The following is a 72,089-nucleotide window of genomic DNA, read 5'->3' on the forward strand; positions in this document are numbered from 1 at the left end:
GTGGCCCACAGTAAATAATTCCTCCTTACAGAAATGGTCAAATATGAAAACGGATGTTTTTGTGATAAGTCAAATGAAGTGGAACTTCATCAAACTGGCAATAACTGCTTTATTTAGAGCAGTTTTCCTAAGACCAGGGAATTTTATACCCTGCAACATTTGTGGGGGAAGCCTCTGACATGAGAGGGGAAGAGCCCCAGAGAATGGGTCCTTGGAGGACCTCTGCTCCCCTGAACAAGCTCTCTGTGGCCACTCAGGACAATATGGGTTTTAAATTGCATGGACAGGCTGCATAGTGTTTCTCTGCTGCTCCTGACTGACCGTGTCACAAACAGATGAAAGGACAAACCCCTGCCCCTGTGAGCCCTGCTGGCACTCTGGTGAGGGACATCAAAGCAGAGCCTTGGAAGGGAAGAGAGGGAGGACGCAGCCAAATGGTGGTTTGAGACAAAGGAGCAGCCTGCTTGAGGCCAGAGATGGAAGGAAAAAGCCTGATAGACCAAGGAAAAAGGAATCCCTAAACATATGTTGGCAGGAAGACACAATTTGCCATCCTTCTCTGTGGGGACTGGGCTGGACTCTGCTTTCACAATTCACTTGGACTGCAGGAGTGAAGAGCTGCCTGTGCAGAGGCTCTGCACCCTTGCTGCCCTTGGCTCTGCTCACAGCAGCCAACTGGGGAGCAGCACAGCCCCTGTTCCCTCTGTCTCTATACAATGCGAGTTCCTCACAGGAAAAGGAAATCATGCCAGAAAAGGTAAATAGCCTGCTTTCCATGTAAAAGCAGAATAATGTTCTGACCACAGTAAGCAGTTTTTCCTCCCTCCATGCAAGGCAAAAAATGTCTGTGCAGAAATAATCCCCTCTGTCACAGGATAAAAGCCATATACAGTCTAAGAATGACTTAAGCTCCCTGGGGACCTTACCCTGGGACATAAAATGATGTATTGAACTTCTGCTGGACCTGTGCTGTGCCCACTTTCCCTGGGGCTCCCAGGAAACATCCAGACCCAATACATCAGCTGCTTATTGTTCAGCTTTCCATTTTCAGAAATCTGCTTCCCTGTTATCCCCTCCTGGAATGAGGAGCTGCTAAGACACACAATGTGAAGCACAAAATATAATTGGGATGGGAAGAGCAATGCGATTAAAATGAGAAATCTGCCTGAGAAGGAGCAAAAGCCAAGAAATGAAGAAAATTATAAAAAAGGTGAAAACCTAAATAATTCTCATAAAATAATTTTGATTTTTCTGTAATCCCCTGATTCCAGTAGCATCAAACCAAGAAAAACACCTTTTGCAATATTCTTCTGCTTGGAAAGGGGGTAAAACCAGTGCAGTAATAATAATAAGCATTTTATTAACTTGACAGAGGCCCATAAATGTTTCTGAGAACACACAAAAACCAGATAGAATATACCATCTGTCCTCAAGCTCTGCAGAAGCTACTGTGAGCAGTTCAGGCAAAGGTGGGTGTAGTATGGTACCCATTGGCAAGGAACTCTGCAGGGAAGACTGAAAAAAGAATGTTTTATTGGAGGTAATGAGAAGTATGAAGTAGCAAGCATTTCTTTTCCAGGAGAAGAGAATAGTAAAAAAAGCTCTGAAGGCAGAAGTTGTGGAAGGATTAAGTAGGGAGCATCAGAATTCTCCAGAAAGTTCTTATCTATAGCTGATATAAACAGGCATTTCATTGAATCCATTGAGTAAAAACCTATAGAACTACACAGATTCAGCAAGGTGTGGCATTTTTAACCTCTGCTCATTGTTCATACCTGGCTGAAGTGCAATCCTGTTTTCTGCCTGACCTGTGCCCCCCTGTGCAGTCCCAAGGACACCAGTGCTGTTCCCAGCACAGCATGATGCAGGCATGGCTCAGCCATGGCTTAGCCCCTCAGAAATGATAGGAATATCCTGAAATATCCGAGGGAAAATCCAATAACACCCTTTATTCTCCAGAGTAATATTGATTATCTATTTCCTTGACTTGTCAAATTGGCACATTTTGGCTGAGGCTGTTCCAGAATTCCCAGGTTAAAAAGGTACAAATAAGCTCAAAGGTTTGGTCACCAACCCCAGTTGTGACAGGGTGTAGGAACTGCACTTGTGCATACACAGTGCTGCAGCCCAGGGCAACACCTCACTCTGCTCAGCTGGAATTTGCCTGACCCAACACCCCTCCTTTCATATGAATAAAAAATTCCAAAGGATCTTGTGAGTTTGTGCTCTCTTTGCTACAGAGGATTCTGGAAGATCTTCCATTGATACAACAGATGCTTGTGTTTGGAGTGAAATAGAATCTTTAATGTAATATTAGACTGCTTTAAGTATTTTTAGACAGATTTATTTAGCTTGATGTAGTGCCATTTCTTCTAGACTTTGTTTTCAAAAATTCCTCTCATAGTAATTTATTTTATTTTAAAGGATGTAGTAACATTGCTATGAAGGAAAAAAATGTAGATAGTTTTCTTATTATGAACTGTTTTCAACTGCAAATTTAAGGATATATTTATAAAGGCTTATACACTTAGGACGTGAAAGCTTGGCTAAAATATAAAATCCTTTTAAGCAGCTTGGCTTTTATAGCATGCTACAAATTCATGAAGAAAGGAATACAGGAGGATTGTAAAATTTCATGCCTGACACTTGCATGTTATCTTTGGGAATCCAGCCTGAATAAGGAAGGCATAAAAGGAAGATATAAACTTGCATAGCTCCAATGTAGTGTCATAAATCAGAAATTCTAGACTGAAGGAAACCCAGATCTATAAGACAGGTGTCTCAGCACTTGACATGTGTCCACATAAATCAGTTAATTATTTCTGATGTATTTATTGTGAAGAACACAATTTGGGATTAAAAAGAAATTCAGCAGTACATATACGGTGATCAGTAACATTCATATGCATGGCTAGATACAGACAGAAAAGATAATTAAGATTCAGCTTCTCTATTTATGGAACAAAAGTGAGGCAGATTAATTCTCTAAATCTGAAGGCTGGAGTGAGCATGGGGTGATATTAGTTGCTAATGCAAGAAAACAAAACTCATTGCAAAGATGTGTTCTTTTTCAATAAAAATAATGTGTGAGATACAAGAAGAACGAACTGATAAAACAAAAGGACAGAAGCTACAATGTGGGAAGTGAAGAACAAAAAAATATGTTCTAAACCATTGGGATGTGTATTTTTGCTAAAGAAGTAAATGAAAATGATTGAAGAAATAAAAAAAAATCTATAGAGAGCCAGGACAAAATAACAGGAGTTTTGGTAATACAAGTGGCTTTGCTTTAAATGAACTACTTGCAATAAAATTATGAGCCACTTTTTCACTGCAAAGCAATGCAACAGCTACCATTATTTCACAGCTGTTGAGGCAGTCTGTAATGTTCAGTCCACTTTTTACTGTTGATAATTAAGGATATTTAAAGGAACACATTCCGAGAGTAACAGCTATTCTGATAGAAAGGTGTAAAGAAATTTAATTGTCAAATTTTTCAAATTCCTAATTATTATATTAGTAATCAGATAATGTTAAATTATTTCAATAACTCAATTTACATTTCAAAACAGTAAAATTGTAGAGCAGAGCTTTTTCAGTCTGATATTAGGATTAGCTCTTTGAAATACCCCTGGAGAAAACTTGTAGGCTTTTTTTTTTTTTTTTTTTTTTTTTTAGCATAGCACAGTCATATCCAGTTTTCTATAGAACAGTCAGGAAAAGATGTGGCAAAAATACCTCAAGATATTTCAGAATGGAGAGATTAGACTGCTTTCTACTTTTAATTGATTTACAAAGAGCCATAGAACAGCAGTGAAAACTCTCTCTTGCAGCTTGCTTAGTGTCTCTACTTTCAATTCTTTTTCAAGCAGAGGGCTGTGCTGGGCTGGCAGAGAGCATCCAGCACTCCCTCTCTGACAATTGATGGCTTCTCTTCAGAGAAGTTTCCTTGCTCAAATGTGACTGGGTTTTGCATACCACAGAAGCTCCATTTGGATTTTTTGCCACCTGGTCACAAACTTGACATGAGTATCACAGATCAGCAAGAATGAAAGGGTTTATGTGCTGAGGTTAATCAGGGGGATTTTAGTGTGAACTTGCAGCTGGGGAAGGAAAGGTGGGCAGAGCAAGCCCGGTGGTAACTGATTGTTTAACACTTGCTAACAGAGACAAACAGCCTGCAGGTTAGGTGTATCTCAGAGAAAACAGAGTAGATATGGCTATGAAGGCATGCATCAACAGCAACTTTGTCATTCAGATGCAAAACACAAAAAAGAATTGAAATGCACCATTATTATTCCTTGCTCTAGTGAGCTGACCTTCTGCGTATTGGTGATACAGTTCAAACAAGGAAAGGAGATGCACTGAAATGGAATTAGTCAATGCTGCTGGAACGAGGAAGGTTTTGCTGACTCTAAGCTACGGACACAAGAAACTGCAATGGGAAATTTGTCCCAGCCTTCCATCTAACCACAAAGCAGCTGTGTTTAAGAACATTATGATCAGGTGAAAGCAAAATATGAGACACTGCATAAAGTGTAAATCAAAGAGAAAAACAGAGATACAAATGATAAAAATATGAAAATATGATTCTGAAGATTTTTTTGAAGTCTCCTTTTGGACATATCATCTTGGTAGGTATTTACACATTTCTTTGATGGTTTTCCAGGCTAGCCACCATTTTACAGCATGTGAAGTTGCACCATCATCACACAGCACCATCTATGCTGTTCCTGCGTGCACAATGAGATTGCACCGCAGAGTGGATGAAAACAGGTGTTGTGTTTTTCTTCTTCCAAAAAATAAACACCAGAAAAGCTAGAAATGGCTTTATATCACTGTAATTTGCTGCCCTCCTCTCTCATTTTCCAAGAGATTTGGAGAACTCAGCAATGGCCACTTAAATGACTTTTATGCCATTGATATCACACTGGCCATCAACAGCAATGCACTTGATCTAAAAATCTGAATGCTGAAACTGGTTTCCTCCTTCTTTTCTCTCCTCACTACTTTCCTTTTGGAAAGAAGCTCCAAGTTCAAACACAGCCAGGATGTTCTCTGTCCTTTCACTGAAATAGACCCCCTGTTCAGAAATGTCTCTTTTCAGGACCAATGTGCATCTGTGGAAAATTTCCATTGCTGCTTTTAGGCTCTGCATATTTAGCTGACAGTGTAGTTCAGGTTTTCCAATATCTGAGATACTATTTGTGAAATAAAGGCAAGCTGTAACTTTCAGTTAGCTCAGCCTTACAAAGTGCTATGACACAATGTGCAAACATGATTTTAAGACTTCCAGGACTAGAAAAATTGGCAGCCAGCTCCTTTTGCAAACACAGAACTTAAGCAAACAAAAGTGCAAAACAGGCTCTGATGAGAAGTGAAATCTTTTGAGCTCAAGCAATTTGGGAGACTGAACTACTTGAAAGGAGGTTTGCAAGCCTCGTTTAGCACCTAAAATAACACTATTAGCAAAGATCATTGTATGAGATGATTTTCAACTTGAAGATACTCAAAAAACCCCATTCATTGTAGTTTTATGATTTTCTCTTTCTAGCTACTGATGACTGTTTAAATTATACAATATATAATTTGAAATTGTGTGGTTAATTCAAAAAGAAGAATAATAATTTTTACAGGATGGCATCTTTGTTGATATTTAATGTATAACCTAGAGAGGGTATGTAGATGAGGGAGCTAGAGAACAGACTTGGGAGAGAAAAACCTGATGATCAAACATACAGATGAAGAACAGAAAACATCAGGAACTACTACAAGTAAGGGACCTGGAACAGGCCCAGATGAGCAGCCCTGAACAAGGGGATGTAACCGGGGCACTGCTGAGTGATTGTCCTGCCAGAACATATCTGGCACAGAACTGGGCCATCCATTTCTGAGTAGATAGATGGCGTCTTCACTGCATTATTGAATCATATTACAAGAACAGTTTAATAAAATTACAATCACAAGCAATGCCTAAATGTGCAAATGGAGCTGGAGATTAAAGGTTAAATTGAGTTTACTCGAACAGGATGAAAACCTGAGAATACAAAAGTCTGCAAAATGAAGGCAGAATAATTCGCAGTGGTTTTCATATCACAGGAAAGGACATCACAGAAATACACAAGGTGTAGCTTGAGAGGTTGCTTGAGAGGTGGGAAACCTGAAGAGGAACTTCAAGATTTCAGTGAAGCAGGAAGGTTAGAGAAACTGGGAAATCAATGCTCCCAATGGCATAGCAGGGATTTACACACTTCAGTTTTATTAATGCCAATGGGATTTATGTTCACCGCTACCCTACACATCAAGAGAAAAATTAGCAGCAAGGCGTATCTTGTTTAGAAAAGGAGAGGATTAGCTCTGTGTTTCTGCCTGGCAGTACAAGACTAAGGAGCCTCACACCTTGGGAAATTATCCACTGTGTGGCAGCTATAAAAGTGGGGAGGTCACTGCTCCAGAAAGAGTCCAGGGGCAATTTCAAACGACCAAAGTCTATTTCAGAGGCCTGGGGCATCCGTGAGAAGCATAGAGCTTTCCCCAGACACGAGGAAATTCTCCATCTGGGGAGAGTGAGGCAAAGCCCACACGGGCACACCTCACAGCCCAGGCAGAGCTCACCCCGCAGGGCACCAGCACGGAGCAGAACGCCCCTGGCCGGACACAGCTGTAGGAGCTGCACTTCAGCAGATGTTCACAGCCTCATCAGCTCCCCTTTGGGCTGCACAAGCACAGGGGAGATTTAAAGCTGCTTTGAATCGCTCAGTGTGTGGGAAGAAGCCCAGCTCAGGGAAACGGGGTGACACCAGAACATATCCCCCCAGGAGGGTTACCAGGTACCACACAACCACTCCTCACTCACCAGCTACTGAGAGCACAATTTACTCTGTCCCAGACAGAACCAGGACACAGTCCTAGACCTCCAGAGCATGCCGTGGCCTTGGGGAATGCAAACCACCTTTGCTTCACAGAAAACAGAGTATATTCTGATCAGTGCACCAGCACAGGATTGACCATGTACAGATTGCACACATCGAGGTTATTTACATCAGATGCACCATTAAATACAGCATATTACTGCTCCTGACACTTCCAAGGGCTCAGTGAAACAGGTTTTCTTCTCCCCTGAGAGAAAGTTGCCTCCTGCATTCAAGATACAATTTAAAATAGTATTTGACATTTTCCAGGAAAGATTCCTTGCACTTTAGAAAGGTTCAAGCTAGGGCAACATTCCACCCTCTGGTAGAAAGAGAAACCCTTGCTCTATTTTCACTGGGGCACAGATGCTACAGCTGCCAAAATCTGCACTTTCACCCAACTCTTTGGCCCAGCACCAATTCAGTCAGAAAACGGGATCAGACATAGATACCTGCTTCCAGTCCTGCACAGCAGAGAACAGGAACTTTTCATGCCAGAAGTATTTCACCTAATGTTTTCTCCCATTGCTTACTCTTTGCATCAAGTAGCACACCAACGTTCCACCACCTTTTCAGAAGGCATTGTTTACATTCTTGTGGTGCCTCTTCTGCACAAATAAAATTGAACTAAATTTAATTAAGCAGACACCTCTCATCAGAGTTCTTTCAGTGCTTTCACACCTCAGTACAAACTAAAGGAATCCACATTAAAAGCAAGAATGAGTGCACACCTCTGTTTGCTGCACAGCAGCCTCTCTGTAAGGACCAGCCTGCAGCTCCATCCCAAACCTGTGGGTTTACAAGTGAAACATTTGCAAGAATGGCCCAATGTTAGAACAAAAATCTTTCCCTGGGCATCACCAAAAAACTGTCCCTCGAGCTATCAAAGATTTCCATTGTTCAGAAAACACAGGACCAAAGGATTGGGTGTTGGGAACTTTGCTGTTTCTGCCAGCCTTGTATAAGAGACATAAATGTGTGCCTTGTCTGGAGCTGCTCCCATATTGGGGAAAAACCTCAATTCCTGTGAAAACTAACTCAAGTAATAGCTCTGAATACTCTACATACAAATAAAAAAAATCCACATAAGAAGACTCATTCACAACTATCACCACATTGTATCTGTACCAAATTTTCTATTTTTATGTATCCACTGAAGTGAAGAGGATCATTCAAGATCTGCAAATGCAGAAATTCATATAGTCCTGAAATAACATTTTTACACTTGTTTTTAATGTATCTTCAAAAACAGTATGTGCATGTATTGATGATAAAAATAGAAGAACACAAGAGAAAAAATGTTGTTTCCAGCTCCAAATTCTTTTATTCTCCTCCAGTTCTCTTTGATATTCACAGAGCTCTTTCTTCATTTAAACCTCCACACACAAGCTGGAAACCACCCCTTTTTATTTTCTGAGTGCAGTTAGGGAATACTAACAAGTGCAGGATGTATGAAGGCACCGGCACTCATTTATTAAAAGACATTAAGAAATGCACATAAACTCTGCAAATGTTTGAAATGCAAACTTCAGTTAAGAACTAGATTTCCTGGCGTGTATTTTAAACAGCTTGAACTGAAAGTCAAGATTCAATAGCACTGAGCAGTGAGGTATTGAGGGTCTGGATCCCAGTTTTGCAGAATGAACCACCCTGCAGCAACAAAGTGACTGTAGGCAAGAAAAAAAATCCATTGTGCGATTTTCTGTTATTTTAATGAACATAGGTCATCTTTAGCTAAATGACTTCTCTGAAATCAATGGAGTCCCTCTGGCTTTGGTCTATTAACATCAGGAATAGTTAGTATATATTATTTGACCAGTGGTAGGTCTGGAGTGCTGCCCATCCACCTAAATTCTGGAAGTAAGTTTTTAAAGCTTTTCTGAATCTCTAGAAATTAAAAGTAGTTTATAGTGCTCTGTAGGACACTAAATCTACAAGATAAAAATAATTGCGAGGAATAGCAGTTGCTGTTTCATCTGCAGCTCTTAACACTGCATTTTTAGCATAATGTTTGGGAAGTAAAATATAACAAAAAATTTATGAACTCCAGTTCTAAGTACTAATAGTTGTAAGGCCTCCCAAAAACTGACGTAACTCTCACAGCAAATATGTATGGGGAGACTCAGCTTGTATAAATCAGTGTAGATCCTCAACTAACTCTTGGAGAAACCCGTGAAGGAATCAACAGGACTTCTAAGAATGAACAACTCATCACCAAATGAAGTTGTGCATTACAGTTTTTCAGAGCGGCAAGCCAGGATCCAGGAAATAAAGGAGAGGGTAGATCTGGAGTAACTCACAGTTAATCAGACAGGTGAGTTATATGATACTTTTCTCTTCTCAGGAAGTAAATGTTAATTTCTGTGTGCATGAAATGCATCCTGTGTGAGCACAAAGAGCCCATTAAAGTGAACAGCAGCAGCCAGGGACAGATGTAGGGGAATGAGTTTCAGCAGCCAAAAGCATATTTCAGGTTTTAAATCTGTGTTAGGAACCCATTCTAAATCTGTCGTCTTGTTTAAAAGACCTTAAGACTCTCACCCTCAGTCATTGCCCTGATCTCTGGCTTGATATTCCATCCAGTGAAGGTGGTGGAAAATCAGAAACAACTTGGGTAATATCTACTGAGTTTTCTGACTCTCCATGTTCCTACAGCCCATAGTAAGTGTTTCACATTTGCTGTTTCTCTCTCTTAAGACCCTGCTGAAAAATCCATTCCCTAACTCTTTAATTCACTTTATCAACCAATCCTGCAAGCAGGAAAAATTCTCTCCTCTGTCTTTACTTCTCAGATGAATAGTGTTGAGCAGCAGAAATTGCAAGAGTCCTAAAGCTCTTAGATTTCTACAAAAATTAAACCAGGGCTCAGGTATTTTCTTACTGAAGCTGGGGTTCATGCCTCAAGATACATTCAGCTCTATTTGGAGACTTAAGAAAACAACAGAATGTACTGTGGAATGTGCAGAAAGGAATTTTACTGCACACATCACCCTCTTACACATTAGTAACCCAGCATTTTATTATAGCAAGTTTATTTCTTAAAAACTACATTTATTCCAAAAAAATTAAAACCCCAAGTTATATAACACAGTGAAATTATTTCACGCATTTAAATAACAACCTAATTAGTTTAGTTTAGAATTGGAAATCAGAGCTTCAATTAATATTCCCATTTTCAGATCTTAATTTCTGCTAAACTAACGGCATTACTTCAGTTAATAGCTTTTCCTTCCTGCAGTATACAGCTTAACATCCTAAACATTTCTGTATCAATTACTAAATCTAAATTAAATGTTTGTTGGAGTTATTTACTTCTCAGCATTCTCAAGCATGGTCACGGTCCATGACTCACAAGCTAAGTTTTGAAGGTTTCTTATGGTACAATGACTATTAATTACATGTAAAAGGTTTGAAAATGAGTGAGCAGTCTGAAAAGACTTTGGATACAACTTAATTTTACCTATTAGCAGCAGAACAAATCGGATGAGGAAACGTACAGAAGATAAATTGCACTGATGTTGCTGTCAGTTTATAATGGCTAATGTGCTAAGAAAATTATTCTCATGAATTTCTTTTACAAGCCAAGCTTGGATGTAAGAAATAAAAAGAACAGAGTAACCAAACTGGTAATTTTATACAGCACAACCTGTGTTGGTCAGCTTAATTCTAAAATTGTGTATGTATCCTTTAAAATTATTATCCTTTAAAATTATTTTTCCTTTACTGTGTTTTCACTGAGGTTTAAATCGATTTCCAGTAACTAAGAGGTTTCTCTCTCAGTGTATAAAGAGGAAGAGTCACAAGGAGCTTCAGTGCAGTTCAAGGCAAAGGCAAAGAAGTTCTCAGTTCCATTGTTACACATCAGGTTTTACAGAGATGCACATTGATCACAATCACATATGGCAAAGAAATAACACCTTTGGCCTCATGGGTAAATTGCACAAAAACCACCACCAAGATGTTAAATTAATAATTATTTTTACCATATTTGCTATGAAGTTTTACCACTAGTTTTGCCCTCACCCTGCTAAGTGCTGATGCCTACTGGAATTTGTGGACTACAGGAATCTCACATTCCTCACCAGACTTTGGTAAAGTCCTCTAGTTTCAAGACAAGAGCATTTATTATTTAATTTTGAGCATCTCTCCCTGTGCATCATGCCCTGCTTAATGTGGTGATTGCTGGCATGATCAGCATAAGCCACCAATACCAGCAGGGCACAACACTGTGAATGTATCAGAGGAAACATGTCATTTTGCAGAGCTATAATTTTAAAGTCTAACCTTTAATTTCAGAAAAAGATCTTCCAGTAATGAAGCCATTACTGCAGGTTACACTGTTTACAAGCTGAAATTTCTATATTAAAGTAAATAATTGCCCATGACTGACAGTGCTTAGATTCATAATGATAGTACACAGAACATATTTTCTGTTTCTCCATGCTCTAAATTTCCAAAATACCTTAAAACTTTAATATGATCCCGGGTGAATTTTCATTTTCATTTCTGTTAAAACTCCTTTATACTGGGTCCAGAAACATCCAGTCCAGCCCAGAGAACCTGTAGGATATCAAGAGTCTGGGCTGAGCTCAGGGCTGTCCTCACACTTATTTTCCAGGTCTTCTGGCATCTCCCCAGGACAGGCCACTCATGAAGGGACTCAGCCCAGCCATCTGAGGTCTCCTACAGGTGACCACCCATCTTCTCTTTTCTTTCAATAGGCCGAGTCAATGAAACCTTTGCAGCACAACAAAAAGTAGTGCAAGTGTTAATTAAACTTTGTTATTTTCAGTGGAGAATTCAGCTTGAAGGAACCCAGTCTTTCAAAGCAACTTAAAAGTCAAAAAAAGTAATAAATTCCAAAAGCCTCTCTTGCTGCATTGTTAAAGACTGCATTGAATTGCATACCCAAAATCATCAAGGAAGGGGACTTTGATCTCCAAATCCTGAAATTAGCCCAGATCACTTCTTTTGTACTTGCAAGCTCAGTAAGGAAATAACCTGAGAGGAAGCCAACAGCAGGGGCTTGTCAGCCAAAGGCCTAGTGTTATAAATTCCAGGATTTCTAAGGAAAGCACAGGGCCTGAAAATACAGTAGCAGGACAATTTATTTTTTTTTACAGGTTGATAAAGTTTTGAGGTAAAGTCCTTACCAGAATTTTCTGGAAAATCTCCTCCAGATTTACAATGTTGTGGAATATAACTCTATTTTCTTTAGAGATTTACTACATGGGGTTAATTGCATAGCTCAAGTTGAAATGACTGTAGGAGGATGTCAGAGAGAGTCAGAATTGAAAGGAAAATGAGACAGACTTTTCTAAGTTTTGGAGAAAGCCTGGATAAAAGCTGCAGGAGAGATCTGACAGGGAAGACTTCCTCAAAGTCACATTTTCTGCAATTCAGCACAGAGGCCACTGCCTGAAGAATGCAGAAATGCAGGTGCATGCTAAAGACAACAGGAAAAGTTATTCTTCAAAAGGAAGGAAGTTCTGAGCAGCAGAGGGTAATTATTTACATTTCCAGGTGACTGCTCAGGCTTCTAAACTTTCTTACTGTTTCTGATCCGGTGCTGCATATCTGGCCTCAAAAATAACTCTCTGCTTTCCTTTTTCCTCCCAAAAAACAAAATGGGGAATGAAAGTGGCTCCAACTGTGTCTTTAAAAAGACTTACTGTAGTGCTAAGAGAGATGCAAATATAGACAATTAGAAGAACACTGCTATGGAAACAACCAGAGACCATCAGGGAATTCTCTACAGTTTCCCATGTAAAAGAAAATTGAACAATGTTTTATTTCAAGATTTACCCTGAAGAGATACAACTTAAATTAAAAGTCTTCTGTGGACACCAGCTGTAAACTAGCTGCTCTTTCAACCCAAAACTGCTAAGAACTTGAATGGAAATGAAATATTTTCTATGTGGCCACCAATTTCTAAAACTCACCAAGATATTTTAAAATTTTCTAAATTACACACCTAAAATGAGCATAAGTCACTGTGGCTTATGAGATATATAGTACAGAAATTTCAACAATATAAGGAAAAAACAAGGATGACATGGTGTAAGCTTTGATGCTATGAAATAATTCTCAGAAAAACTGGTACCTTTAATCTTGGGTGGGTGAGAAGTGCTCTGTGACCAAATCTAGGGGAGTGGAGAGCAGCCAAGTGGCCGGAGCCCCATCCTTGCTGTGGTCTGCTCACCAAGGACACGTGTGGAGCACCTCTGCTAATGGAAGCAGTGGAAATGTAACGTTGCTTGTACTGGCTGTTAGTGCTCTGGAGAAGATGATCAGTGCAGATAATCAGCACTGAGGGCAGCCCAGATCCAGCTGAGCCAGATGCCCTCCAGGATATGTCTCTGGTTTAGTCTGGAGATGGAGCACAGCAAGGAAGGTGCTACCCACAGTCAGAGATACTCCAAACCTGGCCGGCTCTGCAAAGGTGCTGCTTTCTCCATCCACACACTCCTGAAGTGTTTTATCCTCTCCCTTGATGTGTGAGCTGATGGTGCAGCTAAGCACAAACACCAGTAATTCTCACTGGGGTTTGCCTCCTCCTGCCATCCTGGCGGAGACAAGGTGCAGAAATTTGATGCACTTATCAAAACTAAAGAGACTCATGACAATCCCTTCCTGCTCTGATAAAGTACATTAGATCATTATGTGCCCAAAATCATATGGAGAACAACAGCAAGGAGACGAAAGAACAAGCTGCTGAAATGCGGAGCTTAGGTGAGTCAGACAGGTTCCCTGGTAACAAAAGCAGTTACATTTATAAATATGCTGCAGCCTCCACAATATGGAATATTTCCCATTGTTTTTTAAAAATGACTTCTTTAAAAATACAGAGGTTTTTTTTTTTAAAAGTACTTTTGCCCAGATATACGAGGAATTATTTTCTGCCCCTCTATGCACACTGAATTATCCCAGGACTATCTGAGAAATGAATTTCTCACTGTGACTATAAAAGGAGCAAAATCTCCTTACTACCATTAAAGTGAAGATATCCAGCTTCCACTTTCACCTTCAAGTTTCTTTTAAACTAAGCATTTCTAGTAAAAATATTCTGCTGAGGAGCACTGCTGAGCAGTCTCATCTCAATGCAGGAAACAAGCCTGCTCCTGGAGAAGAAAGACAGCAGGAGGATAGAGATGTTCATGCTGCAGGTTCAGGAGCAGTATACAGCAGGACTCTAATATCGAGGCAAAAAGGCACCAGCACAGTGAGGGGGACACCAGTGACAGGTCCCCCTCATCAGGAGCCCTTCCTCACCCTGGGGAAATGGGGCCCTGGGCAAGGCACAACGGGATGGGGGCAGACTGCAAACCATAGGGTGGTCTTACAGGGTGATAAAGGTATTGGAACAGGCTGCCATGGGACTGCTGGAATCACCATCCCTGGAAGGTTCAAAACCATTGCAGATGTAGCTCTGAGGGGTGGACTTGGCAGTGTGGACTTGATCTTAGAGGTCCATTTCAGCCTGAGCAGTTCTGTGATTCTAAGGGAAACGAAACTCATCAGCTGCATCTGCTGTCATGGCAAAGCTGGGTTTTGTATTGACTACATTCATTCAACTTTTCTTTTTCCTCTCCAAACAGTCACTCCAGTGAGCTAAGTGGTGGTGGTAAACATGAAAAAATTGCTACTTTGCACAGCAATTTGTCATAAACAGCTTGTAATTATTGCAAGAAGAACATGAAGATTGAGTGAGAACAGATTGAGTGAGAAAACACTGTAGATGGTTCAGAAGAAGTACCTGAGAAACTGACACAAAATATGACAAGCTGGAACAAAACAGCAGTCACGACTTCCAAATTCCATCCCTCTCATCAGTGATCAGAAGGGATCATGGGAATGGTCCTGGGAACCTTTCTCTGAATTTGGTTTATTAAATATAGACCAGTACTTTATTAAAGTGCTACTGCTGAGAGATGCCCTCTAACAAAAACATCACTCTATACTTTGAAGGAATCAGAGAAATCTTGCAAAATGTTCATTAAAATAGTCCAATTTCTGAGAAATCTCCCATCTCCAATCGAGTCACTAAAGCACTGCTTGTGTGGAGCAGCAGTTGAGTTTTGCATTCAGATGTTTTTGCACTTTATATCTTGGTGCTTTCTTCAAGATTTTTTCCTCTTTCTGCTTTGTGCATGAGACTGACAATTTAAAAAATCTGTTTCACGTACTAATGATGAAACAATAGAAAAATTAAAATACCTTCCCAGGGAAGGGTTTTTGCTATTTCTTTCAGAAATACCCTGGCAAAAAGACTCACTCTCTCAGGCAACAAAACTCTGAACTCTGGCGAAGGCTGTGAGCCCTCTGTAGCTGGACCTGGCTGGAGAGGCACAGGTCAGCCCACAACAGGAAAACTTGGCAGAGGTCTGAAAGACTCTCACTTAGCACGTCTAATTGGAAAATTGCAAACGAATGGCAGCTAGTCAAATACAAAATGTTCCTGCCCGTCCGACCAAGGAGAAATTTGCAGCCCAGAGCCTGGTCCATGCCCAGCAGCTGCTCCCGAGCCCAGCAGGGAGACGGGACAGTGCAGGACAAGCCCTGCCCGTGTTTTTGGAGACCAGCACAAACTGGAGCATCTCTGATCCTCACCACCCAGACTGATGGTGTGGTCACTGTGGGAGGGGATGTGAGCCAGACTCTTACTCATTTCTATTTGCAAGCACGAGTGCATGCAAGTCCTAAACTGCCTCGCAGTGAGCTATTTAGAAGAACGAGAAATATGTTTTAAAAAAATGACATTTGAGAAAGTCACAATCTGTCTGCCAGTTTTTCCTCTTCCTCTGTCAGTTCACAGCAAGTGTCTTATTCATTGCCCATTCTCTGCCTTCCTCTTCTTCTATGTCAGTTTCCTATTTCTTTCAGTCTTTAGAGCATTTAAGGGACTCATCGATTTTTCTATATAACATTAATCTTTGAATTGCTTTAATATTTGCATCACTGTCAAGAGCAGAACCTCCTTTGCTGAAGGCTATAGTACTGCCAGAAAAAAAATTAAATTTAGTTTAGTATATATGCATATGTATTTCCTCCCCACACACATAAAAGCAGCACACTCCAGCTGGAAGTTCCTTTAAACTCTTTAATTATACAGGTTATTTAGTCTGGCTCTTTCTTTTCCGATTACTTTTTAACTAAATTAAATGTCTGCCTCTTGCTGTCCTTTCTACATTAGCAGGCCTATTATTGATTTTTATTATCTTTCCAAAGAGAAGGTTTTGCGGCTGATTGCCGTTTACGCCGTGAGCAGTTGACTTCTGCTGAGGATTCCTGCTGTACTGAGCAGTTCTCTCACAGCTCAGCCATGCCCAGCACTGCAGCAGGGACTGCTGCAAACCTCACACAGCCTTGCATGAGAAGCAAAGACAAATGCAAAATGCATAAAGAGCACAATGATATTGCTTATTTATGAAGCATTTTTGTACCGGAATAGCTCCTGGTGCAGGTTTATCATTTACCAGCCAGCTCTGTAAAGAGCTCCTATTTGCTCTCCTGTCTGCGGTGATGTTGGCAGAAGAAAACATGTTGCTTTTCTTCACTTGCAATCAATGTAGAGGAAAAGCAGATGAAAGAAAAGGGAGACAACGAGGAAAACATAAGTAGAAACCTTTTACAAAATGTTTGGCCTTTTGACAGTTCCAGAGATGATGGTGAAGGGCTGACAAAGGATGCTCTAGTCCAGGAGTGTCGGGATGGTTGGTCACCAATGCAGTGGCTGGAATTATCTGCAAACAACAAAAGGAACAAACCCAACAGCCACAGAGCAGGTTTGCCTTTTCTCTGCTGGCTATATCTGAACAACAGAGCAACTTGCTTGAGTGATAGCTCTTGTTTATGCTACATTTGTACCTGAATTTTTCAGAGGCCTGATTTCTCATTGATTATGCCACTTTCCACTCTTAGTAGCAGCATCAGAGCAGAGGTATCGGAGACTCAAACAAAACCAAAAAAAGCCTGAAGTGGCAACACTGATTTGTTTTGCTTTGCTTTTACATTACCCTTTTCCTCAGCTACAGTTCTGAATTCCCAAAGCACTGCATAAATGGTCCAAAACAGATGAAAATGAAAACATAAATTGATGACTCAGAAAGAAAGCTGAAGAGGAGCACACTTCAAACAATAATGTTTTAAAATGGATTGAGAAAACAACTACCATTAAAATAAATGCAAAGCCTCCCAACAAGTCTGAAGTGAAAAAAAAAAAAAAAAAAAAGAAAAAAAAGAAGGAAAAAATAAAAAAACCCAAAACAATTCAAGCTGGTATAGGAGATTATAAATGTAATTACGTGTAATTACTGAGAATATACAACATTTTATATTAATTAATATCTCTGCATTTCTCCCAAAGATCTATGCACTTGGATAAAAACACATAGCAGCAATGACTTTTAAATTATTTTGAAGTTTAAACCTTTATGACCCATAGTATTTATACAATGGGATGCAAATGTCTCTCTCTAAACTGACAAGTTTGAATGAGGGCTTGCTACTCTGCAGGAGCAGAATCTCTTCTCCTCAGGGCTGGGGATGGCATTCTGATTGTTCCAGTCATCACTGCAGTTGATATGAGCACATTGGGTCTCAGTCACAAACGAACCAGCCAGGCTGTGGCTGCAGAGTGATGGTATTTGGCATTTGCCAAAATCCCGCTGCCAGGTCCCCAGGCTCCAGCTGGGCAGACCCAGCCTGGGGCTACAGATGGGAAACGTCTGCAGCCCCTCCAGCCCCACAAGGGCTGTCCACAGGACACACAAACTACAATGCTCACAGTACAATGAGAATTGCAATTGCACTTTTTCTGGAATATGTGTGTGACATCTATACAGTCACCCTCTCAAACACATGGCCTGAAGTACTTTAGCCCCTATGGAGCTAAACAACCCTACTAATGTTTCTTCTTCCTGCAGAATTTCTGGAGTGAAAACAAATGCAAGGAAACTTCTCTTACTGTTCCCTGAGTCACATAGATCACCCTCCCTTGTATCACAGTGACGTTTTCTGCTTCCCTGGCAACTGAATTCAGTGACACAGGGCTGAGCACTGAATGCTCAGCCAGAACAACCACAGTAAACACCCGTGGCCGAGCCCATTCATTACAGTACAACCTTTGGAGAAACTGCAGAATTAATAGTTTTATAGCACCGCCAAAACATATCTGATTAATGATGAAACACTGCAGTCCGTCATCCTGCTCTCCGTATCCACCTCTGGTCCATTATTAGTGGTTTCTTTCCACCATTTCTATATCTTCCCTGGATTTTATTGTCAGGTTGGACAATTTCGCTCTTTCCCCAGTAACTGAAAATTAGAGTCCACCTAACTTAGTGGGGTTTTGCTGTGTACCCCAGATGACAATTCACATATTTAAGAATCATATTGTCAAAAGGTAAAAAGCGTCACCTTTCACACATCAACCATTTAGTTAATTTGATCTCACTGGGAGACTGGGACACATCCCTGGGTGATATCACAGGAGACCTTCCTTGAGTCTCTCACCAGTCACCCCCACCTGGTTCCAAATCCATCCCAGTGCCTCTCTTCAGACCAGCACATTGTTCCCTGAGCCCTCACAAGCCCTGCCTGACCTTCAGACCAGAGGGACAAAACCAAAAGGAAGGCACAAGTTCCAAGGGTGGCCTTGAAAATGTGGTAGGAAGCTTTTAAAGTAATTTATTCCACTTGGTATTGGAAATCAGTCAGAATAAACTATTCTTCAAATTTTGAAACAGAAGCATTTTAATGCCTTCTGAACCACTGAGGGAAAGAGGTCACACTCCACAGGCAGGTTTTCCTCTGCTAAGAGAATTTGCAGTGCTGCAAGGTAAAATTGTTTGCCACCTAGCTCTTACTATTTCATAGAAACTGATTCACAACACTCTGTTAGTAACCTTTATTAAAATTGCATCAGTCATTTCCCTTCAAAAGAGATGAAGTATGCAGTTTTTCATGCTACACCAAACACTGGAAGAACAAGATAGAGAGACACATTGAATTTACATAAAGATTGCAAGCTGTTGTTCCAAAGTAATTCTGGTGTGCCCTGTGAGTAGACTTTTGATCTGATCAGATTTCTGCATATTGTGTATAACACGTACAAAATCTGTAATTGGAGTCTGTTTTCTGAGAAGAGATAAATTGCTTCTTTCTGTTAAAGCAGAAAATGGTACATTTCTGGACAACATCTTCCAGGCCATTTTTTACATGTAAATTGAGGTGGGGTTTTTTATCTGTTTGTTTGTTTGTTTGGGATTTTTTTTTTGTTTTGCTGGAGGGGTTTTTTGTTCAATAGATACTTAAAATTGATAAAATTTTTTCAAATAAATGCTTAAATACCTTTTCTATTTCAGAAAGGTAACACTTTATTAAGCATATATTTTATTATTTTTTCCTGAAGCATAAATGCTGTATTTCATTGCTTATTTAAGCAGCATTTATATGTTGGGATTGATGTGTTATTCCAGACCTGCCTACATCAATTTGCTACTCCTGAAAAGCACCCCTATTTTGGGGGATTCTGGCTAGGCTCAGTTTTTCTTAGCAGTGGCTTACACATTTGCTCATCTGTATACTTAGAGGATGTTACCACATTTCGGATGGGAACATCATAAGAAAAAACTCCCTCTACAATACTGAACTACCAAATCAATCAATCAGTTTCCAGGGTTCTCTAGTCTCCACAAGCACTGAAATTCCAGAAGAAAAACAAAGAAAAAATTTGATGGATTTTGTTTGGTTTAAGTTTTAGTGTCAATTTTCTTGGGCTGGACAGCTCAATTTTTCTTATGTATTGCTCATGTCCTCTAAGTCAATTTTATTCTGGAGTGCCTGCTTCACAACAAACAACCCACTCAAAGCATTTCAGTATTTCTTCTACACCCAAAGCAAGCTGAAGGTTTCCCAAGTTTGCTGCATTTTCATGAAAACCAGAGGACTGAGAATCTAAAAGCAGACCTCGTGTTCCCATTCCAGAAGTCCAAATCACAAGAGCTGTGCTTCTCCAAACCAACCCTAACAAACACCAAAGAGAAGACAAACAGCCACAGTAACACAATAACACACAGAAATATGGAACAACAGGAATCTAATGTGTGAACCCTTCTACTGCAGACTGTAGCAAGAAGGGAGTTTGCAGCAGCTCCTGAAATGTAACCCTTCCATGCCCATTGCAAAAAGCCAAAATTCAACCAACAAAACCCAACAAAACAAAGGAGAGGGGAAAATAACTAGGGACTAGGATGAGATGATTCCCAGGTGAGATTGCTGTTGAGTTAGGAGGCAAGAAGGTCTTTAGCTCACTGGGCTCACTGGCACATCTGTCTGTGTGATCAGCTGCAAAAGATATCCTCAAACACAAGATGTGTAAGCCAGGATGTTTGCTGGGCTCAGAGGTGAGGGAAGCAAAAAAAAAAAATGGTATTATTTGGCCTAATTCGTGATTTACAGGCAATAGATCGAAGCTACTGAAGCCATCAAAGCAACTGCATCCAGATACATCTTCAATAACGAAATGTTCAAAAATAGAGAAAAAGCATTCTATTTTGTGCTTCTCAATTAAGTTGGTATTTGAATATTGGCCTTTATTAAATTCTATTTCTATTACTTCTGACTGTTAAAAAGGTCTTTGTTGGCATTGGGACCATGATATATGAACCTTAGCTGCTATTCACACTTGGTATCCTGTATATGTCATTCTAACTAATAGGGGAAGCATGAAAATCAATATGTCTCTACTAAGAACTAAAACTATCTAAATTGACCTATGACATGCAGCAAAATAAACATTTCTCATCATTTTCTAAAATGGATTTTGCATTTTTCAGCTCTACAGTAGTTTGCACACTGAAAATATCTAATATTTAGCTATTACATTTGTAGTGAATGGTAGAATAATTGAACTATGCCCATTTTAGGACATTTTAATATTAGAGACAAATTTATATTTTCCAGAAAAATTGAGAAATAGAGCTACCAGAACTTAATTCTGGTTGTTTCACATGCCTTTAAAAATTCAGGTCTCTGGGATCTCACATTTCATAGCCAAAGCGATGAGCTATCACAAAAAGACAGCAGACACTTCTAAAATTATGGGCTACAAGCTGTAAATTGCCAAATTATATTATAACTTATGAATTCTTTTCTATTTATACAACAGGAGAAAGGTCTTTCTAGCATAATGATTTAATAGTAATTGATACAATTGTTTCCTGCTTATTTGTCCTTCCATGGCTAAAATTAGTCCTTGTCTGCCCACATTCAGAAGACTTGCCCTGTCTTGAATTTGGGACTGTCTGCTGGGCTCCTCATCCTCATGCCAGCGTAAGAATGTTGCCAGTTTATAATGCAGCATTTGACACCAGACAAAGCTGCAAACTATTGCCAGAGCACTGGAAGTGTGATGTGAAAGGGCACCCTCAGCTCCGAGTCCCGCTGAAATATTTCCTTCTCTGAGCAAGGCAGAGCTGTGGCTCCTTGCTGGTGAGCAGCAAACCCCTGAATCTGTTTGCCAAACAGACCTCACAAACTTCACACCTGTTTTCACCGTTTCATCTGGAGACTACACCACACAGCATCTACTGAATGGGTTTGAAGGTTTCATAGAAAGAAACACTTGCTTCTCAATGATTTCTTTTCCTGTGCGGTTTCCTTGAATCCTGGGTTAAAGATTTTGGCAGCAATTTGTGAGTCCAAGCAGACAACTACGTGTTAATTGACCCAGATTCAAATGAATGGACATTTGTACATAATGCCTTCGCCAGGGAGGAGTTTCCAATATCTAACAAACGCTAGAAAAAAGGTTTTTCACTGACTGAAAGAGTGGTAAGCCATTGGAATAAATGTCCCTGGAAATGGCGGAGTCACTGTCTCTGGAAGTGTTCAAAGGGTATCTGGATGTGACATTGGGGATGTGGTTTAGGGATAATAATTTGGGTAATTATTGGGATAATTATTGGGGTAATTATTAGGGGTAATTATTGGGGTGCTGGGTTCACTGTGGACAGGATGATCCTGAAGGTCTCTCCCAGTCTTGCTGCTTCTGTGATTATCAGCTAGACACCTATGTCCAGAAAACATCTTCCCGGGAACAACTCTGGACTACCAAAAAAAATTCTTAAAAAAACCATGTGTTGAAAAAATTAACAGGCTGAATTTAAGAAACCTTTCTTTTCATCCATTTCTCAGAGAAAAAAGTCCAGTTGTTCAGTTTTGCGGAGATAACAAGCTAGAAGAGGAGTTAAGATGCCCAGAAATCAAATCATGTTGAATATACACAGGAAGAAGACAATTTTCCAGGTTCTACATTTCAGCACAAAAGAACAAATGAAAACCATTTGCCAACAATTTGTATGCCAAAAAGGAGAAGCCATAATTATAGGATTGCAAAGTTATACGTTTGTATTAAAGGGAAGAAGATAAAGGTAAATCTTCAGTTTGCTTAATAGATTAGTTCTTCAATAAATGTACCTATTTAAAGAACATCATTGTTCTGTTTTGCAGAGGAAAGACAGTTAACTGCTTTATATAATCACAACCAAAGAAAAATTTTATACCCATTTCAGAAGAAAAGCTGCATGAAGAGCCCTAAGTCCCTGAAGGAAATCTTCCCTGTGAGCTCTTCCAAGGACAGAGGCTAAAGATTAGCATTTATGTGAAGATACACAGGCATTTTCATCCAAGTGTTGCAGGTCAAAATCTTACTAATAAACACGCACCTGACACATCGTGTGTCTTGTAATCTTGATTCCACCCCACACTGCAGCAATTATTTTACATTTCTGTTGATTCATATAGACTGGAAGAAAATTGAAATCCTTTGCTTCATTCTTAAAAAGCTTCTAATTCCATATTTCAGCCAAAATTCTTCCTGCTATATGTACCACTTCAATAAGCATTGGTCCTCCACTCTTCACTTCCCATCTCTGACTCCTCCATTTGTGACAATCCTATGCTGGAACTAAATTAAGAACTTGGAAAATGTAAATGAAGTAGGCAGAAAATGATTAATTGCAGCACCAAGAATTGAAACTAATAGAATGATACAGCCATTTTTGATCAATCTACAATGCCCCACAGGCAGTTTTATTTAAGGCAAAGTGTTATCTAAAATAAGATGAAGAAAAAGCAATTCGAAAGTGTGTTCTAGAAATATCTTGAACTGGCTTTGTAGAGACACAAGGGCACTTGCTTTCTGCTGCACTAACACTGATGTGTTGATATGGTATCTGCAGAGGCCAGGCAATTAGAGCTCTGTGGGAGAGTGCTCACAGCACTCAGTGAACTGCAGCAGAGTTAAAAATACAATGTAAAATAGGCGTAGATGAGAGAAGGTTAAATAGTCAAAGAAGTTCATGCAGAATGATTTTTGACAATTGTAATCAAGATTTCCAATGAATTAGCTTTACTAATTAGATGTCTAAATAATTGAATACATGCTGCCACTTCTCTTCCTAAAATGGGCAGAGAATATTCTATTGGATTCAATGAAATCTCCACCCTGCTTTAACCTGGATCTCAGTAGTTCATTCAAAATACAGTGAGATAAAAAGTTTGATTGATTTGGGAGTGTCTGCTGGGCTCATCATCCTCATGAAAACGTAAATCATATATAAATCATAAGAATTCTAGACTGGTTGATAAAATTCATATCAACCAGTCTAGAACAGACCTGCATCTGCACCAACACAGAGAAAAGTTTTTAGGGCTTTCAGGACAGTATTCAGTAGTTTTACATCAATGGAATTCTTGAGAAGGTGTTTGGGTTCTCTCAGGTGGATGCTGTCTTTTCCCCAGGAGCATCACTTATTAGGAAAAACCCAACATTTCTGCTGCAGCTTTAGTCCATCTCTAAACCCACAGGCAGGTTATTCCACGTGCAGGTATGAGCACAGTGCCTGCTCTAAATGTGAACAGATTCATTCCTCAAAGAACTGACCCCCAGCAGGTACCTTATTTACTGATCCTCTGAAATAAAACTCTTGCCATGGGTATACTGCATTTGGAGAAAGAGTTTCCAGTGATCCTCAGAGGAACGAAATGTGAAAAATTAGGTACTTATTTCTGGGTGCACCACAGCTCTTAGAAGATTTGGTTTTGCCTGGGGCAAACGTGTACCCCAACTGCTTCAGCTGTCCAGACCTGGGCTCGTCTCCCTGTTTGCTGCAGCAGCTCCCCTCGTGCAGCCAGGCTGAGCAGAGCTGCCTCCCTGTCACCCTCCTGGGGGTCAGGGCACAGAAAGCAGCATGAGCCAGCCCCCCCTGCATGGAGCACAGGGCTGCAGGGCAGCTCTGCCAGTGATGACCTCCTCAGTGAGAAATTCTCTGAAAAATAAAACCCCAGCCACGCCTTCAGGTCACGCTGGGGACAGAACTACTGTGCTCCCCCAGTTTTAGTACAGGTTCATTGAAGCCTGTCAGCTCAGAGCTGAGCCTTGCACTGAGACACCATGAGGCTCTTCTGCAGATCCTCACACTGCTGGACCCTCAGCAATAATATTTCAGCATTAAAATTTCTATTCAGTGCGGCAGAGGCTGCCAAGAGCCACCAAGGGTGCTGTGGGTGCTTCCCACGGAGCACCACACGCAGGGAAGGGCAGGAAGAGTCCTGGGATGGTCCTGGTTTCCACACAGGCATCACAGGCTTAGGGAACCTGTGTAAAGCATCACTTTTAGAAATGCTTCCGAGAGGCACAGCCAAGGAATTACAGCTGGTTCTGTTCTGTGTGAAAAGGATGGATTACAATACCAGTAAGTCTGTACTGAAGATAGTGCTCAAACTTGTTCACTTGCAAAACACACAATTTCTCTCCTGTGTTAATATGGAAGTGGTAAGACTTGCTCATTATCATTTGCTCCAAATAGAGAATTGACTTTGAAAAAATCCCGAAAAATACAGACTGCTTTTTCTGGGAATAAGGTTTTTTTACCCTCTACTTCTTTCCCAAATGCCCTAATGTTGTTCAAAAATCGCCATAAATCAAAAGATATTTGGCCAGATATTGTATTAACTTATTAATAATGAAAGATGAAGAAGTTCAAAGGAGAGACATTTGACAGATGACAATCTAAATTTATATGCACTTTATCCTATTATTAGCACACTTTAGACCTTGAAACACCCATAAAGAAAACTTAAAACAGGACTGTGAATTTAAACACCTGCAGGTGTGGGCTCTGCTGTACAAATCTGTTCCGTGGCTCTTCCTTATTCTTCTGAGTCACAGGTAGCCCCTCACAGGGAAGGGTACAGTGAACATCCTTTTTCCTCCTCACTCCAAAAAACACATTGCAATTGTATAGTATTTTTCCAAAGGATGCATCAACTGATGGCATTCAGTCAACTATGTCTTGGGATGTGAGTTCAGTAACATACAAAATCTCTCATTTTCTGTTAAGCTTTTGTTATTGTATTAAATGAATTTGGACCGTCTTTAGGCTGGGTGTTACTGAAGTGATAATTTGGTGACTCTTCATTACTCTGAAACAAAGCAGTAACTTGAAGTATCACTCTCCACGGAGAAGAGTTTATATTGCAGAATTTAGCATCCCACCCACACCCCCTAGGGAGACTGATCTGGAGAGGCAGAGACTGAAAAACTTTTACTGCCTGGAAGAAATCATTCTTCCTAAAAAGTAATATGAGATTTTATGAGGAACATAGGAAAGACACTGGGAAGTCTGACACTATTCATGATATATTTGTTCTATTTTTCTTCCAAAAACACCATATTCACTAAAAAAGTCAGCTGCTTTCCAGATATCTGATAACACATTCACCACTAAATTCTAAATTTTATTTGAAAAAAATGAAACCTTTAAAACTTGTTTTCCAAAACAGGAAACTTCCACAATAAGGGAAAAAAAATCTTCAGTCGACTGCAATAAAGCAGCTTCAAAGGAAAACCTGGCAATTTTTCCTTGCCTTCCCCATTCCCAATAAAATATTTACCCTTATAATCAAACCCCAGATATTCTCATGAGAAAAAATGCATGTGATTCCTAAAACAAACAGATGGTACACAAACTTCTGAAAAAAATTCTTTCATAACATATGATAGAAATTATGTAGCTACACAATTGACTCTGTAGCATGAGTGGAAGGAAGCACTGGCTAAATTTATGCACTGGCCTTTTTTCAAATACCTTTTTTTTCCCTTGAGAAAGCATAGTTTGCTCTTTTAAATATCCTTTGTTTTATCAATTGTCTTCCCATAGGCTTAATTCTCTCTCAGGGCTGTAATGTCAGTAAGTTATCTAGATGCTGAAAGTGCAAGAAAAATTTGACATTTAGAAGCAAGCTAATTAATTTGCTTTAGGAAAGCTCTAAAAGGCTGCAGAAATTAGCATCTTTCAGTACAAGGAAGCCAAAGGTCTGGACAAGGAAGAGAAACCTAATAAACTATAAACAAAGGCAAATATTTTACTTAGCAATTTTTAATTTCTTAAGGAGGTCTTTTATCACACTAATTTTTGTTTTTAAAAATTTCTCTACTTTGTAACGTCCTTATCTCCCCAGCCCTATCCTTATCTCCCCCTCCTGACTTTCAGCCACCTCTTTGTTTTGGTCAAGCACCCTTAAGCACCCAATACTTAATCCCCTAGTAACTTAGGGGAAAAATTCTTCAGAGTAAAAACGGAACAAACTTAACCCTCAACATGTGTGCTTTCTGTTTTCCCTCTCTGAGGGTTGCAATCCTCATTTCAATGCTCTTACTCAAATCATACCCCAAATCTCAGCATTACACAGTGTTACAATGGATGAAATAAAGAAAATCCCTGGTGTATACACAATTCCAGACCCTGTCTCCAGAGTTTTACAGGGGACTCCCCAGGCAGTTTATGCAGTCCCTGGCCCTGAACTAGCGTCTTCAGAGTAGGATTTTTACACGAGCGCTTGGACTGTGTGAAGACTAAAAACGTTCAGTCTTCAATCACTCTGATAGACAATAGAAATGAAGCCTGAAATTCTCCAATGGAAATGCCAGGAATAGAGTTAAATTAGATATAAAGTATAGAACAGTCTATTATAGACTCTTCTGTTGATTTATAATTTGGGGAGGGGGGAGGGGATGTTAGCAGCAGAGAAGCACTCAGTCACCCCAGGGCACAGCTGTCTTTTTTAGAAATCCTTTGTTCTAGAATTGCAGTGGGAGATTTTTGCTGAGATGAGGCTTTTAAGTATGACAAGCAGTGCTTCCTACTTTCACTTGAGTCAGAAAAGCTAATATGCAAATAGTCAGAAATTAAATCCAAATCATTGACAAATGACTGTTTCTGAGAGACTTGAAGCAAGTTCATTTTCCAAAAAATAAGCTGCCAAGTGCTAATCTGATGCTTTAAAAGACCAGCCTACCCAGGCAATGTAGGAGGATGTCATTAATAAAACACTGGAATTTAGATTTTTCTTTAAAGAATGTGCTTAGAGCTGAAGAACATGTCTTTAATTTGCTGTAGCAGAGGTGGGTCATAGAATCCCACTTGCCTGTAAAGAACACAATAGTTTCCTGCTTTCTTAACTCAAGGAAAATAGAAGCTAGAGGAGGACAGGAAACCAGAATGCAGAAATCTCCCCAAAACCTAGCCAATACAAAAGTACACAAGAGTAAAAAAAAAAAAAAAAAAAAAAAAACAAAATAAACAAAAAAGTGTTGCTCTAGTCACAGTTACTCATATTTAGGGTACACTTAAAAGAAATGCATTCCTAGGTGTTCATAAAAAAAATACATTAAAGGAGAGCTTAACTGACACATCTGAGAAATAAACTGTAGAGCAGATCCAGTCTAAGTGTTATATGGATGCAGGACTGCATTTGACAAACCACTAAAAGCATGGAATCCAGGGTTATTAACTTCTAGCTCAGTCATATGGATGTGCTACACTCTGGTACACAGCGCCTTTGAGTCAGCCTCAAAAATGAAAAAGATGAAAACATTTTATTTACTTGTCTTTAAGTTTGCAGTGAAAATGAGGGCTGACTGAAGAGCTACATTGAGGCTACATTCAAATGGAAGAAATGCAGAAAAACAAAGACCTATGCAGGAAAACAGAATGAGGAGTGCATAGTTAAATATGCCCACTCAGAAACTGGCTCTGGAGGTAAAAATGAAAAATTACATGACATAATTATAGAATGTATGCAATTCTGGTCCTCTCTCACTCCCATAGAAGATCTAGACACAGCTCAGGAAAGTATGGTGGCAATGGGCAAAGTTAGGAACAGCTGCTAAACCTGTCAGAGAGGAAGGGACAGAGAAAGCTGAGAAAGAAGTCTGCAAGATCATTCATGGTGTAGAGGAGATTTCAATGTCCATCAAAAAGGAAAAAGTTTAGCAACTTCAGATGAAAACCAGCAGGAAAAGGCAAACACAAAATTCATATGGGATTTGATTTTGCAAGCCTTACTGCAGAGGATAAAGATGCTGAAAATGGATCTGAGCTCAAGGGAAATTGGGACAAGCTCATTCATGAAAGAGCAAGCTTCCAGAGCTGCTGAGCACAATGTCAAATACCCTGTTGCACAGAAGATTCTTTCACTCAAAAGTGCTGGAGGCTGAGAAAGTGAGACATGACCGTGGTTTGCTCTGTTGGGTACTTTTCTCCTACTCCTGTTTTTCAGCTCAGAATATTTGACACAGCTTTCTTGCATAAAATAATAGAATATTATTCAAAATATAGAAAATGATACTAAATAAAGATATGGAATCTTTCACAAGGAAAACATTCTGATGTTTGAGGAGGGTTTAAACCTGCACGGAACATAAATAGTGGAAGAGTATGGAAGAATATTAATTCAACATCTTTATTCTTATCTGCAGGAATGAAAAGAAAAAACAAATGTTCATAGAGTATTTTGAAAATCTCCATCTCTTTTCAACAGAGTCCTACATCAAGACTTTAGGCATAACTTCCACAAGAGGCACTGATCCTGTATTTCTGCTGTTAGCACCTGGTCCTGGCAGCCTTAAGACATTCAAAACTTGAGCACGTGGATTTGCCTGCGCTAAGATTAAACAGAGGGGTCTAAAAACACCTGCACGTCCCTAGCAATGATTTTGTGTTACATGTGCAGCACCACAGTTCGTTGAACACCTTGGCAATGTGTAAAGCTGGAGGTTAGTGAGGATTAAATGATGCTAGAATGCTTCGCTGTAATGCTTTTGTTCAAGTTAAATGTCAGTTATAAAACTTTCTCTGGTTCAAAGGTTTGGGCACGGAGAGAGCAGGAATAAACTGCTCCCAGGTTACCAGCTCAGTTCTCTGGCTCCAGTCTGCTCTGCCTCCCATACTGCAGCTGGTTCCCAGGCAGCAGACATTTGGGGGTAACCTTTCACAATCTCTCCTAATGGAAATGAAACATTTGGAAGAGTAATTATTGATGAGAGCAGGGAATCCAATCCAAGTCTCTTCTGTATTTGAGTGCACCAGACTATTTTAGCTTGTGGTTCACTCTTTTTTCTTGTCAGAAACCCCTCTGCCCCACCTAGGACTGCACCTGACTAATCAACAGGGGGGCTCAGCCCAGAAGAGAGGTTTGCTTTCATGGGAGGCAAAACCCAGCAAAATGCATCCAGTGTTAAAAACAAAATCCATGACAAACCAGTCTGACACCTACATAAAGCTGAAATCCTGGTTCACAGTTACTGAATGCTCGATTTAAAACAAGTGCGGAATCCTAACTAGGAAAATAAATAATTGTGTGGGATGAAATTTAGAAAGAGTTTTTCTCTGGCAGGTAAGCTATGTCAAGGCAAGATTGCTGCTAAATTTTCTTTTGTCTTGCTTCAGATTCTGATGTTATATATGTTAGCCTGTCTTTAATTTACTGAGCAGCATGTCTGGCTAAGTGTGGGAGGTTTTTGCATGCTTATAAAATAGTAGAAGAAAAGAAAACTTTAATACTTCTGCTGCACAGCAACAACAATAATAATAATTTAGCTTTCTCCAAGGAAATGATGAATACACAACTCATCATCTTCAAAAGCAATAAAATAACACTCTAAGTAACAAAACAACCATTCCTATACTTTCCAATTAATATCAAGATATGATTTCCAAATAACATAGCCAAACATACTTTATTTAGTTATTTATTTTCATATAAATGTCACAGAAGATCCTCTCAGCTTCTAGGTGCCCTAATATAACAGTAAAAAACCATTACCCTAAACCAAGCACACTAACCAAATAAAACTACCAGATAATAACTCTGACTAAACAGTCTTATCCCTTCTGACAGCTCCAGAAAAAAACTCACTCTACACATTGTGGGTTCTTTTCAAAAAGCTGGACTTGGCACTTTATTTTGAAGCGTGGTCTAACCAAGCTCAATTTGATAGTGAAGAACATCCCAGTCTTTGAAGCCACTTCTGAGCAGGGAGGAATTGGTACAAGCATTTCTGTTACTGAACCTGTAACCATGCAGGAGGTTAACTCAGCACTGATTCCAAGAAACATCTTTTTACTCAATCCTTACATTTCTACCAGGAAATATCTTGGAACACTCCTGTAACCTTCTCAGAGAGAACAATTTCACCAATTGGACAGGTCACCCTGTTGTGTTAGTGCCTGTTTGCACATGGACATTTGAAACACATTTCACAGCACACAACAACCTCTACTTTTAGGCAACAGAAATCAGGTCAGAAGCAATGAAATGGTTCAGCCTCTCAAGGGACTGGCATGTGTCCACACAACCAAAGAAAGCAGTGCTGTTCATTCACAGATTCACATTCTAGTTTTCAAATAGGAAACTCAGGCCCCAGGGGCATAATCCTGGTGGCAAGGATTACAGCAAGGGCTGGAAATCCCTCTTGGGTGCCAGAAAAAACTTCAGGTCATTCTTTACCCACTTTTGTCACCATTAACCTCACTCTGGAATACTGAAGCCGGCCAGAGTATCCCTGTATCTGTGGTGTCAGTGCAGATCTGTCCAAACCAGAAAATGAAATAAAAAGACCCCACAATTAGTAATTTGCTCTGTTTAAGAACCTACAGCAGGCTGGGAACTAGTAGGCATCTCATTTAGCAGCTGTGCAGCTGCAGCTGTTGTTTGTTACTGCTCAAACCCTGGCAGCTTCTCCAGCCCAGCAGTTTACCTGGCCAGGGGTGCAGAGCAGCCTCCCTGAGCACAGCCTGACAAACCTCTGCCTTCAGGACACCTTGCAAAGGCAAGGGCCAAACATTTGGGGGAATGGTGGTTTATCTCTTCATCTTCTCACTCCAAAACCTTGAAGGCTTATAAAATAAGACACCAGAGCGCATAAAAAAATGCACTTCAAACATGTAGACAACATCTAAACACAACCTGCTCCAGAGAACACTGACTAGCAGATGGCCACTGATGAAAGATGAGAGCCATAGCTAATGACAAAAGCTAAAGAAAAAGGTGGAAGAAACACAAGCAAACTGAGAATCACATAAACACCACAGTTGCCTATTCTCCAACTCAACATGAGACATTAACCTCACAGTAAATCACTGAGAAGATTGCCAGGACACTTTAAAGCAGGAGCTAAATGTTATATCACATGCACTTCTGCTTGACAAAAATTTGCAATTTCTCCCTGCAAAGGACTCTTGGGATTTCTCCAGCCGAAACAGATGAGGTTTTAAAGAGCAACCCAATCCTCCAGAAGGGAGGAGAAGGTCTCTCTTATCTGTGAAAATAAAAAAGAAGTGTGTAAACAGTGGCTATTCCAGAGTATAGACAGATAGGATCACTGTCCTTTCCCACTGTCCTTTCCCACATAAGCCTTCAAAGATTCCCACTTTATACTTGCAGTATATAAGAAGGAAGGAAAATCTTTGTGCAGCAGTTTGGACAATCATCTCTTCTCTTTGGGTAAATCCGAGCACAGGACTTGGGTGGGCTTTCAAACTCTTCCAAAAGATGTGGGAAGGTTTGAGTAAATGTCCAATCTTTTATCCAGAGATGACTCAAAAGATCTTTGAAAAAGTCTCTGGCTATAGAATATGTGTGTATGCTCACTGTGCACTGAGTTGTTGACTGAACTTCAACATACAAATGTCAGGTATTTGTAACCACTGAAAAAAGCCAGAAAATAATTTCTGGGTTAAGAATCATTTTTTAATAAAAAGATTATCATAGCTAGCATAGTGTCTCTTTGAAGTAAAGGAAATTATTTCTTTGTTATCACTAAATGGGAAAAAAGGGTATTTTCAGTACTAAAAGAATAAATAATGTTATGTAAGATCATAATTTTATTTTTAAAGGGCATTTTTAAACTACAGCTTGGCATATAATTTTGAAGCTACCCATGAATAGAGCATTTTTTTAATTTCAGGCACTAATGTTCAATGGTTTGAAAATTTTTAATGAGAACTGCCATCTCTGTCAATTGAAGACCCTGGAAAACGGAATTAAGAGCTGAAGTCTTGTTTAGCATTTGAAAAAGTAACTCTGCCTTTAAAAGTTTTAAAATTCTTGTATAAACCTAATTTCTATTCATTTGGCTGCTGTACATTTCCATAAGCTATCCTGCCTAAAATCAAGGAGTATTAAGCAGATATGGAGGGTTGCCCTCCTTTATGGAACAAATGACTTGTTAGACCTCTCAGAGAAAAATATGGCTTAAATTTCAAACTGAAGGTGAAGCCCTTGTCTGCCATCAAATGCATTTCCCCTCATGATCAACAGAACCAGCAACACTGAGTGACAATCAAGTCCTTGTCATTAATTCTCAGGTAACTGCAAGGAACTCTCTCTCTATATTAGAAAAAGCTACAAGATTCCCACATCCCCTGACAGAAGAAATGCATCATTAGAGGGGATGGAGAGTGTTTAAGGGATAACAAAAGAGCCTTTAAATTTTATCACATGTCAGATTCGAGCTGATTTCTCACAGCTAATTCCATACTCCAAGTGTTGGAAACAAGTTTGTGGGACAGGAGCTGGATGCTCTTTCAAGCCTCATTTTCTCCCCCCATTAGCAGTGAAGGTTCCTGTGAGGTTCAGTGGATGATTTTTAGACTGAAAAAACAGTACTGGCCATGAAAAATCCCCCATACATGTATTATGTTCTTAAAAAAAGTTTATATTCTTAAGAAGATTTCTAAAATAGGAGTTTGGTTTTGTTTTCATGCCTCCACTCCTAACAGAATTGAAAAAGTTGCAAATTGGAAGCCCAGAGAGTCCACATCTGAATGTACTCTGGTCTGAGTTATCTTCATTTCCATATAATAGAATTTTAAAACCTTAGAGAGTCATGGAAACAAAAATAACAATTTCTAAATGCACCCATAGAAGTTGTAACAAAAACACACATTTCAACAGTTTGTCAGGCTGACTTGCTACCTATAATCACAGTGATTGAAGTTGCTGTATTTCAAAGACAATAATGGCAGTGGTATAATAAGGAAAACCTATTGCAGTTCACTAGTCACGGTGCATTAGAAGAAGAGATTATTTGGCAATTTTATGGCCATTTAAAAAATGTTACCTTACCAAAAGAGAAGGCCCTAAGAGATTCACACTTCACTTGTTTTTCAGAGGCTGAGTAAAGCACATCTAGAGCAGAGTGAATTCAGGCAGGCCATGCACAGATTCCACGTCTTGTTTGTGGTGCCTGACCTACATCTGACTACCCAAACACAGAGGAGAGGATAGTTCAAAAACTTGCTCTGCATTTGAAAGATACAGTTCTCTCTGGAGAACAGTAAACAAGCAAGATAGGGTAGAAAAGCTGCAGATTTTTTTTTCTCAACAAAGCAGCATTACATCCACAGGAAGCCTTTGCAACTTACATTGACAATTTTATCCCATAATGAAAACAAGGTCTGTGGCTGAATTAGTCAGGAGTAAAATGACAGACCCTGCATTCCTAAACAACAGAATCTCTGTGTAATAAAACAAAAATGTGATCAACCTGATTCTTTGTGATTTTCCTCAATGAAATCCTTGTGGAAAGAGCAGAGCAAAGAGAGATTGAGAATGAGAGGAGACAGTTCTCTGGTGTGGACAGCAGTTAAGTATTGCTGTATATGTGTCCAGTCATCAAGAGAATATGTTGGTTACACACACGGATGTTAAGCTCTGTAATATTCCTCACAGTCATTCCTTGTACAGTCATATAAAGTGATCCACATGCAGGGGGAGGGAACAACATTGAGCTCCAACCTAATCCTCCTTCTTTTGCATAAGAAATTATCCTTACTCATTAAGTTAAAAAACTATCCTCGGTGTTAGAAAAGATAATTTTATGAAAACCTCAACTCAGTTCACAAAAGGTAGGCTAAAAAAGGAAGCAAATGTTAGGAATTATTAGGACAGAAGTAAAAAGCAAAACAGTACCAAGATGCAGCTTTATGAATCTACAATGTGACCATATCCTGACTGCTCTGAACACTCTCAGTTGCCCTACTTAAGAATTAATGGAGAAGAAGCAGGAAACATGCAGAGAAGGAAAGAGATGATCATGAAAAAATAAGTTATCCTTTCTATATTGAATTCTATTAATCATCTTGCAAAATGAAAAGAGTGGGAATATGGCTCAGATCTATAAAATCCAGAGTAAATACCATAAACAGGGATAGGGAATGGCTGTTGAGAGCACTGCTTCCAATCTGACAGAATTAGCTAGGCTACCTTTTGCTGCTAACTTCAAAATACAGCCATTAAAAATACAATGATAATTTATTATATTTGATTTAAGCATTGCAACTTAAAGCATTAAAATTGAAAGGCTGAATAAACTGAGCTGAACACAAATGTAAGTACATGCCTTTGGAAAACTATCAGGCTTAGCATTCTTTTCAACTGGCTTGTGATACAAGATAAAGCAAAATAATTCTCACTAAGCTTTAAATTATGAATGATACAGTAAATTATTAATGTTAAAGGCACATTAGTGTTTACTCTTAGCTTCTACTGCTCCTTTTCTCTCTCTCTTAGGTAACACAGACAGCTTTATTGAAGGTAAGAAATAATGAGCTCCTTTTACATTGTAATTCAATGTACAGACGTTTCACCTGTGAGTTTTTCAGTCTCTAGAGGGGACTGCACATGATGACCAGCTCTGGAAACAAATGTTTGGTCCAGAGTCAGTGATTTCACTGCTGCCACCGTCCAAGATCTTTACAAGCTGCAGTGAATCACACTGAAGGCAAAGGGAGCATAGAAATAAAGGGCCTGGTCCTGCAGATACCTGACATCTGTGCTGGAACTCCTTCCTCTTCTCAATTTCTCTGGAAGCAGCCAGGTAGGCACCACCACAGCTCCCCACCTTCTCTCTCAGGCTCACCACTCCCAGCAGTGGCTCCCAAAAACCCCTCACTGTGTCCCCCCTCCTGCTGGGCTGCAGGAACAGCATTTGTGACTAAAACCAGCTCGTACCACACTTTGGATTGCTGAGCACATTTTCTCCTGATAGAGAAATTCCATCTGGGGAAACTATAAACAGCAAGAGTCTTGTGTGAGAGAGAATAGAAGAATTGGGAAAGAAGAGGCATTAGGTCCTTTTTTACCTCTACAGTTCCATTATCACTAGCAGCCACCTCAAGCTGAAGCATTTAATTTTGCCTGGGATATGAGTTCTTTCTGATAGTAAACAATTATTCAGAAGTAGAGAGCCAAGAAATCATGGACCATGAAGAATCCAGCCTCTTTTCACTAAAGTTAATCAAAGCTGTGGCACTAAAGTTAATGTGAGCAGAATGAAATAAAATCTACATATTTATCTATTCCTGTATTGTGCAAATTAACTATGACAAGCACTGCTCTATTGCTTATTTCAACAACAGCAGGAAACCCAGGTAAGCTAACACATTTTTCTTTTACAATTTACACTTCAAATTATATGATCACCCCCAGCATGCTGCACTGCAAACTATTGCAGGCTGACAAAACACAAGATGAGGATTTCATTGCCTGCAACAAGCATTTCAGGGCTGGGAAAAAAATGACTGGCAAAGTTTCTAAATAAAAAATACTGTCACATGATGGTAAATAGTCACCAGGTTTTCTTCTTGGGGATAGCTTTAAAATGTCTCCAACACCTGGTAAAACATTTTATATATATGTCAATATGAACTGCATACAATAACCTGCCTCTGAAAGGTTTAGAGACACATTTAAGCATTGTAATCAAACATGGAAAAGAAATAACCTTGTGGCATTTACAGTCTTGATTAAACAAAACTGCTTTTCTCTAGTAGCCACTCAGCATCACTGCTCAGACTCTGCCCAGAGCACATCCCACTCCTCCTGCAGCCTTCCCTCCAGAGGCAGCTCCAGTCTGAAAGGACAGTGCAAAAGAGCCTTACATTTCCCTGGACTTCCTTATTGACAATTTCTTACTGACATTTGTCATTGACAATGATTCAAGTTTGTTTGTTTGTTTTTATATCAAAGACACCTTGACAAAACTAAAAATATTTCAGTAGGAGATTAGATCCTATGACAATTAGACCTGACATTATCAATTTTCAATGTTTTCATACACTGTAATCCCGTGTGTTATATGCAATGCATCCCTTTTTATTCAGGTGCACAGGAAGTTACAGAAGTTTGCAGCAGTTTCCAGACAGAGGAAAACTTAGTTCAAGCTACAAAGTTAATAGGAGAGGATGAGTGAGAGTGACTTTTTCCTGAAAACTCTTCATACACACTCACTATTGCTGATCCAAGACTGTTGTTTCATTCAGATTTTGAAAATTTAGTACAGAGTGAGTTTTGGTTTGCTAGAGCCAGTGAGGGAGCTCTTGTCGTATCCAAGAACAAGAACCTGTTGTTTTGAATCCACCTTTCCAGGAATAACAATTAATAGTACAATAAATAAATCACACCAGAAGTGACAACTGGAGGTGGTCCAGCCTCCCTACCTCTGAAACCTGAACTAACAGTTCAGAAAAATTTTCCTACATTTTACTGATGATGTTACTTCTGCAAAATAAATACCCACAGACTTAATTCACTTCAAGCGAACACATGACAAGCAGATCCCAGCTTTGAACTTGGCTTTGGATATTTCTGAATGCAGAAAAGCTCTGACACTTTGAAATATGCTTTTATTTACTGAAACTTACCTGCTTTTGTGTGATTTCACACAAAGGGTTGGCTGTTTCACATGCAACTAGCCCTCCCTGGACTACGATTAATTTTTAAATACATGGCCAGTTAAACTATTTATACTTTTAGATTAGGAGCATTTTTCTTCTGAAAATCAGCTTTTTATGATTTTTGTTTAGCCCCGTTTCCTAATGTGATGAAAACTTATCACTGTCATTACACCATAACAACAAACTCTCACAGTTTTTGATGCCAAGGATCTCCCATTATTCTGCAACAGTGATAGCGTAGGTACTAAAACAGGAAAATGGGCAACGTTTTGTATTTATTATTTCTTTGCAAATTATCAAAGGCTGTCATTTGCCTCCACCAAGGTTCATCTTTAGGCTTACAGATTCTAGGTCATCTGACATTTTCTAGACTTCTGAAACACCACCAAGTACAGGCAGGTCTTGAGAAACTGGTTATTTTTCACAGCCTGAGGAGATGTGGGTTGGAGTGATGTAAGAGCCTCTGGCCCCTGTGAGGGGCACCAGGGAGATGCAACCAGGCTCCTCACAGAGGTGATGTGGTGGGAGAACAGGAGTGGAAAAAAGGTGGAGGTCACAAAAGACTTAGGGAAAGACTTTTTCCCTGTGAAGAGAAACAGTGGAACAGAGCCCAGGGAGGCTGGGCTGCCTTTATCCCAGTTTTCAAGGCCCAGCTGGATAAAGCCCTGAATAACCCAGGCTGTTCTTTTGCCTGACCTTGCTTTCTGCAGGAGGTTGGACAAGAGACCAACTATGTCATAATCCACCAGAAAACCTCCAAGCTTTTCCTGTCCCTTTTCAAAAGTATGAAAAAAAAGCAATTGACTTTTATTAAGAATGAGAGATTGACAAATATCCTTGGCCTAATTTCATCTTCCAGCTTTTTATCAGACACAATATTTCACTAGTGTCCTTCATTGTAAGATGATTTTCAGATATGTAAGGAAATGCTATTTCAATAACAACCATAGTGTATGTTACATTACATATCTGACAAGCATTGCACTCAACTGGCTCTACATGTTTCACAGAGAAAAGAAACTGGTTGACTCTACAATTTTCTTGCAGATAGCATGCATGTCTACAGACTAAACAGTTGTGATGCTGGCAGTTGAAAAATGTACAGAAGAATCAGCACTTTACTGTATGTTGCTTTTTCAAGGATTTTCCTTCCACTTTCCACTGGGTTTTTTTAGTTGATACTGGATTTCTAAGACAAGGACAGTGCTGAATATGAAGAAACACTGCTCAGCTGTATGCAACCCCATCAAATATAAATATAAATGCCTCTGCCAGAATGCAGAGGAAGAGGAGGACTGTGATGAATGTGTAGTGCTCTTCTTGAGCCTCACAGGCTGATTGGAGATTTTATTTATAAATTAGGCTTCTGAATGTCTCAGGAAGTCTCACTCAGCCACTCTGGCTGGTAAAGAAAAGGTCACTGACTGAAGATGGAAAACAAAGCCCTAGACTGCTGCAGATTAGTTTCCTAATGATGTAACAGACACTGACCACAGAGCAACTTCTGTATCCATGCTATCCACATTTGGAATCTATTTATATTTCTTCCACAAAGCCAGCCTTGATTATTTCAACCTCATTACTGCAATCCCCTGCATCCCTGAAGAGACAACAGTTTGGAAACAGAGTCAAACAGAAGTGATTTGTATGCACTGAGAATAGAGGCATGTGCTCAAGAGTTTTTATTTTAGTAGTTTCATCCTGACAGTGACACCTGTAGAACTAAATTTAGGAATTTATCTGCTTCTGGATATGTCAGAATGCTCAGGTAGACTTAGTCCATAGAAATCATAGTCCAGGGCTGCTCAAAGTCGGAAATGGAAGGAAAGAGCTCATTTATCCACCAGGACTAATAATAATAATGGCCCACAGTGTGTTTATATATCACATAATTCATATATCATGAAAATAAACAAATTGTAACTTTTAATTTTTAGGGACACTTTATTTTCTCCAGCAGGAAAAAGGAGAACAGAAATTTTTGTTTATTTTATTAAAATAAAGAAATATTGTTGAAACACTCTTATAAATGTCTAGAGCATCATCAGCAATGCTTTCCAAATACCATCCATACACAGTTCTATTTTTAATGTTGGACTGTTCTTGAAAGGTGCTAAGAAAAGAATTTATTCGTAACACATAAAGCTATATCCTGACTATGCATTCCCCTCCATTTGGGAGAGAATCCCAAATGTCGGCAAAATTTTAGAACTATTTTCAAAATTTTAAGACAATCCAAGTCCTATATTTTCATTTTTTTCCAAAGCTAACATTTAAAGATCAAATCCTGTAAACTTGATCTCACAAGTAATTCACAAGAATGCAAATAAATCCTTTTAATTCTGCAAACAGGCTCAATAAATACATACCCTCTAGTGATTAAAAGTTTCCCATTCAAACATCACAGTTTATTTTAGTGTACAACATTAACAAGAACTGTTTTGAAGCCCTTTTCCTTAGGAAGTCTATTTTCAGGAATGCAGAAAAGGCTTTTTCTGAAAATCTGGGTAAATATATCATGTATTTATACATTTAACAAAAAAACCTATTAGCTCTTAGAAGCAGAATTACTGACTGTGGAGAATGTTCTGTTGCAGAATAAGTGATTCTGGTAGTCCACCATTTCCAAGCCAGAACATGTGCTGTGCTGCCTCCCAAGTAATCCAGGGCTCTATGGCTTTGTTTTCTCAGATCATGCACAAGTGTTTTATCTGCAGGAAGAAACTCCACAGGATTGCCTTTCTAAGGCCTGGCACAGCTGTACAATCCTGCAGCTGCTCTTGTCAGGTTATTTTACCTCTTGCATGGACCTTGGGCAGCATAGAGAGCCCTGGCTTGGAGAGCTGTGCCATTGAGAGCAGCTACTTATGTCTCATCTAGGGAAAAGATTTGTTTAATTTCCTTTTTCTCTTCAGTCAAATTCATTAAACACACATTTTTGATTGCTTCTTTATGTACTCTGGTCTTATGCTGATTCCTCAAAGTTTGCTACTGTTTTAATTATTAAACTTATATCATCAAAATACTGTAATTTGGGGATTCTGTACTTAGTTGTACCCAGAACAGCACTGAAAATCTGCTTCACTAATTTTGCTCCCCAGTTTCCACAAATGCAATAAATAGTGCTACAAAAATCAGCTCTGCAGTAACTTTCATTAAAAAAATCACACACACACAGAAATAGAACAAGCCCAGAAACTGCAGTCCTGTGTCAGAAGAAATTCCTACCAACATTTTTCAGATTAAGAAAAATGGGACTAAGTTTTTTTCTCTCCATTCTTCACCTCTATATCCTCACAAAGCTGAGGTTACAGTGGGTATTATTCTGCATCCTGCAGTGATGCCACACTTGCAGGATGCATCATCATGTAGTGACTATTTCCCTCAGCTCTGTTTCAGGGCTGAGATGAAAACCTGGATTTGTGCTGGCCTGGCACCCCAGCCAAGTGCTTACAAGAAGTAATTGGGCAGGAAGCCTGGATGATCTTTTCATTGCTTTTATTTAAAATTATATTGGTGAGGGATTATTTCCCTCCTGTTTTACCGTGGTACACAAATTTAGGTGACACATCTCATCAGCCAAAGAGAATGCTGGGTTTCCAGGGGAACCAGGAGGGAGCATTTCCACAGGGCTTGAGGCAAGGCGAGCTGCTGTGGCTGCAGCCACCACAGCACTGCCCAGGGCTGCTGCTGCTGGACATCATCTCAGCTCCACAGAGGCACAGGGAAGGCCCAAGGAAGAGGAAAAAGCAGAGGACACCATCACCGAGGCCCCTCAGCAGGTCCAGGAGCCCCAGGAGAAGCAGCAAGGGCAGATTTCAGTAGTTTTGACCTCTGTCTGCACCAGCCTCACCCCCAGCCCGAGCCCTTCCCACAGGAACACAGCCAGGGTAAGCTGGGTATAGATCAAAACCCTCCCCTACAGGACGAATGTCCCTTTTTTGTTTTGGCTGCTGCTGCCAAGGCTGGGGCACGCTGGAGTTCACAGGGAGCTGTGTCCTGCAGCAGTGACCCCGAGGAAAGGCTCCTGTCCCTGGGGAACAGGAGGAAATCTCAGGTGACAAAGGGACCAAACCCCTGCCCTGTGTCCCTGCGCTGTCGGTGGGAAAGAGGGAGGGGATGGGGGAAAAAACCCGTGGTTTAAACTCTTCTTTTACTTCTCATTATCCTCCTCTGACTCTGTTAATAATAAATTTACTTTATACCTTTAAATTTGAACCTCTTTTGCCTTTAAAGTGTTTTCTCCCAGTCCTTATCTCAACTCATGAACTCTTTGTTAATTTTTTCCCTCTTCTCTGCCCAACTGTAGTGAGAGAGAGCTAGAAAATGGCTTTTGTGGGTGCCTGGCATTTGGCCATGGACAAACCACGACAGAGGGACAGGATTCTATTGCATTCCAAGCACTGCTCAAGGATGCAGCTTTTGGGAAGAGCATAAAAATAGTGACAGCACATCTCAAATTCAAATCTCAACCAAACATCCCAAAAGGATGCCATTCCTGAATCTTTGCTTAATAACCCTACCACTCTTACCTTCTCTACTTGTCTCTAATCCTCCGAAATTTGCCATGCTTGTGGAAGTGAACCACTGCAAGGAGCACCATTTATTTTAGGAGGAGGCAGCACTGTAACACGGAGGCACATCTTGAGATTCAGGTTCATCCACATACTGCATTCATAGCCTTTTTAGAATTTTATGCATAGAATGTATGAAATACAGGTACACCTGTAAGAACATATTTATGGAATGTTGTCTGAATAAAATAAAATCAAATTCAATGCAAGAATGTTCAAAGGTATAAATGTGCAAGTAGTACAAGCTGCAATTCCTAGCTTTTCTAGATAAACTCATTTTTCTTTAGATCCCCACTCAAATACCATTTTCATCATCAGGCATTCAGGACTTGATGAGATCAGGAAACATAAATCTTTAACAGACATTCTTCACTGATTTGGTAGAATCAGCTCATGCAAATGACTGGTTTCTGTAACAACTGTTTTTACCAGTCTCACCTTTTGTCTACCTTGCTCTTTTTGTGTAAAGATTATGCCTTCCCAGCCTTTGTAATATTATAACAAAAAAGCAACTATCCTGAAAACTTTCTTTCTTGGCCTTAAAAATGCACTCTCTGCAAGAATAACAATTTTATAAACAAAAACTTCCATTAATAAAAGTAATTTACATTATTTGGCAAAAAAGTGCAGGAGATAAACAGCCAAGGCTGTATAAAAGAATAATTATGGTGAAGAGGAGACTAAACACTGCCATGAAAGGCAGGTGCTATCAAGTCATTCATTAACTTACAACTTGTCTTCCAAAAAAAGTGTCTCAAAAGCTGAGGCTGAAGTTCACAGCCTTGAAGGCACAAACAACAGCAACAAGGAGCAATGCTGCAAGAGATGCTGTGGTGCAAAAGGGCCTTTTCCATATTGCTGGACTTTATTTTCACTTCAGCATTGGTAGGTTAAACTTCTCCCCCCACTTTTTCTCTGCTAAACGCACAACAATGAATGCCCAAAGATTCCTGTAACCGTGATGACAGGTCTTCAGTCAGAGTCTGTTTCCAATGGAAATTAAAATTCTATCACCTCCGTAGTTTGTTTTTTGACCTAGGCTTTCAGGCAGCAGAGTTCCATGGATGTTATCTGAGTTACTTTTATTTGTACAGGATAGATCTTGAATTCTAAATGCATTACACAATTTATCCTTGAAGTGGTTCACCTTCACTGTAGTCTTCCTGGCTCTCTTCATTTTCAAGAGCAGTTATTTTGCTGACATGTTAAAATTTCCCTTACCTTACAAGAAATCATCTTGTCTATTGTAGTGTCTAATTTCACCAATACAAGTACAAAATTACCGAGGTGAGATGATCTGTAAAGCTAGTTATTTTGTGATTTCTATTTAATTTAATCTGATGAAAGTGGGCTAGATCAGAGTGCCTCGAATGCCCAGGTAATGATCCATGTATGAACAGTACCCTCTCCAAGAACATTTCTGGACAGAGTGTGCTACGGAGAAAGAAACAAGCAATTTCTACTACAGAAATGTATTTTTCATTTCAGACTATCCAATTATGATAAATTACAGAGACATCTTAAAAATCCTCATCTGATAAAGAAAAAAGTAGTGTTTCAAAGTTTTTTTCTTCAGAAAGTACTTCTCTCTCCAGAGGAACTGTAGTTATTCTGAAAGTGCCAAATTAAAAATCCATTTTAGGTGCAATCAATGACTGCCCAACTTGCCACAGCTTGCTCACTTGTAAAACAGTTTCTGTTGTTCCTTTTCATCACGTTTCTCTTGGCTTTTTAAATTTTTATTGAATTTGCACTGCAGCTACACCAGAAAAGCCCTGATGTCTACTGCACCTCCAAACACAAGATGATGCTGAGACAACTCTGCTGCAATTACAGCATCTCTCTGAAGCACCTGTAAGCCTTACAGCCGGGCAGGTATTTTAGTTCCATGATGCTCCATGATGTTCCGTGATCCTTGTGTTTACAGCTACTATCTATTAAATTCTGCTTCATTTAAGATGACAAGGCTGATAGAAGCTTCCAAAGGCAAAGATCTGTCTCACTCCACAGGACATCATACTACAGTAGATACACAGATCTTGAAAGACCATTTTGTACACTAGGAAAATACATTCCAGCACAGCAAGAAAGGCTGAAGTACCACCTAACATCAGTTGATAAAGGTCAGTCAGAAGAAAGATATAATAAAGTGATACAGATGGTTAATTACTGCATCTCTGGAGATTTTCTACTGAACAGAATTACAGGCATGCTACTAGTGATAACTGCGTACAAAACATATTTTTTCCGTATTTAAAGTTGATTAAAAGACACCTTTTTTTTTTAACTACACTAAATTGTCATGTATTGCAGACCAAGTTGCTCTAAAGTAAATTAGTTATATTTCTGCCAAGAATTTGTAAAACAAGGCCAAATTCCTTTGTGACTGGCAACATATCTTTCACAAGCTCTCTTCTGCTGGAATACACTGCTTTCCAGGCAGTGAGCCTGTGGGAGGGTCTGCTCCAGAGGAATGCAGCCCCAATCCTTCACCCAGCTGCCCTCTGCCCCCACACACACTGGCGTCACCAGTAAGTGAAGAGCTCATACAAATAATCTTGGCTATTCTGTTAAGCAACGTGCATTTCCAGTTTTTCCTTCAGTACCCACAGCTGTGCAGCCAATGCAGGGCAGTTGATTTATCAGGAGACAACAGTGCTGACAGAGGTGGCATCACCAGGCAGCCTCCTCCATCTGTTAAATACATGCCTCTCTCTTCCCCCAGCTTTCTCCTTCCTTCTGCAGGGAGGAGGAGCATAAGTAGTTTTATGCTAAATATTTTGGCCATGTATACAATTTTTGCCTTATTCTTCTCTAACTGACAATTCAAATTCCCCATGTTAGACCAGCACAGTCATTTATGCCACTCATTGTTTGCTCACAGAACTATCTATTGAGAATATAATACAGTATTGTCAGATCAAAATGACAGCTGATGATAATGCAAGTTCCTTTGTATTCTGGTTACCAATTTTATAGTTTAAGTCTTACTGAGGCTTAATACTGAAGGAAAAAAAGAGCAGAGCTCTTACTTCAGCCTCCAGCTAGTTCCAGTTCAGGAAGAGCATGGCTCAATGACAGTGAGTTAAATAAATTCAAAAGAACAAAGTTTGGAAGACATTATGAAACAAAAAGATTTACAATACATTCTGATGATCAGTGACTGAAAGTTTCAATATGCACAAGCATCTTTCAAACAATCTGCTATTTTACTGGTACTGGTACACAGGAAGAAAAACAAATTGGCTCTTGGTGCCATTTCAGAACCCTCATTCAGTCTACAAATGTAGCTCAAATTTGTGGCTAGTGCCACCACAAGGTAAAAAAGAACAAGATTTATTATTTAACATACAATAGATTCAGACCAATATGATCCCTTTTCAGAAGTATATGATTTTAGTGGAGCACTAGAACCTTCTCAGCTCTTGAATTTACTGCCAGTTGCTTTGTAGGAAAAAGAGAAAATCCGAGTAAGCAAAGACAGACCAAGACAGTTGGCCTCTGCAGTGACCCAGCTGTCCCAAAGCCTTTGCTCAGAGCTTTCTCTTCCCTTCTCCTCACAGCCTGCACTTCCTCCTCTGGAACTACAACAAAAGGCAGTTCCCTCACAAACTGAACACATTTAAAGGGAACAAAGTGGGAAGTGAGTAACAAGCATATAGGTAGATGACAAACTCTTCTAGAAGCAAGAAGCGTCAACAGTTCCTCCTCCCATCTTCCCTTCCATCCTCTGGTTATGGCCTTGGGACTATGAATGCCCAATCCTTGGAAATTTTGGAAGGATGAGCCTCAGAAAACAAACACCCTAAGGATTTCCTCCTGGATACTAAAATTGTTTGATTCTTCAATAGCAGAGAGAAGCAGTATGTTTGGGAGACATTATCACCTGCAGATTAAGGGATTTCAGGAATCCTTACCATAAACCAGAGGAAGGAATATTGGTATTGGAAAAACACTCATAAAATGTGATATTAAGATTTAAGAATAATTCACAGAATCCCAGAATCGCTTGGGTTGGAAGACACTTGTAAAGTAATCTGATTCCAACACCCCTGCCATGGGCAGGAACACCATCAATGTGTTCCAGCCCATCATCATGTTGCTCAGGGCCATGTCTAATCTGGTCTGGAGCTTTTCCAGGGATGAGGCAACCAGAGCCTCTCTGGGCAGCCTGTCCCAGTGCCTCATCACCCTCAGAGTAAAGAACTTAATCTAATCTAGTCAGTCAGTTTAAAGACATTATCCCCTGTAATATTAATACATGTCCCTGTAAGAAATTCCTCCAGATTTCTAGTAACTCCTTTAGGTACTGGAAGTGCTCTGAAGTTTCCCTGGAGCCTTCTCTTCTTCAGGGTGAACGATCCCAACTCTCCCAACCTGTCTTCATTGGGTTGGTGCTCCAGCCCTTTGAAAATTACAACATTAAGAATCTTATCATCACATTATTTCAGTGTGTTCTGAGATATTCTGGGGAAATTTAGAAGGGGATCCATAAGCAAAAGAATAAAAATAAAATGTTATATGTAGTATCAATTTCAATTTCATGGGCCACATTCAGTAGTGTGTTTATTTATTCCATTTTTTCCATAGGAAATTTCGGTCTTTATCTCCTTACTAACACAACAAAGAGCAAGAATTCTAGAACATAACTCAAAGGTAAAGTTTAAAGCATGCAAATTTTTCTCTCTCTCTGTCTTCTGAGGAAGGCTACTCAGACAAGCCAGTCTCTGACACAAAACTATTAGCTTGGGCAAAGTGCATGGTTATAATGGAAATTTTCTAGTTGTTTTGCGCAGCAGGGGGAAAACAGCTTACTCCAAGGAAAATTTTCACAGGCTGTCCCACTTTGCTGCAATTTTCTGTTAACATTTCTTGCAATCAGAAGAGATTCAACACCCATGGGATTAGTTCCCCTTCTCCGTTAGCCCATCCCGAGGATTTGTACAGTAAATAAGCAATAAACTGTGGCACACTCCAGCCAAGCCTCTCCATCCCTTGCCTCATGCTGGTTTTTTCTGTTGTAGGTCCTGGCGAGGCAGAGACTCTGGCTGCAAGACCTCTCTGCTGGGAAATCAGCAGCTCCAAATCTCACGACAACCCCTGGGTGGGCAGACAAAAGGGACCCTGTGGTGGTTCCCAGTTCCCCTTCCCTGCATTCTGTGCCACAGGGGTGACTGAAATGGAAAATACCAGAACCCAGTTTAGTCAGTTTATAGAGCTTTGTGACAAAAAGGTCAAGTTTTGTGAGGAGCTATAAACCAGGAAATACTCCCTGAATACAAATTTATGAACTTTGTGTCTGACATGGAATGAGGTTAATTTTTCTTCTGTGGGGGAAGAAGAAAGCATAGAAGACAAATCTCAGAACTAACCCAGAACAATAATTTATGTCCATCAGCCCCTTTGAACTACCAGGAGTACCACAAGGTTGCAGTCATCCCTCCCTCAAGTAAGAGCTCCTAACATGCAATACCCTCAGACATGCAGACACAATTTCTTCTTTGAAAATGGAACAATTTCATTGTTTCACAGGTTACCTCAGAAGCCTGTTATCAGGCAGCCTGACACAGGCTTCATGCAGTGCTTTCCTTTGCCCAGTAAGTCACAGACCATCAGCAGGACACTGTGCTCCCAGTTCCATGCCTTTGCTCTAGAAATGACAGTGCTGATAAATGTTCCCTGGTGCCACCTTAAGCGTGTCTAATGCCAGGCTTTTGATAAGCTATGAAGTGCACACATTGCAAAGCTGCTGCCTACAGAAACTCCAGCCAAGAATGATTCTGTGATTAATGGAAAGCTGATGTATCTCAGGGAACCTTTAGCAAGAATATGAGGAATGCAACAATATGTTGTGAAGAGTTTAATCAATACTTTTTTTGTTAGCACAAACATTAGCTTGTCTTATTACATGATATGACTAACTTCCAACTGTGGGTAATTTTTATGCCCTAAGCATTCAGCTTTAAGCAGCTCTTCATGTGAATTCTTCAGCTTGACCAGTTATAAAATAGGGGAAATGTGTATATGCAGGGCCAATAAATACAAAAGAATTTATATCGATTACACTAACACATCTTAATTTTCCTCTGAACATACATGTACAGAGAGGTCTGAAGGAAAAGATTTCACAAACTTGATTTCTTTTTAAGATAATTAGAGCCCGTGGGACACAGCTAGTCATACTCTCACTCATGGGTCCCTTCGCATTTCCAGTCCTGCCAAATTAATGACAGCTTTTACATACCCAAATATCATCAGGAGGTCAAGCTTTAGGTAGTTTTCTCCATTACTGGATATAGTCACAGTTTCCCACCCCTCATCATCCCCAAACTTTTGTGTCTTGATTCATGTTTTATGTCCCTCTGTGGCGCACCCAGCAGCAGTCATCCCACTGTTGGTGGCTGCGGGGAAACCCTTCACAGCCTCTCCAAGAGCACAGAAGGGACAAAAGGGACAAAAAGGAGCACAGGACTGGTGACCCCTCACCCCCCAGCACAGCCAGGCAGAGCCTCTGCTGGGCTGTGTGCTGACCACCATGGCCCACTGCACTCATAAATCACCCACCAGCACATAAACTGCTTCAGTTAATGCTGCCTCTGACATCCCTCATCTACAACCTCACTGTCTGAGAAGTTCAACATTATAAAAATTTCCCCAAGCAGCTTTTCAGAAAATGGAAGTGCTTTTGCCAACGTGAATTAAAATGGTCAGTGCATTTTTTTTTTTTTGTTAAATAGCTTTGATTTATGAAGTTTGACATGTCTTAGCACACTTGTTTTCTTCAGTCTAGATTAATCACTTGATTTTTCTCCCTCATACCCAGAAAGATCTCTTAAAGCATAAGATTTCTGGTGTGCTCTGTACCTTACACAAAATTGATTTCAGCACATACTGTACTACTGGTGTCTGATGCTGATGAATTACCCTGCTAGTGAAACACAATTTCTACTAAATCAACAAACAGTTTGCTATAGAGGCCATAAGATTCACTCAGTTTCTACAATAAAAGTTCCCATTTACTCTTCATTAATCCTTGTAAGTGAGATTCAATAGACAAGAGAAAATTCCTGCTAGCTAGCCTTATGGCGTTCTTAACCACATTTGAAGATTAAAGAAAACCCAACTATCAAACCAACAGAAGTTAATTTAAGATTTGAGTGACCCAGGGGAGTCTGAGGCCACTATCATAAAACTCTTGTCTCTTATCATTATGGAAAATTACGTGTTCAGTGACTAATCTCCCAACATAGATTACTGAAAAGCAATCTTTTAAGCACTGAGAAGACTGCAGAGTTCCTAAAAATCTCCTTCAGAACAAAAGAGAAGTACCAAGTTTGAAGATAATATTTTAACTGAGTTTTGAACAGTTTTTATATTATATACTACTTTCTCATATTTTAAGACCTACAATAGCCCAGTTTGTAAACTTTACCCTGCTTTCATAAAAACACCAATGCAAACAAGCATTGAAGATCATGATGGGGAAATTCTCTTTGAGGTGTCCATTTCGCTTTGGAGTGAAACAAACAAGGGAAACACGCTCCTGTGGAGTTTCAGACAATATGGAAAAGCAGTTCTGTATTCTCTCACTGTTCCTGCTAAGAAAACATTCATTCCTCTGAAAGACTAGGTAAATATTATTGCAATTCTTAATTTATGGCTGTTATATGAAGCAGAGATACTACACAGGGTTTATCAAAGACAAAGAAATGCAGACAGTCACAGTTTGGGACATTCTGTCAAACTACTCCTCCATTAATAAGTTTAAATTCTTTATCTATTGCTGTGTTATATAAGGCCAAATTTGGTGTAGTAGAACGATGTCTAACTAGCATATTCTGTCTGAACTTTATTCAGCTGCTCTGCACCTCCACACTCATCCTCAGCCACCAGGAGCTACTTGCCCGAAATGGACCAAGCCAGGTGAGGTGTGAACACAACAAACACACATGTGCATTGTTCCAGGACAGGGAAGGCCGTCCGAGCTCCATTCCTCAATGCATGAAGGTGTTAGGAATCTCATTTCCACAGACTGCAGCCCAGCTGCGTTTATCCTGTTAATCCCTACCTCTCTGCAGTTGTAGAGAATGGACACACTGACAGTGCAAAAATCAGCCACTGCTTTTTACCATCTTATACACCCAGTCACAACCAAAACAATCTCCAATTCCTACCAAGAATATTCTGCCATTGGCTGTATTTTCCCTCATAACAGATGGTTCCACATCCAACAGAACATCAGTCCAGACAGACTTTATTTAGGCTGTGTCATCCAGAACCCTGCATCTGTTTGCTTAGGAGCTCTCTGATACTTTTAGTGACATACACTGCAGGATCAAGTAATCTGAAAACCACTTTCTCCTCTCAGGTTTTGATAATCTGCTCAGTGACACATTTCTTCCTCTATCCCCACGTACTGTTGTACTTGAATTGGTAAGAAGCAGCATTTAAGTCAATATGAGCACAGCATACAAATAGTATTAGAAACACACTGTGTCTTGTGGCCAGTGCCACACCAGTGACCCAAACTGGGGCTGAACTGAGCTGTTACACACTCCCCCTCCTCTCAGCCTGGCTCTGCACTGCCCAGCCAGCACTGACAACTGGCAGGGCTGCAATGAAATCTGGAAATGGAGAAAGCTATGAGACAGAAAAGAAAGCTAAAGAAACACACAGCTCAATGTCACGCTTAATGGAACATGCACTGCCAACACAGCATCTATTTCACTGTATTCACACAGGAAAGTTGTTAATGGGGCAATTTTTGTGGATGCAGAATTTTGCAATCAAAATTGAGTCCTTTTTAAAAATTAGGAGTACTTTAATCTGTTAAAGATAATACAGAGTCCAGATTTATTTACAGGATATGTTTTAATTTAGTCCTGCGGTGGTTTAGATGAGTCAAAGGTATCTTAAAATGCTTCCATTTGCAAATTTCACAGAGTTCAAACCACTTTCCTTTAATAAACTGCTCATTGCTCTTCTTTAAATGTCATTATATTTAACATTCGGCTTTGTTTCCTGTAGCATTAATCGCACTTATTGACAGTCAGCAGCCAAACTCAAGATGAAAGGAATTTTCTTGCCATGAGTTAATGCATTTCACATCCCGATAATGCTTTCTTCATTCCTGCTGTTTTAAACAAAACCAGATAGAAGCACCATTTTTGCCTTTTACTTATAACTGCTGGCTGATAAAACAGAAACACATCCTTGGGGTACTTCATTATGTTATCTGCCCCCAGTTGTTCTTAAGACGATTAATAATTTGTTCACCAAAGCTATATAATGACTACAAAAGTTCTTTGATATTCCTAAACAACAATCTCCCTAATTTCTAAAAATCTACTGTATAAACATGACTCTGCAAACTTCTGTAAAATTGCTTACAGACAAATGCTTAATAAAGGGCTACTGAAGAACCACTGATATGTATTTTATCTTACTTGCATTTGCCTCTATTACTTCTGGTTTGTTTAAAAGAAGCATTTTTTAATTGATGGCTGCAAGCCCTAAAGCTCTGTTTAATGAATCTTCACTTGAACTTATTCAAAGGCACATAAATACAGCATTTGCTAGTGTTGGTTGTTTGAGCCTCCAGTTTCCCTCCTTTGTTCCTTCTATCATCTCAGATCATGGTAAATCAGTAGACAGCAGCATTTTGGGAAGCATCTTAGAATTTCTTAAAATACAGCTACATTTTCATATTTACTGTGCACAAGCTTCCCATCACTCTCCTCTCCATGATTTGGCAGCAGTGCAGATTATACCAAAAAGGAGGCACCAGACCTCATTTTTCCCTACAAAGATCCACAGGCTGATCTTCCACACCTTCTTTCACCTCCTCAATACTCCCTCAGCCTTTGAGCCAGTTGCCAGAGTCACTGCTGTGGTGGGTGGCCTGAGGGGCAGGTGCAGCCAGGTGAGTGTGGCCATCACCTGCACTGTGCAGGGCTGCAGCAGCCTGCTGCCCCAGGAGCTGCCTTGGCTGAGGAGATGGTGCAGCAGCCACCAGCAGAGGCTAAATCATACTGCAGAGAAGTGCACCAGAGAGCACTGCACCAAGCAAAGACAGAAAAACCATTTTTCGCCCCAAAGAGTTTATTTCTGTAATACAAGAGGTGGATACAAACAGATGGGGAAGGAGGAGGGAATGAGAAGACACTTCGATCAGATCATCAGCACCCAAAATGCTGTCAAGACTCTGGGAGGCAACCTGCCAAAAGCAAACTTTAATGAGATTTTTAAGGGGGTGGGTGCTCATTAATTTTAGACAAAAAAATGTAAACATTAAGGGCTTACCAATCCTGCTCAGTTCAGAGAAGAAAATGCCACGCTTCTGTCTAAGAGGAGCAGGATTGCCTCTCTGAAGTGGCACCAGGCAGCAGGTGTTTGGTTAATGGTGCAGAGTCACCAGGACAGTGCAGAGCCAGAGCCCACAGCCTGTGCTGCCTCCTCCAGAGCTCTCTGCACAGACCTGACATCACCCTCTGACCCTCATCTCCTCTGGAAACAAAACAACCCCCCAGGCCTGGGGACATTGCAGAGATCCCTGATCTGCCAAGTGTCTCATGGACAGCTCCTGGTTGCTGTCCCTGGTCCCTGCTGCTCTTCCCCAGGGCAGCTCAAACAGCTCCAGGGCATACACTGGCCCTTTGTCACATGGTTTTGAGAGTCAAATTTTCCAAATATATCACTGCCCTGGATGCCAACTCCCAGTTTGAAGAGTGATGTTTACAAACTTAATTCCTTTTAAAGACTGGAGGCGTAATAGATGCCTAGATCTCTTTCAGAAAATGAGATCTGGACTTTATTTTAAGTAAAGGTTTCCACTAGGATTTCAGAATATCAGGACTTAAGAGAATCCTGGGTCCTTCAAATATAGAATCTGTTGATTTAGAATATGAATAAATCTTAAGATTCTTTTTCAATGGCAATTTTCAAATATAATTAAGAGAATTTTTATTATAAATCTAGAGAGATAGTTATTTTTTTCTGTTCAACACAAGGTCATTGCTACACATAAAGAAGCAAGACAGATTTGGGGCACTGTTTGCTTAAGGGCTAATTCTCATTCCAAATAATGATTAACAGGAGATCAAAAAAGGGCAATGTTGAATGGAGTAAAGCAATTAAATTATAAAATACAAATGGAAAATAAAAGAATTTGTAGCCGAATGGACATACAGCAAGTGACCAATGGTTTCAGGGGATTAGACTTTCATGGTAATAATTATGTATTAGAAATCAGTAATGGCATATATTCAATATTCAGCTGAAATTAAATAGGAGAACACACAACTCTCCCGCAATGGATATTCAGTTTAGATAAATTCCACTATGCAGAAACTTGGTACTAATGAATGCCCATGTCCAAGGTGGTTTTGCTACCCCTTCTAGCCTGACCAGATTTGTCAAGCACAGTTAGTATCAGGCAGGGTCTGACCTGAGAATTTTAGAGCTCTGAAAATTCTTGGGAAAAGAGACCTTTATTAGATGTGGACACAGATACCCTTCTTATCATGCAAATTAATTCCTTTTCCAAGCCTAGCACACATGCTCAGGTTTACACAGTACAGCTCAGAGCAATCAGCTCCATCTTAGGTTCCTGAGGCTCTAATTTTAACAGAACTGCCCTGGAATTCGCTTTAGGAGTCTGTTCCACACCATGACTAATCAGGAGGTGCTGCAGTTGTGCAACCACGGATTAACACGATGTACTCTGACACTTTCAATTCCAGATTGATCACAGAGGGCTGTTTTCTTCCTTAGACTAAAGATAAACCGTATCCTTACCATACTCTTCATTCATCCTCCTGACAGCTGTGCTTTAGAAAGAAGTGCTGCAGTCAGCTCAGCTGTGTCTACTTCACTGGCAGCTCCTGCAGGAAACACCCACACACAGCTCCAGCCTCCACTGGACCTCACAGACTAAAGAAATAAATTAATTAATTTGGCTAGTAGAGGTTTCAGGAACATAAAAGCGCTGCAGAAAGTGGTATAAGTGGTTCATTAAACAAACTCACTCCTCTTGTGTCAGAAAAGGATGGGAGGCATCTTTGCACTTGTGTTTCGGAGGACGTTAAATTACTTGCCAAGACTGTCACAGAACACCAAAAATACTCCAGTTCTACCTGCACAGAAGACTGTGTTTAACGTGGCATTAGCACAATCTGCTTAGAGCAGCAACTGGAAGCATTGGGTCCATATTTGGGACCTGAAATATATCAACATGAGAGATAAAATTGGAAATTTCAAAAATGCCTCTCACTTCCTACTGACAGATGTTTCTTGGTACAGCTCCAGCTCAGTGGGTACCTTGTGGTGAATAGTAAAGAACCAAACACCACAGAGAACCCAGGCTAGGGGAGAGTGAGGGCATCAGTACAAGCCACAGCTCTTCTGAGCAGAGTTTCTGAACCCAGAATTGGCTTTTTCCTTAATGGATTATTCCTTTATGAAAAAAAAAAATTAACCTAAAAGTCAAAGATTTTTATCCAAACACTACTTTGTTAGAAATTTTTCAGTCACTTTCAAGGGTGGGAGAAGACAGTAAGAGTAACCCTACTCACACCATGGTTTTCAACGTTGTGCCCTTCAGAGCACTCTCAGCTGAGGCAAGGCTATAATAAATCTGTACTGCAGATAAGCAGAAGGGTCCACAGAGCTACTAAACATCTTTCATCTGAGGGAAAGCAACATCCAAATGCCCACAGAGTGGCAGACTGCAAACTCTGAGAAGCTACAGATGGTTTATGGTACAACAGAGTAAGAAACTCAAACCCAAACTGGATCAAAGCCCTGCTCATTTGCTCTAGTAGAAAACAAGATATTTAGTGACTGAAGGTAGAAAGAGAAGCAGGAAGCTACTGCCACTCTCTGCTGTCAGCAGCAGAAAGAGGCTGGGGCAGGAGCTTGGCAATGAATGTTCCAGGCAGGAGAAATGGCAACAGGGAAAAGGAAGCAGAACCATCAGCAGCAGACACTGGTATGAGAAAGATTCTCTTAATAAAACCCAGAGTAATTCCCTCACTTTTCATGTAATAACACCATCAAATATAAAATAAAAAAATGTATTATTTTAATTCTTCTGATGTTCTGTGACATCCTGCCCTGTTCCTGGCACTTGTTTGCATATGTCTCATCAGAGCAGACTGGGGCATGACACTGATGCATCATTAGAGAGGACAAAGTCTACTGAGTACAAAAATGTCACCAGCACAAGACTTGTCCTCTGTCTCTTCTTGATCAAATGACAACAAAACTGGGGCTTTGTTTTTTTATCAAATTGGGCCAAGAGAAGGAAAACTATAGAGACAACCCATTGCAGCATTAAAAGCCATTTTATAGGGAGATAACACAAAAAATGTTACAAGACTGCAGATTTTGGGAAGGACTGAGGAGTGTGGTGGAGGAGTTCAGGAGATGTGTACACATCAGCCATTCAGGTAAGGTAACTGTGTGCCATTTCTTCACAAAGAATCTCCTCTTTCCCTCCATGTCAAATTTTACATGTGCCATCTCACCTCTGAGCTTGCCTCTTCCCCTCAGCCAGCCCTCCCAGCCCTCTTCAGAGAGGTGCTCATGGTGCTTACTCAGCTCAGAGCAGCTTCTATTTTCTACCGCTTGCTTGCTCTTTCCTTGCAGTTCCTTTCAGCTGATTTTGGCATCATCTAGTCTCTCCTCCTGGGCTGATTCAAAACTAGCATGATTCAGTGATTCCCATTTTAAAGCACCTAAATTTCAACTATAATTGATCTCCCACTTCATTTCCTAATACACTTCTTGCCTATTTCTATTCCTCACTGGCATTTTTCTGAATTTGTTCTAATCAAGATGAATGACAGTCTTCTTCAGGTCACAGAAACACTGCTCTGCTCCCACTGCTCTGTCTAATACTTGCATCACACATGACAATGCTGATACCCCTCAAGTTTCATCTTTCAGGTCTCCTTCTCTGATTTTTTGAGGTAAAACTTTGACATTATCTTACTAGATTATCCCAAATTCTGGCAAGAGTCCAAAGGATGATGACTTTGGCCTTCATTTTTTCCTCTCATAGCACTTTCCCAGCTGCAAGCTCACAGTTTGTCAGCAGAGAGGGGATCTGAGTCAGAGATCCACCCCTCCACTCTTCAGCTCAACAAAATAAATTTATCTGCATTCAGAAGTCTTCGGCCAGCTTTGGCTCTTGTCTGAACACTCTGGCATAATTTATTCAAATCAGCACTGGGTGATTATATCCAGAAATACAAAACAAGGCTTTTAACTACAGATAAATGGTATGATAGTAACTTTACAAGAATTAAAAAAATATCAAGAAAATTTTCTTGGAATAAGCAGTAGTGTGAATCAGCACCTGAGTTATAGCAAATTTACAAAAAATCTTGAGTGCTGTTTCCTCCTGGTAGGAGGGAATAACAGCTAGTAGGAGGGTGCAAGGAAGGACTATTCTCAACATCCCAATTCCAGCCTTAGCAGCAGATAAAATTATCAAGTGTTTCAATGTACAATTTTCTGTGCATCATAATATAAAATCACTTTAATGAAAAGTACAACATCAGAAAAACCCATCATCTTAATTTGTGCAGAAAACAAGATAAGACGTGTTTCAGTGGCTTTAATTGGAAGAGCAAAAGCAAAGCAAAAAGCATCACGACAGAGTTAAAACCTGCTCAGGCTATGAAGCCTCCTACAATGAATGTCTCATGCTCAAAATCATTGACAACACATCCCTAACCACGGAATGAGGGAAAAATAATTTAAGACACAGCCTCTCTGACTCTGCAAAATAAAAGTTCTCTTTCTTAGAGTTCGAAATTACAGATATTTGTACTTTTATTAAGCACTCCTATATCAAAACCAAGATGAAATATGCTTGGTGAAGATCTACAGTGATGGAAAACCTTTGTAATCCATTTACTGATGTTATCAGAGAAAATGGATAACTGAAACTGCATCTCCAGATGTTCTAGAAAGCACCAAGAACAACTAAAAAGTCTGTAACTGTAGGGTAATATTCTCAAAAAATCAGATCGTAACTCCAAATTAATTTATGGCAAGGTACTGGCCAGTTATTACTGGGAAGTTTTTCTTCAAAGGGCCTTCCATTATCCAGTGTACAGGACAAAAATAACACCCATCTGTGTCTTTTGTACAGCAAAATGAAATGGCCATCACAGTCTCTTCAAGAGACAGAATGTGACATTTGTACAGCACTGCAAAATACAGGACTATAAAGTACTTTCAAACTCCGGTCTTTGGGCAAACAGTTTTTTGCAATTTTACCTGGCTCTGTGCTGTGTTCTTTGGAGATGACACACAGAACCAGCCCTTGCACACTAGCACACTCCCGTAGCTAAATATGAGCTCAGAGAGGCTGCACTTCAGCTACTTGAAGGCTCACAACAAAGCTGTGGCAATGATAAATTAATTATTTGTTGAATTTTCTTTTAACTTGCTAGTGCTACAACTAGCAATCACTCCAAGCTTGGAAACATTCCTTACTTGCAATTTTAGACCAGCTTCACCAGGGGCATAACAGAGTACTTCATGCATTTTGGTCTTTTCGGTTAACAGCACATCTTCATTTTCCTCCAAGATATCCCCAAAATACTTCATGCTCTCTGGACAATGGGGTTATTATGAAAAATAAAAATAATTTTGACTTGGTTTAACAACACTCCAAATGTGAAATAAGCCAGGAACTTACATGAGACAAATAGAAAACTACTAATTTAATTCAGTCACACAACAGAATACCTAGGTATCATTTATGACACATTTAATTATTACTCACATTATATGAAGCACAAAAGATATTTGTAACAGTCACTGATTCATTCCATTTCTTTTAGATTCAATGCCTAAGAATATGAGAGGTTTGACAGTGATGCAACCATCAAGATTTTATGCTTCTTTAGGAATTTGTTTTGCTAGAGAGTAGGCTATGTAAGCCTACACATTCAATAGAACCTCCCACAAGTCAGGCTTGGGTGCAGACTCTGAAAGTCGTGGTTTAAGAGAGGCTGAATAAAGCCTGGAGCAGCCACACAGACTCACTACCATGCTCCATTCATCACTCCATTGGTATCACAGCCACAGTCTAAGAATTCATATCAAGGAGCTGTCAAAGGAATTTGTCTCAATTATCCCTTCCTTTCTTTTTCCAGCACCAGGACTCCAGGAGAAAGCACCTGACCCATACCTGTGATACTTTTCCTGAGGGCTCATTCCTGTTCCCATTTCAAGAGTAAGGTATGAATTGCCCTCATGGAAGCTGGGCTAGATCCAATCCATTCTTATTTTCCTCTCCCCCTTGCTCATTTGGCAGCTCACTTAAGCTCTCAGGAGCCCCCAGTACAGGCAAAGGGGAAATGTTGTCTTTCTGAGCAAAGTCTCTCACTCTGGTGAGAGACTGTGAAGTCTGGTGGACCTGTGAAGACCTGTCTCATCACTAATGGCTCATTCTGTCATCTACCAGGGTGGCATCTCACATTTTGGAATACAACAGACTGCTGCAGATGGAAGAGACCTATGGTGAGTCTGACCAAAAGTTGAAGCATGGTCCAAATGCCTCTTAAACACTGACAGGCTTGGAGGAAGCCTCTCCAGGAAGCCTGTTTCAGTTCTTAATTATCCTCTCAGTAAAGAAATGCTTCCTAACCTTGACTGAACTGGATAAACTTGGTGCTGTCCAGAGATTTTAATGTTCTGATATGCTTTCACATCTGCTAGCTTTAAAATATATTGTCGAAGACACCTCAAAACATCCCTTCAAAATGCAAGAGATCTCAAGAGATCATAGCAAATTCAAAAAAATATGAGCACAGAAATGCCACAGGGCAGAACACAGCCATGTCCTCAGCTGCCTGTGTAGGATTCCTGTCAGCAGGAGAAAGGCAATTCAGAGCCTTGGCAATGCCTGAAATGCCTCTCCCCCTGTACCTGAGTTACATCAAGGGGAAGGGTTGTCTAAACACCAAAGTTGGCTCAGATGCACATTATTCTGAAAGTGATCTGAGCCCTCTAGTGATGGAGAAAAATAGTGAACTGGCCACTCCTTCGAGTAAGGAAAAAGTTTCTCATTAGACTTAAAGACAAAGCAATGATAACACTTCTCCCTTTAGAAAATCTGCTTCTTGAAGGCAAGTTTTCAGGTACAGCTCCTTGGTGAAACACCGTGCTCCATGCCAGGGAAAAGCTGCTTTGTCCCCCTCTAAGTGCCTCCACGATTAGTATTAGCTGGAGGCTTTTTAGCAACTCAGTTTAGGAGTCACGTTCCTCCTGCCGAAGTCTCACTTAAGCATTCTTTTAATGCATCCCAAAGTGATTAGCAGCACGCATTTGTAGAGAAGTCAGCAGACTCCCACTGCAGAGAAAAAGAGACAAGATAAAAATATTTGAGATAAGGCCAAAAAATTTTGGACCAACAAACGTTGCTAAAAACAACTTAATTAATACAGGAGTAACAATTAAGATTAAATTTAGATACACAGATGTAGAGCTTGTGATGGTATTCTTAGTTAATTCACAGAATACAAAAAAACAGTGCCCCAGAAACACTGACCCTTTGAATGACTTTCATTATTTGAAGACTAATCTATGTAAAACAGGCTTTGGTTAGACACTCGAAAATGTCATTTTGCATTCTTTTTAGAGCACCCCAGAGGACAACTTTATGTGTGTAAACAAACACTCCTGGATAGTCGCTGCTGATACTAATAGGAGCCCCCATTAACCACCTGGAAAAAGATAATGATTACCTATTTAGACTAGACCTCATTAATTAACAGCACTGCTAATATAAACAGTTAAATGCTAATCACAAGAACCTAAACAAAAAAAACAGGCAAGCAGAAAAGGAAGAAGGTGGCCTGTGTGTGAGAGGGACTGTAAGCTGTGCCTGTTACCACAAAGAAAAGCTGCAACAAAATAGGACGTTAAATTAGTTTCAAGAGACTGCAGTGGTGCATGAAATTATTTCTTATGGTGTGCTGCATAGATCCATCCCCTGCAGGAATGCAAACCTCGAACAGAGATAGCCACAGAAAAAGGACTTTTCACAGAGGTTGCTTGAATCAAGATGCCTGAAGACACTGGGCATGTGAATTTCACTAACTGCTTTATTCCTGAAACACCAGTTTAAAATACTAATAGTGGTCAAGTTTAGATCACCCTCCACGAAAAATTGTCAGATCTCTTTTCTGCAGAACTGATTTCATGGCTAGATTTCCAATATTATTAGAACTTTCAACCTTTTCCCATAGTGCTATTGCTATGATGGGTCAGGGAAAACAGTATTTTCTCCACAGCAATAAAATAGTAGCAAAATGAAAGCCCATCAAGAGGAAGAGAACATATTAAACCCACCCCCTTGCAAGCATTATGAATGGAGTTTTTATATAGTCTTATTAGAAGACTAATCCGCTGCATCCACACCTTTTTCTGGATACCAGCTGCAGAGACAATTTCCTTTGGGGAGAAGTAGGAGCTGCTCATAGGAACAGTCTCTGCTGAGGTTTGGACACTGACCACCACCAGTATCTCTCTGCAACAGCCAAACCACAGCCTATAGGACCAGCTGCAAGCCCCGGGGATTGCTGCAGTGACAGGCAAAGCAATCCAGGCCAGGGAACACAGGGATTCCACTCCCCATCCTTCCACAGGCTCACCCACACCAGCCTAAGGTTTCTCCTTACTCCCTTCTGGTGGGACAGTGGCAGCTCCCAAACTCAAATCTGGCAGAGAGATGGGGTTTGCAGGGGGCAGCAGTTCACCTGTGCAGACACCTTTGGTGACACAGGGCTATGCTGGAGCCCACACACACCTGGGCACACCTGGGCACACCTGGGCACACCTGGCACAAGCACACCCCTGCGTCTGCCCAGGCCTGAACCCTTGGTGTGCCAACACATCCTTCCAGTACTGTGATTGCCAGCCAGTAATTGATGCCATTCTTCTCGTCAGAGCCATTCCCAGCAGTGCCATGTTCTGCCCTTTTTCTCTGCCACTTCCACCTTTTGGACACACACAAACATAACACCCCAGATAACCAGATATAAATAAGTACTATTTCTAGGATTGGTTGTCAACATTTAACAAGAAACATGACTCATCAAATAAAGCAGGAAGAGAGAGTTTGAGCTTTTCTCCAAACAAAGTGGACTATGCTGGCAGATAACCCAAGATACCCTCCGTTTTTCCTGATTTTCCAGTTGAAGGGAAGGTTATAAGTGCCTGCAGGGCACTCGTTGATCAAATCTAAGTCAAAGCAGCAAACAAGAGATACAAAGAAGAATCACACAGGCCCCCCACACCAGGAGCTCAGCCTTCACATTCTCCCTTGAGGCCTCACATCAGTTCTGGCCAGTTCATACCTACTGGTGGAGTAATGCTCCCAGCTGTCATGGTGTCACTTCTCTGTGTATTGTCTCAGTGAAGCTAAGGCCACTCCAAGGAGGAAAATATCCAGATGGGATCTATGCTGGCAGATTAAAAGTTAGATCGAGGGCAGCCCTAAGGCCAAGTCTAAATAGTAGATGTTTTGATGCCCCATTCTTGCAGTAGAAGTAGGGCACAGCAGTAGCCTGAGGGTTGAGCTGAGGGGGTTCAGTCCAGGTAATCCCTTGGGTGAGAAACTGAATGGAGGAGGGAACAAGCCAGCAGAGCTTTACCATCCTCTCGCAGTTGGTCAGAGATTGTCCAACATCAAATACAGTCTAGAGAAAAAGACAAATGTGAAACCAGATACAGGAGGAGTGGAAGGCTCTTTGCAGCACCACAGACACACATGGGGTGGTCTGGAATGTTTTGTACAGTCTGGAACACATGTTCAGTCTATTGAAGACTCAGGATTTGGGCCATATAGGACTGCCTTTCCAAATCTACAAAAACTGAGTGCCAAAAGGTAAAATTCAAGATTAAACTCACCTTTTAATGCAGATAAAGCTGATGGCTCAAATCACAGAATTATAAAGCAATTAAAGAGGCACCAGTTGCACTAATCTTTTTGCAGGCTCTTATCTGTTCAGATTGATGTATGAAAACACAACAAACTCCAGCAAGGCTAGACCTTGGGAGGCCTTTCACCATTGCATTTAATTTAAAGCTTTATAATGCTAATTAATAAACTCATCCAGTTAATTACACTATATTATTATTACTGAGATAAACCTCTTGTTTGCAAAGAAAGGTCTAGGAAGGTTTTAGATAGGAGTATTAAGTGACAAGCATGAGAGATTAATTTCTAAAATATTCCTTAATGTCTGACAAACTTTTCAACACTAAGACTTGCTAGACAGTGACTCAAATTGAGTTCAGCTTGGATATTTGCCAGGTAAAGGCTTCATATTATTTAACAGCCCTTTTTCCCAGATTCAAACTAGAAGTGATTCAATTCTTTTTCCAGTAAAGCACAGAAAATTTTTTCCTGAGCATGGCTGGTCAAATAAGCTTTTCTAAATAGTTTGGTATTCTGAATACTTTCTCCATATGCATGTGGCTTACATGACTTACAGAAGAATAAGTGTATGTTATCTTGCCAGGAAAGTGAGAAGGAGACTACTTGTGATAGGGCCTGAACCTACCCTTAAATAGATTTAAATCTATTGCAATACTCCAAAACTCAGTGGAAAGGTTTAGACTAATCAACCTCTCATTCACCACAGACACAAAGGATGAACATAAAGGATGAACAGTCTCACAATTTATTTTTTAAATTCAAGCCAGTTGCTGAAGTTGTCCACATAGATGTAATTCAGAGCACCTGGAAGAGATTTCACTTTTGCTATTGCTAAAGAGAAAACTTCTGAGCCTCTCAATGACATTGGAGAGGAAAGTAGAATCATTCCAGTGGTACTACAGTATTTCACAAAAAGTTAATACCTGATGATACTCTGCAAGAAGAAAGTATTTACTAACATACTTTTAATTGGGAATTTGACCAAAGTTATAAACAGCATATAATATTAGTCAACATTAATTATTTTTTCATTATAGCACGTTGTTCTCTAAGGCGTTTAATTAACAGCTTTTTTGGCAGCACTGAGGGTAGGTATAGTACCAAAAATGGTACTGCTTATGCTGGAAGCAAATATCAAATGCAGATTTTGTTTGTTTAAAAATATGTGCTTCCAGGCAAAAGGAAATCCTCTACATCTTACGTTACTCCTTGCAAGAATGGATGGCAATACTTCTCCTTCCATAACTGAGCCTGCATATAAGAACTTAATCCCAGAAGAATTGACTTCACCTCTCAGGTTTTTACTCTTTGCATTTAATTTTTAAACAAACAACTGAAGCCTCAGAAACCAAAGCAAGACAGATGGTAGAATGTGATGTAATGAAAACCAAGAAAAATACCTGCTTATACATTTTTTACACAGATTTTTTAATACAATTCTGTAAAAAGTAACTATTAATGTTATTTGTATGTTGCTAATGTTAATGTTAATTAACATTGTTAATTAATGTTCAGTGTATGTTGAGAGAGCAGGATGTCGAGCAAGTTCATACAACAGTCAAGGATTACGATTTGAATAATCAACAAACATCGGGCTCCATTCAAAATTTAGGTTAGCATTAGCAAAGACCAAGCAAACAATTTTATGATACTGTTACACAAGATGTGATACATCCCTTAAGAAATCATGGATATTTGTTCTTCATGACAAGCTCTACTCTTCTGAGGTGAAGGTGATAAATTAGTCAAAAGCACAAAGCACCCAGAGATCTGAAAGCTTCTTCAAGAAGCTGTGAATTTTCAAGAAGCTGCGTTAGAGCCTGTGCCAGCAGCTCTTGCCAAACACAGGCACAATTATCCCAAGTGAGTCTGCAAAACTCTGCAGGGCAAACAAAAAGGGGCAGGGAGATAAGGAGAGGGGAAACGCTCATCAGATCTCAAGTCTGAACTGTGAGACAGCACAAAATACGGTGGCCATGTAGCAGAGAGGAAAAAGCAAGACTATTGAGCAAAATAGAGAATGACAAATTGAGCAAAATAGAGAGACATGAGAAGAGACAGTAAATGGATACAGAAACATCATAAAGAAAAACAGGTTGGTGAAAGTAGAGATCTTTCCAAAATCCTGAAGATGTATCACACAGAACAAGAGGAAACAAGGCAGCTGTGTGCTTGCATGCCCCGGAGAAAGGCAGAGCTACGAGGAGGAGTGAACTGGTGAAGGGATAACAGCAGATGTTCTTCCTTAAAGACAGTCATGGCAGCGTTGCCACTGAAAACTGCGGGGAGGGCTCTGCTTTGCTTGCAGGGTGTGTGTAGGTGTGGGGGTGCTGACTGAGCCTGCCCTTGGTGATCACATCATGGTATCAAGAAAGAATGGTTGGAGGAACAACCACAACAGCTATCTGCATATCCTTGGGTTATTAGTGTTATTAGCTTCTGGGAAGCTCCCCCAGAAGGTGGAGTGAGACTAAGCCACAACATAAAATCAAAAAAATACTGAAATGCCCCAGGCACATTTGTTCTGAATTTGAGATAAAGCAACAGATTCTGGAGAGTTTCCTGAGAAAGATCAGGAGTCACTTTTTGCCTGCAAGCAGCTAGCCCTCAACCCTTGTACATCCTGAAAAGCTGAGTAGAGGCCACTAGGGTCTCCAGCCCAAACCCAGCACAAAAGTAGCAACAAATAAATAATCCTAAATGGAGGCACAAATAGCAGAGGGAAAGAGAGGTGCATCTATGTGGGCCTTCCCTCTTGCCCTCCAGTCTCCTTCATTTTCAAAGGACAGGATTTTCAAAGCAGTGCTGTTTTAAAAAGCAACAGTTACAAGAGAGTCTGCACTAATTGGATGATGTCTCTCCAGAGGTTTTCCAGCACTGACATGGTGTTAGTATACCTCTTAACCTTCTAATATCATAAAGCAAGCTCAGGTTCTAAAGTGAGATAAAGTAAAATACCCATGAAATTAGTAGTTTCATCTAGTCACTGCAATGCATTACCAGTACTGGAGTATGTTTTCCCCGACAAAGAAATCACAATCAAATATCAAGGGATTTACTGAGAAACAGAACAAAAGTGAAACAAATAAGGATGAGAGGGAAGAGGATGGTAGAGGAAATTTTTAGAATGCTGCTGACCCTCCTCTGTTCAGGGTATCATGGTGCCCCCAGCATCCATCTGTCAGTTCTGAGTGTGCTCTCCAGACAGGTCACAGCATGAGCCCATCATCCAGCAGTAGCTTTGTGATCTTCTGCTATCCAGAGGCAAAACTTTAGATCTGATCAGCATTGCCTATCTCAGAGAAATAATGAGAAAAAGTATGCCCGTTCCATAACTGAATATCATTCTGCAGTAGCTTCATTGGTCAATCTTATCTTCAGAATTATAAATCAGAGAGACAGATGTATAGCCTGGAAGTTTTCAGTTTTCCTCAAAGAAAAAATGGCAAAACAGAGACTACTCAGCAGTGCCTACTCTCAGAAGCCAGAATTATAAAAATGCTACCAGCAGCACTGAAGATGATTTGAGTTTACTTATAGGGATCAACTGCAGCAGAGAACACTTTGCTGAAGTTCTAAGGCCAGCCAGTTTCTTGATAAGTAATAAATTAAAATGTCCTTTCTGACAGCCACTGCACAGATTTCTCAGCAGGGAAATGTTTGTTTTAAGTGAATTTATTTCCTAGGCTCACAGGGGAAGGAGAAAGAGAACTTCTAGCTTTAAATGTACTGTATAGCATGCTGGTAAATATATATTGACTGGAAGAAATGCAGTATGGTCAGTGTTACTCCATTGTTAGTTGCAGGTATCTTCAGATCTACAAACATTCTGTCACATGTCTTTTCCAGTGGCTCAGAAAAGGAGAATGTTATCCCAAACCACATTGCTCCATTAAATACAAGGAAGCATTTCTAGCACTTAAGTTAACTTGAAAAATCCAGTATTACCTGTGCCTATGTATTTCACAGGGACATTTTAATGCTGGAAGAGTATCTCATGAGTTATTTTTAAAAATGAAAGCATGAAAACATCAACAGCAGCAAAAAAACCCCACCAGTTTGATGAGTAATAAAGCTATTACTCATCAATTATGTGCTAGAGCACTACTCCACAGCAAATTTTCTGAACAAGAGTACAAATAGGTCTCAGATTTTTCTTGAGTTTATAGTTCTAGGAATTTCCAGAATGCCTGAAGCAAACAAAAAATAATACACCAGCTAGAAAATCTTTTCTTGCTTTAGAAAGAAAGGATGGGTCATTTAGTCACTACAAGCTTTTTTGCAGGGCTCATCAAAGGTGCACGACGAATGAGCAGACCCAAGAGCCACAAAAGCCTCTTCACCATGAATGCCCTTCAGATCCCCCAATGAACAGGATTTCCACAGGCAAAAAGATGTATTTCTGCTCACTGAAATAGACCTACAGCATTTTTGGTAAAATATATCTTAAACAGGTATAAGTTCTTAATTTCTTTTTCAATCCTGGATGTCAAGGGATCAAACATTGGGTTATTTTGTGGAAACTCTTCCTTTAGTCTACACTCCAGCCAAACTGTCAGTCTCTTTAGGTGCTCTCTTTAGGATTTTTCTAATCTAATACAGGCACATGGAAATTTGTTGTGTATGTATAAACTTGTCACCTTCGGCTATCTTTATCCTCAAGAGGGAGAAACAAGCATTTTCAGAAGGAAATTCACCTTACCCGTATGTAAGTTAAAATTTATATATGAGCCTGACCTTCAGGTACACAACATCTCCTAAGTATGGTTTTCCCCAAGAGTATACCAGTCAGAAAATAGCTATGGTCAAAGGTGAAAGTAAAGGCACATAACATTAGAAGAAAACAGTTTTAAGAAGGTGGTGATTTTGAATTTAATATCTCTTTGAAACTCATACAGCACTTGGGTCAAAATGATTTAACAACAATGCAAGGTCCTTAACCTTCTCAAGCAAAGAGAAGATAGGAACTGACTCATCATTTAGCACCAGTTGGAATTAGATTATTCTACCCTGAGATATTAATTCTTTACCCTGTGAAAACAAACATATTCATGGTTGGAGTTCACCATCATATTCTGCCTCCCTGTGAAACTTCACTAATAGCAATTCTAAAACAGTATTTCCCTACAGGACTGCAAATTGGTTTCACTTCTTATTTAAATGATGTGAATTTTCCCTTCATGATAGTTCCTTCAGTTCTCATTCAGAATAAGTAGCAGCTGGTGTGGTATTTACTGGGGAACTGATGTCCTTTTTTAATGCGTACCAGAAGAGACAGATACACAAAGCATGAGGAAATAGTGATTAACTTTCTGCTGCCCATGGTATCCCAGAGCTTAGCTGTATTTCATTTAATGATTATACGATCGAGCAAAGAACTGTGTATTGTTTATGTAAGGACTTTGCCTCCTCTTACACACGAGATGAGACACTTGATGTTATATCCCAATGTAAAACCAGAGGCAGAGAACTGATTAATCACTGTAAAGGGAATGCCATTCTGGAAAAGAAAAAACTGTTCAGCGGCTCATTGTCACTCACCGTGCCTAGCCAGGAAAAGCTGGCAGGAATAAAATGGCTATTGAATAAGCCAGATCAGCCTGAGCAAGCACTGATGAGACACAACAACCAACATGGTTTTCAGCCTGCGCAGAGGCAGCAGAGATGCTGCTGGCCCTTGTGAAAGTCTGCTCTAGTGAGAAGAGCATAAACTTCTCAGAAGAAATTCAGCCCAAGTTTAGACCCTGTTCCCACTTCACACTTTGGTAGCAGGGGCTGCTTTCCCCCCACAGCAGCTCCATACACAGCTCACACTCAGAGCTCACCGCACAGTGAGGCCAGACCACTCCCTGGATATTATCAGGGGTATCTAGAGAGAGTGCCTCCAGAGTAGACACACTCATAGTTACAGTGTCCTTCAACAAAGCCTGAGATCTCAGCCCCAGGAGTCCTCTCTTAATGATTTCCAAAACTTCAATCTCTAAAAGTCTTTGGGGTTTTTTTTCTTGTAGAGAGCAAAGAATGTCTTTATATCTTCACCAAGATCGGAAAAGGTTGACAGGAATGAACAAATGAGCCCTGGCACCTCAACATTTCCAAGAACATGTGGGACCGTACATTACTGCAGCAGAGGATTAGCATCAACATTAACAGCCAACACTGACTAGAAGTGACTGTACCAACATAACAGTATTGAAATTAAACCATTTACCAGCAGCTAAGCTAACTCAGTTATCTTTATGTCACATTCCTGTTGCTGCAGAGCAAAGGAAAACATCTAGAAATGTGAGAACTAATGAGACCAAAGTTGTACCTGCTCATATTAAATTGTTTTATCTCAGCCTTCTGCAATCCCATCCAGCTGTAAGAAAGAATTCAAAAATCATGGCTCATTGACTCAGCTACAGGGGAAGGAGAATGAATGTACCCTTTCCCTCTCAATCAGGACTACTTGCAGAGGAAATTGTGCTGAAATAGGCATTTATCAGATACCTCCAGCTGGGCAAGACCCTGCTGCACAGATCCACTAAAACAGGCACATACTGGCATATGGCTGATCCAGAAAACCCTTTCCCTCACTCTGCCAACAGCATCTACTCTCTTTCCCTTTTGGTTTCCAGACTCACTCTTGATCTCTCTCACGTCAAGCTGGTTTTGCCTCCCCAATGGGCAGCCTCCTGGGCAGCAGCTGCTAGTGGGGAGAAGTCCTGGAGCTCCTCCTCAAGCCCACAGTGCTCGGACTGGAGGCTCCTGGTGGTGGTGCATTCTCCCACTGTGGCTCTGTCCATCTTCAGCATCTTCTTTTACAATCTTCTGCGGTTAACTCAGAATATTCTCTTCTGAGTAACTCTTGTTCCATCCACGTCTTCTGTAGTTAACACCATCTCTAGAGTGTGAGCTATAGTATGCACAGCTCAGGCTTTTGTGTAGCTGCTTCCTTTCTCTCCCATCAATTTCCTTTCTCTCCCATCAATTTATTTGTTCATTGTTGTAATTTCGTTGTTTTTTCCTATAAACTTTCACTCTCAACTAGAATTTAATTTAGGCTTTGGCTTAATGAAGTGTTCCGTTTATGATAAGCCTTTTGCAGTTACATATAACTTCTGTTTACCAGAAAAATTTAAACTACTTGCTGGTTGAATTCTTCTGTACCAAGACTGTGCTTAATCAGACATTTCAGCCCTGCCTATCCCACTGGTTTAATATTTTACATCAGACCAAGTGTCAGCTCTCCAGTCTGTGTCAGTGCAGCTCACTGACTCAGCTAACATCCTTTCCTACCTGGCTGTATGACCTGTGTTGAGCATAATTACATAATGGGTAAAAAGCAGCAAAGTACAAGTGGCTTGAATGTCACAATCCCTAAAAAAGCTCTTTTGTAAAAGCTTTAAAAATGTCAGTTGGTTAGTTAAACACAAGATTTTAAAAATAAGGGCTTTGAGTAATTTATTGCTTTTAAAAGGATCTCTGCCTTTAATGAGAGCTTCACTCACACACATCTTCACTTAGGAACCTGAGCTCTTCTGGGCAAGAATAATATTACACTTTATTCAGAATATTTAATTTTGTTTTTGTTAATAAATATATGTGAATTAGAAAAATGTAGATGCAGAAGTGCATTTACTTTGAATGTGCCATTTGTTCCATATAACACCTTGACATCAATGCTAAAGCATTTCTTTCTCTTAATAAAAAGAATTATTTGAAGAAAGGCTGTCCTTACCACTAAGAGAGTACATCTTCATTTGAACTTGAACTGGAAAGAGTAAAATTTTATGGACTGAAGCAAAGGAACAGTCATTTACTGCTGTGGCTTTCAGCACGAGCCTCAGTCCACATCTTTCATTAGGAACAAAAGAGGGATAATTTCTGTTCACCTGAACACCACTTGTTTCATGGCAACATGCAGCACTAAGTTTTATGACACGTGTGAAAAACAGAAAGATAATTGATGAAAATAGTCTGTTTAATAAGTATTCTGCTGCCAAATGATGTGACTAATGCAGTGCCTAGGAGAAAAAAACCCCAAACCTGGCACACTGTGAGAACAAACCTCACACAATGTGAGAACATTCACTTCACACAAGGCCTAAAAAATCTCTTGAAGTTGTCCAGGTCTACACTGCAAAATTTGCTTTAGTTTTTGAGGTGCCCTGCTAGAAAAAAAGATTAATCATTTGTACCATCATATTACTGCAGCACAAAGAAAACAGCACAGCAGTGGATGTGCTGAGGAGTCCATGACAATTTACCCAATGCCAGTTCCTTTGCTACAGTTGACCTGGTTCCACATTCAAAATCAAGCTGATCCAAAGTAAAGCAAAGTACAAGCAGAAAGGTGAGCCCTTCTCCAAGTCATTAAAAGCATAAGTTCTTCAAACTTAGAAATCTACCTTTTTAGAATTCTAAAGAATTGTTTTTGTCATTAAGGAATTTAAGTCTATTCTCAGCCTGAAGCAGGGAGCCTATCTTTAAAACAGAAATGTCCTATTTGAGATTGGGAAAAAAGTTGTTGTTTACTTTCGAAAAAACCTAGAGGAATGTGTGATTCATTGGTTGTTTACTTTAGCAATTTTTTAAGCCTCTAGAGATTCAGCTATTGCTAATTCAAAAGTTGGCACAATTAATGAAAACATTTGTTCCACAGTACTATAGATTAAAGGGAAGAGGGGGAGAGGAGGGAAGTCAAAAGATTATGAAGAAGCAAATATTTTCTGATAATCTGACACTTAACTGTCCTTATTTTTGAAGTGTGTTTTGTGTAACATTTGAAAGATAACAGAAATCACCACTTTTGTGTAGGCAGGAGGTTCAGCTAGAGGGATGTGATTTGGGAAATTTGTATGGTAAGAGTATTTTTTTTTTAACTTAAAAATAAGAGTGTTATATGTGCACAACAGATTTTTGAATTGCCTGATAAATCCTACCATTCCTATTAATAAGGGAATAATCACACATTTTTCAGTCTCTGCAGAGGGTGGGTTTCACAACTGAGTTCAAAGGACCAGCCTTTCCTGTTCATAGGAGTTTTAGAACCTTATTACTACATTATTTTGTTTCATGGCATCTACTTGTAAAGATTCAGAGTCACCACGAGAGCTGGTCCACAACTCTGCTGCTCTGAGATGGTGCCTGTTCTGCCTACAAACAATATTCTGAAAAGAGCACTGAAAAGAGCACATTAACACACCATCCCTGGGAAAGGCCCCTGAGCCCAGATCCCACCTGTGGGATGGGATGGGGTGGGATGGGTGGGGTTGGGACGGGATGGGATGGGTCAGTGTGACACAGGTCTGACCTAGCCCTTACAGCCCAGCTCCTGTGTCCAGTGCCTGACATGGTCCCAGTCAGCTGCTGTAAATTAACTGATCTCCTCCTGCACTGCACTGACAAATGCCAACTGCCACAGAAACGCTGGGTTTGCTGGTGCCAGTGTTGTCAGTCAGGGGAGAAACAGGGAGGAAGCTGAGACATTTTTTAGCTCAGATCTTCTCCCTGGATCAGGGAATCACCAACTTAAGCAGCCATCTGTAATTTTTCAAGAAATCTTTTTAAGCTTTTATGAGGAGCTACAAGTCTTTACAAAGACTATAGGGAGACCAACCAAGTTGAAAATAAGCATACCATACAAAAAATATTAATCAAGACAACAGAGAGCAAGAAGAAAACTTTACAAAAAAGATCCAGGAGTCAGGGAAGAATCTGAAATAAATTTGGAAGTATAGCTGGCAGTGTTAGATATCAAGAAGCTTTTTCTCAAAGTACAGAAGGGGACTCAACCAAAGATGAAGAAAGATTATTTCAGAAAGGAATGAGAAATACAGCCACAAAGGATGGTAAAGCAACTCAAGCATTAAATGAATACTTACATGTTTACAACAAAGATGCCCAAAAGTCTGTCAGATGACACTGGCTATATATCTGCTATCATGAAATAATTCAGAAGCAGTTAAGGAAAAGCACTGAGCTAACTGGAGCAGCGGAAATGAAGGAGAAGACCGCTGGAATCCTCAGCTGCATGACAGCTCAAGAAGGCTCAGGCTGAGTTTGCCATCACACAACAAAGCTGGGCTCAGCCTGGTGACTGCAAAGCAGCACTCAGGGGCAGTGCCCAGCACTGGCACCCTCTGCCCACTGGAGTCTGAGCAAGAGGCAGCCTGACCCTCACTGAAACTGTTGGCAAAGTTATATCAATGACCCTTCTTAAAAAATTTAAATAAAATAAAATGAAATTAGCCCCCCACTGCTTCAGTTGGTTTGATCCTGTGTACAAACACCCAGGTGGGAAAGACTCATGCTGATCTGAATGGTACAATTTTAAAAGGGAAAATTCCACACAGTTCATCCACTTAGCAGTTGCAGGGTGTTTCATGTGTGTTCATGCAGACAGTGCTGCTCCTTAAGAGGTTTAACTTCACAGTAAGTCTGTTATTTCCTTCATGCTAGTGACTCAAGCAACATTATGACAGCATGGAAAACAAGAAAAAATGTTTAATGAAAAACCAACAGAACTGATTCTCAGCTCCAACAGGCCTCAAAGCTCAGAAGGAAGACT

The sequence above is a fragment of the Sylvia atricapilla genome, chromosome 21, assembly GCF_009819655.1.
Source record: "Sylvia atricapilla isolate bSylAtr1 chromosome 21, bSylAtr1.pri, whole genome shotgun sequence".
Classification (NCBI taxonomy): domain Eukaryota; kingdom Metazoa; phylum Chordata; class Aves; order Passeriformes; family Sylviidae; genus Sylvia; species Sylvia atricapilla.